We start from the raw sequence: 72,089 nt of genomic DNA, 5'->3' as shown, positions 1-72,089 counted from the left end.
CCTCCTGTTGCCAGCCATGAGGTTTCTTTCCTCCCTGCCTTTCACATCGGAACTGTGGAGCTTTGGGACAGTTTTCAGGTAAGTGAAAGTCAGTGACTCTACTATAAGTTGCGGTTGGATTTTTCAGCACATTTCTGTGCTGAAAATATCGACTTATACTTGAGTATATACGGTATTCCACATTTTAAAAAATAATGTTTTCCTCTTTAACATGAATTTCCATGGCTAATTTACACATTTCCACACTTTCTAATATTTTAGTTATTATCTTTTTTTAAAAGTAATTTTTATTAAATTGTGTTAAAAAGTATAATTAAAAAAGTATATACATTGATATATTTGCAATATTTGCAATACACAAAGAGGGGAAAAAAACCATATACACCAAAACAAACAAAAACACCATGGACACTTACAAAATTACAAATAACAAAAAAAATATCTCATCAATATCCTCTTGAGAGGAGGAAAGTTACAATCTTGTCGGATATCAAATTATTTTCTGGTGAATAAAAATCATCGACATTCACTATTGTTCTTTTTGGTTATCAGTGTCTTCTCTATTGTTATTGTTATTTTTAACCGCCTTCTGTACACTCTTTGTTAATTAATTTAGTTACATAAAAAATTTGTCTTCACAAAAACATTTACATCAGTTTATATCTTAATTGGGGGATGGTTTTGGATTCCTTTCAAAGGGAAGCAGTTTGCAATATTTTACATAATCTAGAAAAAGCCTATATAGATTCTACAGGTATGAAGTTTCTTTCTTTGTTACAATGTTATTTTATTTAATAAAATCTAATGTAGTAAAAATTTAATAAATCTTCTACAATAATTTCTTTTCCAAAATTTAATGCAAGATTATCATACTGTACTAGGCCTGCGAAGAATGCAGAAATGCATGTTTACAGGGCTAGGAGAAGGAACCAAACTGGTTGTCAATTAAGGCTGAAATCTTTTCAATTTCATCCCTCCAGGCTTACTTAAGTAGAAAAATCTTTTATTTGAATGTTAGATGCCAAAAGCAAAGGGGAGTAGTTAAAAGTGCTATTGCTGACATATTGTAAGCCACCCTGAGTCTAAGGAGAAGAGTGGTATAAAAATCAAATTAATAAACAAACAAACAAACAAATAAATAAATAAATAAATTCTGTGTAAGCAAAAACTTCAAAAGAAAAGGATTTAGGGGTAGTGATTTCTGACAGTCTCAAAATGGGTGAACAGTGCAGTCAGGCGGTAGGGAAAGCAAGTAGGATGCTTGGCTGCATAGCTAGCGATATAACAAGCAGGAAGAGGGGGATTATGATCCCGCTATATAGAGTGCTGGTGAGATCACATTTGGAATACTGTGTTCAGTTCTGGAGACCTCACCTACAAAAAGATATTGACAAAATTGAACGGGTCCAAAGAAGGGCTACAAGATTGGTGGAAGGTCTTAAGCATAAAACGTATCAGGAAAGACTTCATGAACTCAATCTGTATAGTCTGGAGGACAGAAGGAAAAGGGGGGACATGATCGAAACATTTAAATATGTTAAAGGGTTAAATAAGGTCCAGGAGGGAAGTGTTTTTAATAGGAAAGTGAACACAAGAACAAGGGGACACAATCTGAAGTTATTTGGGGGAAAGATCAAAAGCAACATGAGAAAATATTATTTTACTGAAAGAGTAGTAGATCCTTGGAAAAAATTTCTAGCAGACGTGGTAGATAAATCCACAGTAACTTAATTTAAACATGCCTGAGATAAACATATATCCATCCTAAGATAAAATACAGAAAATAGTATAAGGGCAGACTAGATGGATCATGAGGTCTTTTTCTGCCCTCAGACTTCTATGTTTCTAATAAACAAGCAAGCAAGCAAACAAACAAACAAACAAACAGTCTGCTGGCATTTATCTCTCCAAAATGAATCAATAATTTCATATTTATCTGAGTGAAGCCCATAAACTATTTGGCTAATATTGGGTTAATGTTAATGTCTACGTCGATTTTCATGGATGCTTCTTTCCCAATGTATTTTCTTTGGCATTTCTTCTTTTTCTGCTTAGTCTCTGCCTCAGTCCCAATGTGTGGAAAGTTGTCATCCTGGATTTGTCAAGCGGAAGCGAGAAGGAGAGCCTGCTTGCTGCTATGACTGCATTCCTTGTTCTGAGGGGACCATCTCCATCCATGAAGGTGGGAGTCACTAAGGGAAAAGGCAGGCCTTGTGGAACTGGATTCATCTGAAACACTGTCATGAAAGTTAAAGTTAGATTGAAGCTTAATTGTGGGTCGTTGGTTTTTTTTGCCAGGAAATGTGTCTACAAAAATTAACTGATATGTCTCTCATAAAGTAGGTTCTGCAATTTACAAAAGAACTCCTTCAGGTTCCAGGAATTCTTGTAATGTCATAAACTATAGAAACATAGAAGACTGAGGGCAGAAAAACACCTCATGGTCCATCTAGTCTGCCCTTATACTATTTCCTGGATTTCATCTTAGGATGGATATATGTTTATCCCAGGCATGTTTAAATTCAGTTACTGTGGATTTACCAACCATGTCTGCTGGAAGTTTGTTCCAAGCATCTACTACTCTTTTAGTAAAATAATATTTTCTCATGTTGCTTTTGATCTTTCCCCCAACTAACTTCAGATCGTCTCCCCTTGTTCTTGTGTTCACTTTCCTATTAAAAACACTTCCCTCCTGAACCTTATTTAACCCTTTAACATATTTAAATGTTTTGATCATGTTCCCCCTTTTCCTTCTGTCCTCCAGACTATACAGATCGAGTTCATTAAGTCTTTCCTGATACGTTTTATGTTTAAGACCTTCCACCATTCTTGTAGACTGTCTTTGGACCCATTCAATTTTGTCAATTTCTTTTTGTAGGTGAGGTCTCCAGAACTGAACACAGTATTCCAAATGTGGTCTCACCAGCGCTCTATATAAGGGGATCACAATCTCCCTCTTCCTGCTTGTTATACCTCTAGCTATGCAGCCAAGCATCCTACTTGCTTTTCCTACTGTCCGACCACACTACTCACCCATTTTGAGACTCTCAGAAATCACTACCCCTAAATCCTTCCCTTCTGCAGTTTTTGCTAACACAGAACTGCCACTACAATATTCAGATTGAGGATTCCTTTTCCCCAAGTGCCCCCCTCGCCACAACTGAAAGATGTTTCTCTAATGTGAGCTGTGGATCAAGGAGGACACCCAAGTTGCGGACCTTCTCTGAGGGGGTCAATAATTCCCCCCCCCAGGGTGATGGATGGATAGATGGAATTGTCCTTGGGAGGCAAAACCCACAGCCACTCCGTCTTATCAGGGTTGAGTTTCAGTCTGTTGACACCCATCCAGACCCCAACAGCCTCCAGGCACCAGCACATCACTTCCACTGCTTCGTTGACTGGACATGGGGTGGAAATGTACAACTGGGTATCATCAGCATACTGATGATACCTCACCCCGTGCCCTTGGATGATCTCGCCCAGCGATTTCATGTAGATATTAAATAGTAGGGGAGAGAGGACCGACCCCTGAGGCACCCCACAAGGGAGAAGCCTAGCAGTCGACCTCTGACCCCCCACTAACACTGACTGTGACCAACCGGAGATGTAGGAGGAGAACTACTGAAGAACAGTGCCTCCCACTCCAAACCCCTACAGCCGGCGCAGAAGGATACCATGGTCGATGGTATCCAAAGCCGCTGAGAGGTCGAGAAGCACCAGGACAGAGGATAAACCCCTGTCCGGGGCACGCCAGAGATCATCCATCAACGTGACCAAAGCAGTTTCCGTGCTGTAGCCAGGCCTGAATCCTGACTGCTGAGGGCCTAGATAATTGGCTTCTTCCAAGGACTGTTGGAGCTTCACTAATTTATCTATCATCTTTTTATGTGGAACCGTATCAAAGGCTTTGCTGAAGTCCAGATAGGCAATATCCACAGCACCACTTTCATCCAACACCTTTGTGACATAGTCAAAGAAATCAATGAGATTAGTCTGACATGATTGCCTTCAGTAAAGCCATGCTGATTTGGGTCTAATAGGTTATTGCTTTTTAGGTGCTGATTTATCCTCTTTTTGAGTAGAATCTCCATCATTTTAACTACAACTGATGTCAAGCTAACTGGCCTGTAGTCACCAGCTTCTTCTCTACTGCCCTTCTTGTGGATAGGCACAACACTGGCCATTCTCCAATCCTCAGGAACATGTTAAGAGGGATTGGTTAATATAAAAATAAAGCTAATTTTTTAAAAATATATATATTATTTTTACCTTCTTTCTGTAGAGATTTTAATTAATGCTTCTCAGAAAATGCTGCTGGTAACATAAGTTGCCCCAGGAAAGTATTTCTTGAAAGGTCAAAGTACAGGTTTTTTAAAAAAAAAAGTATTGCTTTTTTGGTTTTCTCAGATACAGAAAAATGCATCAAGTGTCCAGATGAAAAATATCCAAATGAGGACAGAATTCAATGTATCCTGAAAGGAATATCCTTTCTTTCTTATGGAGAACATCTGGGAATCATTCTAATGGCTTTTTCCCTCTTCTGGTTCTTAGCCACAGCCCTTGTTTTAATCATATTCATTAAACATCTAGAAACTCCCATTGTCAAAGCAAACAACCGGGACCTCTCTTACATCTTCCTGGTCTCCCTCCTGCTTTGCTTCTTATCTCCTTTTCTCTTCATTGGTCAACCAAGTAAAATCACTTGCCGTCTCCGACAAACAGTTTTCAGCATCATCTTCTCAGTTGCCATTTCTTCTCTCTTGGCCAAAACAATCACAGTGGTGCTGGCTTTCCTGGCTACAAAACCAGGAAACCGAGTGAAGAGATGGTTGGGGAAGAGCTTGGCAAACTCCATCATCCTTTCTTGTTCTAGCATCCAAATTATGATATGCTCCATCTGGTTCAGAATTTCTCCTCCATTCTGTGAGTCAGACTTTTACTCCCAGCCTGGGGAGATCATCCTGCAATGCAACGAAGGTTCTGTTTTCATGTTTTACATCACCCTCAGCTACATGGGCTTCCTGGCTGCCATCTGCTTCACAGTGGCTTTCCTGGCCAGGAATCTCCCTGGAGCCTTCAACGAAGCCAAGCTGATCACCTTCAGCATGCTGGTCTTCTGCAATGTTTGGGCTGCCTTCCTGCCCAGCTACCTCAGCACCAAGGGGAAATACATGGTGGCTGTGCAAGTCTTTTCCATCTTGGCCTCCAGTGCTGGTCTGCTGGTCTGCATCTTCGTCCCCAAATGCTACATTATCATTCTGAGGCCAGACTTGAATACAAAGGAGTATCTTACAACCAGAAGAAATGTATAAATGTGAGTGAGTGTGTAAGAAAAATTCCAGGAGACCAAGAGAATAAAAGGGGAAAAACTTTATGTTTTACAAAATAAAGAAAAAATAGACTGGTATGCATACTGGGGCCCGGAGAGACCACAGGAAATGTGCTGTTTTCTCTAGGATGATTTGCTTAATACAGAGTACATAATTTTATAGGTTTCAAAATTTCTTATTCACACCCCCAACTATTCCCTCTCCATTACAATTTTTGGGGTGTTAACACAGCACTTTCACTGCACATTTTTTCCCTTTAAAAAAAAAATCCAAACTTTCCTTTGCGGACTTTCCCACTATTAGTCATTGACAATCATTCCTTTATTGGTATTTCATGATTTCCACATCTCTTGTTTATCCTTTGTAAAAGTCACTTACACAATTCTTGGTATCTAGTATAACCATATTTGTCTAAAGAATTTGTGGAGAATAAATTCTCTCTTTTTCCAAGAATTAATTTAATTTAATTAATTTAATTTAATTTATTAGATTTGTATGCCACCCCTCTCCACAGACTTGGGGCGGCTCACAGCAACAATAATAACAATATAACAAATCCAATATTTAAAAACATGTAAAACCCATCATTGAAACCATACAACACAAGCGTTGCAGGAACAGGCCTGATTTTTTTTTTTTTTTTTACAAAAACAGGGTTTTCTATGTCAATTAAACTATAGGGCAGGGGTCCCCAAACTTTTTACACAGGGGGCCAGTTCACTGTCCCTCAGACTGTTGGAGGGCCGGACTATAAAAAAAACCTATGAACAAATCCCTATGCACACTGCACATACCTTATTTTAACGTAAAAAAACAAAATGGGAATGTACTACTTAGAGGGGGGGGAAGAAGTCTGAAATTCATACATGTTTGTTTTGTTTTTAATTTTTTTTGTTAAAATCTGATTGGCTATACAAGGTTTTCTTGGTTTATAGAAAAATGTATAAAAATATTTATAGAAAAATATATAAAGAAAGAAGGAAGCACTTTGGCATAATGGTTAATAAGTTAGAAATATAATTGGTGTTGTACTTTTTGAAGGAACATTAAGGAGAGAACTTAATTAAAAGAAAATTATGTACCTGGATGACAACATTAGAAAAAAAAACTTTTGCAACTTTTTTGATGATTGATATTAGTTACTGACATTTTATTCAGGGAAAATTAGATGGTACATTGTATTGTTTGAATGTATGTCGAGAGAAAAATTTAAAAAAATTTACACACACACCCCAAAAAATCCTTCCTTCCTCCGCCCCTCCATTCATTTCATTCTTCCTTCCTTCCTTGTTCCCTCCATTTCTTCTTCCTTCCTTCTTCCTTTCCTTCCTTCCTTTCCCCTCCATTTCTCCTTATTTCCCTCCCTCCCTCCTTCCCACTTCTCTCTTCCCTCTCCCTTTTTTCCCTTCTTTCTCATTTGTTTTTTCCCTCTCCCTCCTTCTTTCCCTCCATCATTTTCTCATTTTTGTCTTTTTCTCTCTCACATTCCCTCCCCCTCTCACTTGTTTTCTCTCTCTCTCTCTCTTGCTTTCTTTCTCTCTCTCTCTCTCTCCTTTTCTTCTCTCTTCCTTCCTCTCTTCTTTTTTTTTCTGCCCTGCAACACGCTGCGGGGCAGTCGGCTGCAACCAGAAGCTCCAAGACGGGACCAAGAGCCGGTCTTTCTCGGGGCTGAATTGTTGCAGCCTCTGAGGCCGCCTCCGCCTCCGGGCGAAGGGATCTCCTCGGTGGGCGGCCTCGGAGGCTGCAGCAACGCAGCTCCGAAAAGGACCGGCTCTTGGTCCCTTGAGCCCGCCGCCCACTGCAGAGATCCCTTCGCCCAAACGGAGGCGGAGGCGGCTTCAAGGGACCAACACCCGGTCCTTTTCGGGGCTGAATTGTTGCAGCCTCTGAGGCCGCCTCCGCCTAAGAGCGAAGGGATCTCCTTGGTGGGCGACCTCGGAGGCTGCAGCAATGCAGCTCCGAAAAGGACCGGCTGTTGGTCCCTTGAAGCTGCCGCCCACTGGAGAGATCCCTTCGCCCGAATGGAGACAGCGGCGGCGGGCTCAAGGGACCAAGAGCCGGTCCTTTTCGGGGCTGCGTTGCTGCAGCCTCCGAGGCAGCCCACCGAGGAGATCCCTTTGCCCGGAGGCGGCCTCAGAGGCTGCAACAATTCAGCCCCGAGAAAGACTGGCTCTTGGTCCCGTCTTGGGAGCTTCTGCTTGCAACGGAGGCGGCGGCGGGCTCAAGGGACCAAGAGCCGGTCTTTCTCGGGGCTGAATTGTTGCAGCCTCCGAGGCTGCCCACCGAGGAGATCCCTTCGCCTGGAGGCGGCCTCAGAGGCTGCAACAATTCAGCCCCGAGAAAGACCGGCTCTTGGTCCCTTGAGCCCGCCGCCGCTGCCTCCGTTCTGGCGAAGGGATCTCTCCATGGGCAGCAGCGGTGGCAGCTTCAAGGGACCAACAACCGGTCCTCGTTGAGCTGAGCTTCCTTTGGCTTCCTTCGAGGCGGCAGGTGAGCTTTGCAGCTTTGCCTCGAAGGAAGCCAAAGGAAGCTCAGCTCGGGGGTGGGCCTGAAGCAGCTGCCACCGCCTACTCCGCCCCGCGCTTCGGCCGCACCAGGGCCAAGTAAGCTGAGGCTAGGCCTGTCGCCCCCAGCTCAAAGCACGGGGCCTGGGTGGCGGGCAAGCATCGGAAGGGCCTCGCTGTCGCCTGGCCGGGGAAAAGCTCCCCTCACTGCGATCCGGGACGGCGTGGCTGTTAACAAGTTAGTGCGCGGGGGGATCATGATGGCTTGTTTACTGGCCCCTCCAGACGCTCTTGCAGTGTTTCTGGAGGAGGAGGAGGCGGAAAGCCAGGGGGCGGGGAGGAAAGCAATTGGCCAATTTCTTTCTCGCCTTTAGGGAGAGGAACTGTTGCTGCTCTGCCACAGGGTGCTTTCCTCCCCGCCCCCTGGCTTCCCTCTTTCTTGCCACTGCCAGACGCTCAGCAGCAGAGTGGAGGGTAGATTCGGGAACTTAGTACTGTATATAGATGGTAAAATCTCGTACGCTGCCGCGGGCCAGGTAAATGGCCTCAGCGGGCCGCATTCGGCCCACGGGCTGTAGTTTGGGGACCGCTGCTATAGGGCCTTACCAATTAAATTATAGGCCTCATAATTTTTCTCATAACTCCTCCCTCTCCCAATCTCCTAAGAAATCCCAATCTTTTTAGGAATCTTGAATATCCTGTAGCATAATGCTAATTTTCCTATTAGAGGGAAGATAGGCCACTCCTATCTTCCCTTTTTTGAAACCCTGTTTATAGCAGCCTTTCCAGAAGCTAATACATATGGGTATACATTTGATACATGTTAGTACAGGGTACATAGTTGTTAGGGATTGCCATTGTAAACTGCATATTGTACACTTGTATGAAATTTGTACTTAAAGAGTTAATGTGCACTTGTACTTGAAGAGTTAATATTCAAGGCTGTTTCGTCACTTCCTCATTGAAGCTATAAAAGCTCATGATTTTGCTCGGTCATTTCCTTTACTTTTGCCTGAGAGATGGGGGAGTCGTGTTTAAGCTTCGTGCTTGTATAAGCTTTGTGCTTTTATCTATATTGTATTTTAGCTTTGTGCTTATTATCTATATTGTATTTTGCTTTGTGCTAATCTTGTAATTGCTCAGTGCATATTATTCTGTATTTGCTTCGTGCTTATTCTGGATTGTTTATATTTTGTTTATATGTAAATAATACTTATTTAACTAAGTCTGTGTCTTGGCTTTATCACACATCCACGTTCTGTTAAAATTCTCTGCTCGGTGTTGTCGAAGGTTTCATAGTCTAACCAAGACAAGCCAACAATACATATACAGGTTCCAAGGCTTAACAATTACAATGATTCCTATAAACACATTCTTCAGCCAGGTCAGGTCTGGGAGCTTGAATGTTATGGAATGTTAAGACATTCCATAACTCTTTGAATGCGATGTTATCTGCCACATATTGTAAATGTGTAGTGATGTTGTATAAGGCTTGTAATTTAGCTTCGATGAATTGTGCTTAATCTGCATGTCCCATACAGTTCACTTCTTTCTTATTATCAATAATATGTGTTCTGTCGGGCTCTCTGGTAGAATCCTCCCCAAAATTCACAGGTATAAATGTCAGACACACACACGTTTGAAAATTCAAAACAATGTTCTTTATAATGAAAATTCACTTAAACTAAGCCTTCTTTTTGTATAGCAAAGAGCACTCGTCTCCAAACAAACTGGTAATTTGTACAAGTCCCATATCAGTTCTGTGATACTTAGCTTGCAGCTGTGAGGCAATTCACGGTCCTTCTTCTTTCACAAAGTGAAACACACTTTGATCTGGTTTAGTTTCAAAGCGGGGAAAAATCAGCACACAAAAGGTCAAAGTCAGTAAAGCAGTCACGAAACACAACGATCAGATAATCCTCCACAATGGCCAAACCCACAGGCTGCTATTTATAGCAGCATCACTAATGACCACAGTCCCACCCAACCACAGGTGGCCTCATTTTCTTTGATAATAATCTCTCAGTTATTGTTGCCTATGCATCGCTCTCCGCATGCGTGGCTGTCTCATTAACTCTTGTTCTGAATCCAAGGAGGAGCTAGAGAATTGATCTCCTTCTGAGCTGTCTGCCACACTCTCCTCCTCCCTGTCACTCATGTCTTCTTGGTCAGAGGAACCTTCATCAGCAGATTCCACCGGGGGCAAAACAGGCCTGCAGCATGTGGATGTCTCCCCCACATCCACAGTCCTTGGGGCAGGAGCAGGGCCAGAGCTAACCACAACAAATATGTGCCTGATTCTCCCACTTCATCTGCCGGAGCTGCTGTAGCAGATGAGGTTTCATTAATACCTTTTCTAAAGCACAAGCAAGATATTGTGAGGCAAACCGGGGGGAAATACTCAGAAGCTCAGCTTCCACCTTTGATACTATCCTACATCATGTACATGAGTGAGAGATCTTTAACCCCTATGTATGTTTTATTGGTTAATTTCAAACAACACATCAAGAGGCATCATGATGCATCAAGAGGAGCATAGAATCTCATTCACATTAAGTAATTATTCCTCTCTATAGTACTTTGGTATGACCTCACTTGGAATACTGTGTTCAATTCTGGGGGCCTCAATTTAAAAAGGACATTGATAAACTAGAGCAAGTTCAAAGGAGGGTTACAAGGATGGTGAGTGGTCTGGAAACCATGTCCTATGAGGAACATTTAAAGAATCTAGGGGCGTTTAGTCTGCAAAGGAGAAGACTGAGAGGAGACTTGATAACTGTCTACAAATATCTGAAGGGCTGTCACAGAGCAGAGGGATCAGCATTGTTCTCATTAGCACATGGAAGGACTAGAAACAAAGGAATGAACCTCAAGGGAATAGATTTAGATTAGTTATCAGAAAAAACTTTCCAACAGTAAGGGTGATAAACCAGAGGAACAGTTTGCCACAGGAGGTGGTGGGCTTGCTTTCACTGGACGTCTTCAAACAGAGACTGGACAGTCATTTTTCTGGGATGGTTTAATGAATCCTGCATTGAGCAGGGAGTTGGACTCAATGACCCTGGAGGTCCCTTCCAACTTTATGAATCTATGGTTTTATAACACTGGGGATAAAGGCCATTGAATAGGCCTTTGAATAGGCCATTGCCCTGATATATAGTTTATAGTTTTATAGTTTATAGTTTATTAGATTTTTATGCTGCCCCTCTCCAAAGACTATGTTCATAATGAGGTATATGTGCTGTTTCTCCACCTTCTGGGATATGTTCATAATAGAACTGTATTTCTTGATTAATATCTTTAAAATGTGCTACCCCCATAAATTTGGTTAGGTGTTCTATTGTGCAAGGCCCACCTACTGCATTGGCAGAAATGAATACATAATCATATAGGCCACAAAATAAAAACCATCCTCAGATATAATACCTGTCATAAGGCATCAACTTCTTTTTTTTTTAAAGTTTTTATTTACAAAGATAGATACAAGGCTTCAACCTTTTCTTTCAGCACAAGTGAATGTATTCTCTGTAGGAACAGATGTGTATATGACTTTAGGTTTTTGTCAGATTGTTTGTATACTAAACGATCATAGGCTGGTACTATGGGCTTTACTTCAATTACCAGTTTCTTTTGGTTTGTTCATTTAGTGGGTCTAATCGGACTCCATCCCCGGAATCCCATCGTTTTTTATTTTTACAGATTATTTATTTTTATTTATTTTTATTTTTATGAAAAAGGATGCCGCAGCGGTGCCGTAAGCAAAGGGAAGTTCTTTCACGTAAAAATAATTGTTTTTATTTTTACATGAAAGGACCTCCCTTTGCTTGCAGCGCCGCTGCAACGTCCTTTCACATAATTTTTTTTAACGAAAAAGGCGTCCTTTTTTGTAAAAATAAAAATAAATTTTAAAAAATCAATAAAAATAAAAAACGATGGGATTCACGTATATCGGCAGGTTGCTAAGCACGCCAAGGTGATCACTTCCTGGATTCCATCCTCCCTCCATTATTCTAGTGCTGCCCCCGGAATCCAGGAAGTGATCACCTTGGTGTGCTTAGCAACCTGCTGGTATACGTGACGTCAAAGCTCCACCCCCGGAATCCCTTTGTGGGATTCCCCAGCTCCTTTTGCTTGCGGCGCCGCTGCGACGTCCTTTTTTAAAAAAATAAAAAACAATGGGATTCCGGGGGCAGAGCTTTGCCACCATGGAGTGTTCGGAGTTCGGTTTTGGGTTTGTCCGAACTTTGCGTGAAGTTCGTCCGAACTCGCCAAACCCGAACATTGTTGGGTTCACCCATCACTATTCTTGCCCAAGCCTAAATTAATAGGTTGAATGCTGTTCTCATATATTATATAACTTTGATCTATTTCAGAACTTTAGGTAATCCTCTTTCTTTTTTTGCCATTTACATAGTATAATCTTTTACTCAAGGCTTGGAAAGGATGAACTTCTAAGGCACCCTAATTATGTGCACTTGGGGACTGCTTTCTCTGCTTGTTCACCTCCTGCCAGGTGAAAAATCTTTTGCCAGATAAGCTATGGATCCCAATGAAGAAATTTTAGAGAATACCCAAAATGATTCTTCATTTACTTTGTAAAAAAACCAGTACAGTATTGACTGTGTAATTTACCCGGGGAAGTGGGGAGAAAGAAAGATGCTAGGAAGGAAGAAAGACAGACAGAAAAGAAAGAAAGAAAGACAGACAGGAAAAGAAGGAAGGAAGGAAGATAGAAAGATAGATAGAAAGAAAGAAAGAAAGAAAGACCTATGACCACAATTGAGCCCAAAATTGGTTGTTAAGCAAAAGTATTGTTAAGTGAGAATCACCACATTTTACTCATTCCATGACATTTCCTAGCTCTAACAGTGATGTGCATGCTAGGGAAGTACGGGTACATCTGAAAGCATGTGTAATGTTCTAGTTATGGTTAAATGTGTGGCAGAAAGTGGACTCTGGGTTTGTTTTTCCTATGAGGTTGAATGTATATCATTTTACAAGAGCGCTCTCTCTCTCTCTCTCTCTCTCTCTCTCTCTCTCTCTCTCTCTCTGTATATATACACATACACTTTATATAGTAGATATTGTACGGTATATTAGAATTAAATAGCATATTTTGGATGTTCAGTAATACAGAGGGAAATTGTATCTCTTTGAGGCAAGGAGAGGCCAGGTATCCTAACCCAAACCCAAACCCAAACCAGCAGGAGCAGTGGGGGATTGAGATAAATACTTGCATTTTTTTTTTTGCCTATACCTGCCTTGGGGGGGACATATACCTCTTTACCCTCTTTTAAACTTACAGAGCCAATTTACTGGTTTTCTTTGAAATAAATATTCTAAAATATTTAATCTACTGATGCCTCAATTGATGTAATTTTATTGTTTTCCATTTTTATAAGTTACCAGTAGCCACTGCATTTTCCACCCTCGACTTATACTAGAGTCAATAAATTTTCCCAGTTTTTGTGGCAAAAGTAGGTGCCTCAGTTTATAATCGGGGCGACTTATACTCGAGTATATACAGGTATGTTGCCTCCAATCTGATCTAACTGTAGTTCATAAAATCATATACCAAAATGTTCTTCCTGTTAATGACCACTTCACCTTCAACTGCAGCAATACACAAGCACATAATAGATTCAAACTAAGTGTAAACCACTCTAAACTCGACTGCAGAAAATACAACTTCAGCAACAGAGTGATCAATGCCTGGAATGCACTACCAAGCCCCCAAACCCAAAAACTTTAACCTCAGATTGTCTAGAGTTGACCTCTCCCCATTTCTAAGAGGTCTGTAAGGGGTGTACATAAGCACACCATTGTGCCTACCATCCTTGTCCTATTGTCCTTTTTTATCATTACTTTTTATTTATGTCATGTTTATCCCTGGTATTCTCCTCCCATTTACTATACTCCTGTTACCCTCCGGGTCCTTTTAGACCCAAAGTATAAAAAGGTTGATTCTAGCTACTGGAATGGTCTTTTTGAATACTTTTTTCACTAGTATACTAATTTGAACATTTCTGAACACAATGAAATGAAAAAAAAAGATGCTTATTTGTTTATTTTGCTCACAAAAGGGCCTCACCCCCCCTACAGCTGTGTGCACTTTTTTCAATTTATAGATAGAATAGCCTGCCAAATCAGAATTTTTTGACCATCTTTGGCATTGGCATAATAATAATATTAATAATAATAATAATAATAATAATAATAATAATAATAATAATAATAATAATAAGCAAGCAAAACTACTGTGGGACTTCCGACTTCAGACTGACCAAATTTTGAAGCATAACACACCAGACATTGTGATTGTGGAGAAAAAGAAAGTATGGATCATTTACATCGCAATCCCAGGAGACAGAAGAATTGAGGAGAAGCAGCTAGATCACCAGTGAAAGTGATCCCAGTGGTACGTGGCACGCTGGGCGCAGTACCAAAGGATCTCAGTGGACATTTGAAAACCATCAGAATTGACAAAATCTCCATCTGTCGATTGCAAAAGGCTGCTTTATTGGGATCAGCAAACATAATTCACGGCTACATCACACAGTCCTAGGTGCTTGGGAAGCGCTCGACTGGTGATGAAATACAAAATCCAGCATAGTGATCTTGTTTCTGTGTTGTACTGACATAATAATAATAAAAAAACAATAGAACAATAGAACAAATCTAATATTAAAAGAAAAAAAAGACATATAAAACCCCATCATTTAAAACCATACAACACATACATATCAAACATAAAATATAAAAGCCTGGGGGAGTTGTCTCAGTTCCCCCATGCCTGGTGATATAGGTGGGTCTTGAGTAATTTGCGAAAGACAAGGAGGGTGGGGGCTGTTCTAATCTCCAGGGGGGAATTGATTCCAGAGGCCCAGGGCTGCCACAGAGAAGGCTCTTCCCCTGGGCCCTGCCAAACGACATTGTTTAGTCGACAGGACCCAGAGAAGACCAACACTGTGGGACCTTATCGGCTGCTGGGATTCGTGCGGTAGAAGGCGATTCCAGAGGGTATTCTGGTCCAATGCCATGTAGGGCTTTAAAGGTCATTACCAACACTTTGAATTGTGACCGGAAACTGATCGGCAGCCAATGCAGGCCATGGAGTGTTGTAAAAACATGGGCGAATCTGGGAAGCCCCATGAAAGCTCTCGCAGCCGCATTCTGCACAATCTGGAGTTTCTGAACACTTTTCAAAGGTAGCCCTATGTAGAGAGCATTGCAGTAATCGAACCTCGAGGTGATGAGGGCATGAGTGACTCTGAGCAGTGACTCCTGGTCCAAATAGGGCTGCAACTGGTGCACCAGGCAAACCTGGGAAAAATGAACAAAATTTCACAAAAACAGGGGGCGGGCTTTTCTGAGCAAAATAAACAAATAAGCATTATTTTTTCATTTCAATTTTCATTTCATTGTGTTCAGAAATGTTCAAATTAGTATACTAGTGAAAAAAGTATTCAAAAGGACCATTCCAGTAGCTAGAACTAACCCTTTTATACTCCAGGTCTAAAAGGACCCGGAGGGTAACATTGTTAACTTTTTTTGCCCAGCAAAAACTATACAACCCCCCCCCCTAAAAAACCCCACCACCCTTAGAAAGAACCCCTCAAATGAGAAAAAGTCATGGAACTTCAAGTTTCAGATATGCAGGGAAAAATTTTTACGGGGTCTCAAATGTCATTTTGTGTCCTTTTATACCCGAGGGGAATACCAGGGTTATACAAACTACTATCCTATACATGTTTGATGAATCAATCAATCTTTATTTATTTATTGTTAGAGTTGGAAGGGACCAGGTGGGTCATCAAGTCCAACCCCCTGCCTAAGCAGGAACCCTATAACATCCTAGCCAAATGGCAGTCCAATTTCCTCTTAAAAATGTCCAGAGTATTGGCGTTCACAACGTCCGCTGGTATGTTGTTCCACTGGTTGATCGTTCTGACCGTCAGGAAGTTCTTCCTTATTTCCAGGTTGAATCTCTCCTTGGTCAGCTTCCAGCCGTTGTTCCTCATCCGGCCCTCCGGTGCCCTGGAGAATAAAGTGATCCCCTCCTCTCTGTGGCAACCCCTCATATACCTCAGGGACCACCTTCTGCTGCACGAATCCCAGCGACCAGTTAGGTCCCACAGAGTGGATCTTCTCCAGGTCCTGACAATTAAAGAATGTCGCTTGGCGGGACCCAGGGGAAGAGCCTTCTCTGTGGTGGCCCCGGCCCTCTGGAACCAACTCCCCCCCCCAAATTATAATTGCCCCCACCCTCCTTGCCTTTCGTAAGCTGCTTAAAACCCACCTCTGCCGTCAGGCATGGGGGAATTGAGACCCTCTTCCCCCTAGGCCTTTACAATTCTATGCATGGTATGTATGTTTGGTTTTTTATATTAATGGGTTTTTAATTGTTTCTAACATCAGACTACTATTGTACACTGCTTTATTGTTGCTGTTAGCCACCCCAAGTCTCCGGAGAGGGTCGACATATTTATTATTTATTTTTATTATTTATTTATTACTTAGATTTGTATGCCGCCCCTCTCCGAAGACTCGGGGCGGCTCACAACATGTAAAAACAAATCATAAGCAATCAGGCAAATTTAAAATATTTAAATATTTAAAAAACCCATATACTAACAGTCATACACACAGACATACCATGCATAAATTAAACGTGCCCAGGGGGAGATGTTTCAGTTCCCCCATGCCTGACGGCAAAGGTGGGTTTTAAGGAGTTTACGGAAGGCAGGAAGAGTAGGGGCAGTTCTAATCTCCGGGGGGAGTTGGTTCCAGAGGGCCGGGGCCGCCACAGAGAAGGCTCTTCCCCTGGGGCCCGCCAACCGACATTGTTTAGTTGACGGGACCCGGAGAAGGCCCACTCTGTGGGACCTAATCGGTCGCTGGGATTCGTGCGGCAGGAGGCGGTCTCGGAGATATTCTGGTCCAATGCCATGAAGGGCTTTAAAGGTCATAACCAACACTTTGAATTGTGACCGGAAATTGATCGGCAGCCAATGCAGACTGCGGAGTGATGGTGAAACATGGGCATACCTAGGTAGGCCCATGACTGCTCTCGCAGCTGCATTTTGCACGATCTGGAGTTTCCGAACACTTTTCAAAGGTAGCCCCATGTAGAGAGCATTACAGTAGTCGAACCTCGAGGTGATGAGGGCATGAGTGACTGTGAGCAATGAGTCCCGGTCCAGATAGGGCCGCAACTGGTGCACCAGGCGAACCTGGGCAAATGCCCCCCTCGCCACAGCTGAAAGATGTTGTTCTAATGTGAGCTGTGGATCGAGGAGGACGCCCAAGTTGCGGACCCTCTCTGAGGGGGTCAACAATTCCCCCCCCAGGGTGATGGACGGACAGATGGGATTGTCCTTGGGAGGCAGAACCCACAGCCACTCCGTCTTATCCGGGTTGAGCTTGAGTCTGTTGACACCCATCCAGGCCCCAACAGCCTCCAGGCACCGGCACATCACTTCCACCGCTTCGTTGACTGGGCATGGGGTGGAGATGTAAAGCTGGGTATCATCCGCATATTGATGATACCTCACCCCATGTCCTTGGATGATCTCGCCCAGCGGTTTCATGTAGATGTTGAATAGCAGGGGGGAGAGGACCGACCCCTGAGGCACCCCACAAGGGAGAAACCTAGGAGTCGACCTCTGGCCCCCCACTAACACCGACTGCGACCGGCCAGAGAGGTAGGAGGAGAACCACTGAAGAACAGTGCCTCCCACCCCCAGCCCCTCCAGCCGGTGCAGAAGGATACCATGGTCGATGGTATCGAAAGCCGCTGAGAGGTCAAGGAGCACCAGGACAGAGGATAAACCCCTGTCCCGGGCCCGCCAGAGATCATCCATCAACGCGACCAAAGCGGTTTCCGTGCTGTAACCGGGCCTGAAACCCGACTGCCGGGGACCTAGATAATCGGCTTCTTCCAAGGACCGCTGGAGCTGGAGTGCCACCACCTTCTCGACAACCTTCCCCATAAAGGGAAGGTTGGAGACTGGACGATAGTTGTTAAGTACGGCTGGGTCCAGGGAGGGCTTCTTGAGGAGGGGGCGCACAAGCGCTTCTTTATAGAGTGATGGAAAAACTCCCCTCCCCAAGGAAGCGTTGGTAATCTCCTGGGCCCAGCTCCGTGTCACCTCCCTGCTGGCCGAAACCAACCAGGAGGGACACGGATCCAGTAAACAGGTGGCAGAACTCACAGCTCCAATGGCCTTGTCCACTTCATCAGGTGTCACCAGATCAAACTCTTCCCAGACAGGTGGACAAGTACGTGCCCCAGTCACCTCGACTGACTCGTTGTCAGTCGACTCTGTTTTACAATTGGAGTCGAGGTCGGCTCGGATCCGAGCGACTTTATCAGCGAAAAACGTGTTAAAGTCCTCGGCACTACTCTGTAAGGGCTCCCCAACTCCCCCCTGATTAAGAAGGGAGCGGGTCACCCTAAACAGAGCGGCCGGGCGGGATTCCGCTGATGCAATCAAGGCGGCATGGTACGCGCATCTTGCCGCCTTGAGCGCCACTTTGTAAGTCTTAATAAAAGCTCTTACAAGTGTTCGGTCGGATTCAGACCTACTCTTCCTCCATCGCTTCTCTAGACGTCTCTTCTGGCGTTTCAACTCCCGGAGCTCCTCGTTGAACCATGGAGCTCTACGGGGTCTAGCGCCTCGGAGAGGTCGCAAAGGCGCAATCCGGTCAAGAGCCTCCGCTGCGGCCTTGTTCCAGGCCTCCGCAAGAGACTCTGCCGAACTGTGGACAAGTGCCTCTGGTATAACCCCAAGCGCCGTCTGAAAGCCCTCAGGGTCCATCAGGCGTCTGGGGCGGAACATCTTAATTGGTTCCGCCTCCCTGCGGGGAAGGATTGGAGCCAGGAAGTCAAGCCGTAGTAGGAAATGGTCTGACCATGACAAAGGCAACGCATCTAAGCCCCTTAGTCTCAGACCATTACTCAGTTGCTCAGAAAGGAATACCATGTCAGGTGCGTGTCCTCCCTCGTGAGTCGGACCCTGAACTACTTGAGTCAGGTCCATGGCTGTCATGGTGGCCATGAACTCCTGTGCCAACCCAGAGGTTTCGCCGAGTGACGGCAGATTGAAGTCCCCCAGGACAATAAGTCCGGGGAACTCCACCGCCAACCCGGCTACTTCCTCGAGTAGCACAGGCAGGGCTTTTGACACGCAGCTGGGAGGCAGGTACGTGAGAAATAAGCCCACCTGAACCCCTAAGTCCAACCTCATCAAGAGAGACTCGCAACCCGCAATTTCCGGAGCAATGAGTCTACGCAGGCAAAGGCTCTCCCTGGCAACAATAGCCACTCCTCCCCCCCTTCCCTGGGGTCGAGGTTGATGCCATATCTGAAACCCGGCTGGGCAAATTTCAGAGAGGGGAACACCTCCCTCCGGGCCCAGCCAGGTTTCAGTAATACAAGCCAGGTCGGCCTCCTCATCCAGGATCAGGTCCCGGATGAGGAGAGCTTTATTTACCACCGACCTGGCATTGAGCAGCAGCAACCTGAGCCCAGGGCCAGAGTTACACTCATCACCAGTACCCAAGATTGGGTTCACAGAGCCGGAACAAGGGACCGTTATTAAGCAACGGTCCCTCGTTCCCCTGGAACGGCTAACTCTGTGACCCCCGCCGTATCTGCCTCTCCCCAGCAACACAGAGATATTCCGTCCCTCTGCCACCCCAGAGATCGGTGCCCCCTCCTCTCCTGTCTCCCGGGCGTCAGGTGGGCCAAATCTATCATTCATACTACTATCAATCATCTCATCCATACCATAACCCCACCCACCCCCGCCAACCCAATCATTATGCCAGTCATTCCACTCATAACCACAAGCATATTTATCCCAATCATCCATTAATTTAGAACCCCGTTATATTAAAAAATCAATTAAATTAATAACAATATAAAATAGCCGTAATAGCAATAAAAAACAATAACATTAAAAATATCTATAAATATATAAAATGTAGATAAAAATCATATAAATATATAAATTGATTTTGATGTTATAAAATCAGATCTTAAAACATTCTTTAATCCTCAGGAATCCATCAGTCCAGGTATGATGTTCTTTTGGTCTTTGGGTCTAGGTCTTAAATTTAATTTAGTTTAGCTTAAAGAGTCTTGGTCTTAATCTCCTGTCCTCATAGTTGTCGTTTTAGGTCAGTCCACAAGGGGGCATAGTTCTTCAGTTAATCCATAATCCACAAGGGGGCATAGTTTTTCGGTGATGGTACAAACAGATCAGGATGGTATAAACAGATCAGGAATTAAAGTTAAGAGGGGAAAAAAGGGGGGGGAGGGAGGTTGATAGCATAATCCTCACCATAGTCTCCCCCTGGCCCCCAGTAGCTCCCACCCACTGGTGCCATACGGGGGGGGGGGGCAAGAAACATTGCCCCTCGCGTCTGCAGTCGTTCCCCGCCAAGGGGCTTCATCCCCTCCACTGTTTCTCGTCCTCCCGTCGTGTCCGTCATTCCCAGTCCACACCGGACCTCTCACCTCCGGGGTCAGGCTGGGAGTCTATCTGAACGGGGGCTCGACTCCTCTCACTCCCCTCAACTCCTCTCAACACTTCCTTCGGTGCCGCGACCCTCCATCCTCTGTCCGGTCCCGTTGCCATCCTCCGCACCGGCTAGATGTTTTTTCCGGCGCCACGCTCTCTCTCGGCTCCCCTCGGCACCCCTGCAGCAGCAGCTAGACATTCCTCCATCTTCTCCCACAAAGGCTGCACTCCTCCGTCCTCTCCTCTCTCACACAGACTGCAGCTTCCGCGAGACTCCGCCAGCCGCCGCCGCCGCCATTTCCGCCATTTCCATCGGCCACTTCTCCTCGCCGCGGTCTTTCTCGGCGTCCCTCCAACAGGCGGGAATATTCCCAACCCTCAAGTTCTTAAAATAGGGGGACAAAGTAGGCACTGGACTCTGACCTATCTTTGACCGTCTTGGACCTGGACATACAAATCAAATCAAATAGATAGATAGATAGATAGATAGATAGATAGATAGATAGATAGATAGATAGATAGATACATACATACATACATACATACATACATGTCCGCTCTGGCGGAGGTTTGCTTGTTCCCTGGTGTCACAACAGCAGGGATTGCTTGTTCCCTGGTGTCACAACAGCAGGGATTGTCTCTAGAGTGTTATACAAGCAAGCATCAGCCTTCAGGGGTGGAGGGGGGGGCACTGTATGAAGTGATGTCATGCGCAAAAACCTCCTCAAAATGCTCAGTATCTCCTACTTCATTGAAAGTCTGGAACAGCATCAAGGAACTCAGTTTGTCTTCATTCAATCTAATGCACTTCAGGAAAGCTTTGGTTCTCCTTCTGACTTGATAGAAAGGGAAGAAGCCACAAGGCAGAGGATTGAGACTTGGGCAGATTAATGATCTTCCTGCTATTCCTTCTCATGCTGCTTCCTCACGCAGCTGATGGGAAGCTCACTTTGAAATGCCCTCTGAACCTGAAGAGGAATGAAGCCGACCCACTAGATTTTTACAAGCTGGGAGACTTTCTTCTGGGTGGGGTGATCGGTGCAATCAAAGCATCCTTCCTCCCTTTCGATTTCAGCAGGAGTCCCTCTATAAAAGTCTACGGGTGAGTCAATGCAGGCATAATGAAACTGCTTCTCTGGTGGTCACTACTAATTTCCAGACGTTTGCACTATTTTGTTGTCAACTTTCATCCACTGCTTTCTTCTGGTGCTGGAGAAAGATGGAGGGAGGGGGATTTCATGAGGCTTGAAAGGTTCCTTCATACAGAATTGTGGTAAATATACAGCCAAGTCTTTTTTTTCTTGATATATTAGTTTAAAAGGCAAAAAAGAGAGCTACTTCTATTGTGTCCAATGTGAGATCATATTTTCCAGAATTTGCAGAAAGGGAAAGCAGCATAATGTTTTTTTAAAAAAAAATAAATAAATCTGAATATTCCCACTGGGACAAGATATTCAGATTAACTGGAAGCACAGTTAAAAAGTTCCAAAGTTGGTTGTTCAATTGTAAAATGGCTAGAGTGGTCCCTCTGAGCAGCTGAGTGCCTTTTTCTGCCAGCTCTTTTTCTTCCTTCTGTGTCTTTCTCTCTATCACTCCTGAACTTTGTTCTTTCTCCCATTACAGTGTTCCCTTGCTTTTCGCGGGGGATGCGTTCCGAGACCGCCCGCGAAAGTCGAATTTCCGCGAAGTAGAGATGCGGAAGTAAATACATTATTTTTGGCTATGAACAGTATCACAAGCCTTCCCTTAACCCTTTAAACCCCTAAATTGCAATTTTTAGCAACCATTTAGATTATTACTCACCATGTTTATTTATTAAAGTTTATTTTAAAAAATATTTATTAAAGGCAGATGAAAGTTTGCCGATGACATATGACGTCATCGGGTGGAAAAAACCGTGGTATAGGGAAAAAACTCGCAAAGTATTTTTTAATTAATATTTTTGAAAAACCGTGGTATAGACTTTTCGCGAAGTTCGAACCCGCGAAAATCGAGGGAACACTGTACTCTGACTTGCCCCAGCCATTGTGGCTCTTCGTAACAGAGACTTTTGCTGTCCTTATCACTGTATCTTCTCCTGCTCTTGTCTCCATCAAGGAACCTATTTTACTCCTGCCTTTCTGCTCCCTCTCTCTCCCCAAGTTAACATCTAGCACTCCCTATCTCTTTTCCCATTTTCTCATCACAAGATCCAGTTTAGAATAGAATAGAATTCTTTATTGGCCAAGTGTGATTGGACACACAAGGAATTTGTCATTGGTGCGTGTGCTCTCAGTGTATATAAAAGAAAAGATAAATTTGTCAAGAATCATGAGGTACAACACCTAATTATTGTCATAGGGTACAAATAAGCAATCAGGAAATGATTTTCCTCTTTCTTTGACTATTACTAAAAGAGACTGGCAACAAAAAGATATTCAGGAGGCATGCCAAGGTATAGTGTTTACTATATATAATAGTGTGGATGAATGTGTAAATACATGTGTGTATGATGTATTTAATTCATTGAATAGGGAATGCTAGAGTCATCTTTCTAAGTATTGCCAGTTCAAATCTACTGTCTCTTCAGCATACATTGAGAGATAGTAGTATGCAGTTAAAGAATTGACAGTTCACAATAAGTCTCTCTGTCACTCAGCCTGTTGTTTGTCTAAGAGAAAGCTAATCTCTGAATCACACATGATGTTTTCCAGTGTTAGTATATCTATTTTTAAGACAGGTGCTTTTTGTCAGGTGTTTTGGAGAATAGCTTGACTCCCTCTTCTTTATGGCAACCCCTGATATATTGGTGCAGAGCTATCATATCACCACTATTCTTCTTTGTTAAAATAGACATATCCAATTCTAGCAACCGTTCTTTATATGTTTCAGCCCCCAGTCCCGTAACCCTTTTTGTTGCTCTTCTCTGCATTCTTTCTAGAGTCTCACCATCTTTTTTTACATTGTGGTGATCAAAACTTCATGCAGTATTCCAAGTGTGGTCTTACCAAGGCATTGTGATTTAATGTTTCCAAATTTAAAATAATGCACATGGGGAAAAGGAATCCTCAATCTGAGTATTGTATTGGCAGTTCTGTGTTAGCAGAAACTTCAGAAGAGAAGGATTTAGGGGTAGTGATTTCTGACAGTCTCAAAATGGGTGAGCAGTGTGGTCGTGCGGTAGGAAAAGCAAGTAGGATGCTTGGCTGCATAGCTAGAGGTATAACAAGCAGGAAGAGGGAGATTGTGATCCCCTTATATAGAGCGCTGGTGAGACCACATTTGGAATACTGTGTTCAGTTCTGGACCTTCAAAAAGATATTGACAAAATTGAACGGGTCCAAAGAGGCTACAAGAATGGTGGAAGGTCTTAAGCATATCAGGAAAGACTTAATGAACTCAATCTGTATAGTCTGGAGGACAGAAGGAAAAAGGGGGACATGATCAAAAAATTTAAATATGTTAAAGGGTTAAATATGGTCCAGGAGGGAAGTGTTTTTAATAGGAAAGTGAACACAAGAACAAGGGGACCCAATCTGAAGTTAGTTGGGGGAAAGATCAAAAGCAACGTGAGAAAATATTATTTCACTGAAAGAGTAGTAGATCCTTGGAACAAACTTCCAGCAGACTTGGTTGGTAAATCCACAGTAACTGAATTTAAACATGCCTGGGATAAACATATATCCATCCTAAGATAAAATACAGGAAATAGTATAAGGGCAGACTAGATGGACCATGAGGTCATTTTCTGCCGTCAGTCTTCTATGTTTCTATGTTTCTAACTAATACTCCTTTGCAAAGCCTTAATGAGACCACACTTGGAATATTGCATAAAATTCTGATTGCCACAATACAAAAATAAAGATGTTGAGACTTTGGAAAGAATGCAGAGAAGATCAAGAATGAGGGGTTGGAGGCTAAAAGATATGAATAATGGTTACAGGAATTGGATGTACTGTATCTAGTCTAATGAAAATAAGGAGTAGGGGAGAAACAATGAATGAAAATTAACCATGGGGAAAAGCAACCTAGAACTATGGTGAGAGAGATCAACCAATGGAACAATTGGCCTTCAAAGATTGTGGGTACTCCATCAATGGAGGGTTTCAAAAATATATCAGACAACATTTGTCCGAAATAGTATGGGGTTCCCTGCCCATTCATGGGGTTGGACTAAGAGAACTCCAAAGTCCCTTCCAACTCTATTATTCTGTGACTGTTGTGAGCCGCTCTGAGGCCTCGGAGAGGGGCAGCATACAACTCTAATAAAAGTTAAGTAAGTAAGTAAGACTTCCTTATCTTCTGAGGAAAATAATATGGATGAAAGCTCGAGTCTCATTTTCCAACATCCTTGCCATCCTTGCAGAATTTAGAGCAAGATGTGGACATTTCAATAAGGCAGCAGAAGTAACCCTAGGATATCTTTCAAAGCACAGAAGCTATTTCTCAGCTAAGGAGGTGGTGACATTTCTTCCTGTAATCATCTCAATGAAGTCCGGATGGTCAGTTTGCCTTGGGCATTCCTGAACCATTAAGAATCATGACGTTTAGATATTAAACTACTAGCCCTTTACTCCCACGATGTGTAGATAACAACAATGAGGTTTGCTTGAATTTGATCTTGGAATTCCTGAGAAAACTGCAAGAATAATTCAAGGAGATTCTAGCACTGAATACACAAAGTGTCTCAAAACACAACATAAGAAAGAATCCAAGAAGACAGATGGAGAAAAAAACCCACTCTTCTTCAATGAGTAAGGTGACCAGATGTCCCACATTCAGTGGGACAGTCACACTTTTTAGCAATTTGTCCCACATCCCGGGGCATTTTTAAAAAGTCCCGATTCCCCCCTCCCTTTTATTTTTCTTCCTTTCTTTCTTTTTATTTGCTCACTTTCCCCCTTCCTCTTCCACTGTTGCTCGCTCCTCGCTCCTCGCCCCCGGCTCGATACCTTCCTGTGTCCACCACTGTGAGGCTAAGCCACCCAGGCAGGAGGGCTCGCTGGCTGTGACAGCAAAGGCAGGGGAAGGAAAGGGAAGCACAGCCGAGGCGTTCACCCCTGCTGTTGTTCTGACAGCCCATCTGCTGTGCTTGGGGGTGGGCGGAGGGATGGAGCAGCATTTGCACCTGGCGGGAAAACCTATATGGTCATCAGCTCACCTGGCAAATAAATGTGGGTCCGTCTCGGCCTGGTGTTTTTCCTTGCCTTCACCCTGGCACCATAAGTGGAGAGACTGAGCACGCTCTCTCATTGATGGGTAGAGAGAGAGAGTAAGAGAGAGAGAGAGCAAGAGAGAGAGAGAGAGAGAAAGAGAGAGAGAAAGAGAAAGAGTGAGAAAGAGCAAGAGGGAGAGAGAAAGAGAGAGAGAGAGAAAGAGGGAGAGGGAAAGATAAAGCAAGAGACAGAGAGAAAGAGAGAGAGAGAAACAGAGAGAGCAAGAGACAGAGAGAGCAAGAGAGATAGAGCAAGGGAGAGAGTGAGAAAAAGAGAGAGGGAAAGTGTGAGAAAGAAAGAGAGAGAGCAAGAAAGAGGGAGAGAGAGAGAAAGAGAGAGAGAGTGAGCAAAAGAGAGAGGGGGGGAGAGAGAAAGAGAGAGAGAGCGCAAGAGAGAGAGAGAGAGAGAAAGAGAAATATTTATTGTTATTTTTTTTGGCTAAACTTTTTAGCCCCCCCCTCCCCCACTCAATGGTGTCCCTTTTCCCCAATCTTAAAATCTGGTCACTTTATCAATGAGTGGTCTTTTATTATTATTATTATTATTATTATTATTATTATTATTATTATTATTATTATTTATTCGATTTGTATGCCGCCCCTCTCCGAAGACTCGGGGCGGCTCACAACATGTAACAACAAATCATAAATAATCCAACAATTTTTAAAATGTTTAAAGATTTAAAAGACCTCATATACTAACAGACATACACACACGCATACCATATATAAATTAAACATGCCCAGGGGGAGATGTTTCAATTCCCCCATGCCTGACGACAAAGGTGGGTTTTAAGGAGTTTACGGAAGGCAGGAAGAGTAGGGGCAATCCTAATCTCCGGGGGGAGTTGGTTCCAGAGGGCCGGTGCCGCCACAGAGAAGGCTCTTCCCCTGGGGCCCGCCAACCGACATTGTTTAGTTGACGGGACCCGGAGAAGGCCCACTCTGTGGGACCTAATCGGTCGCTGGGATTCGTGCGGCAGTAGGCGGTCTTGGAGATATTCTGGTCCAGTGCCATGAAGGGCTTTAAAGGTCATAACCAACACTTTGAATTGTGACCGGAAATTGATCGGCAGCCAATGCAGACTGCGGAGTGATGGAGAAACATGGGCATACCTAGGTAAGCCCATGACTGCTCTCGCAGCTGCATTCTGCACGATCTGAAGTTTCCGAACACTTTTCAAGGGTAGCCCCATGTAGAGAGCATTACAGTAGTCGAACCTCGAGGTGATGAGGGCATGAGTGACTGTGAGCAGTGAGTCCCGGTCCAGATAGGGCCGCAACTGGTGCACCAGGCGAACCTGGGCAAACGCCCCCCTCGCCACAGCTGAGAGATGGTTTTCTAATGTGAGCTGTGGATTGAGGAGGACGCCCAAGTTGCGGACCCTCTCTGAGGGGGTCAATAATTCCCCCCCCAGGGTAATGGACGGACAGATGGGATTGTCCTTGGGAGGCAGAACCCACAGCCACTCCGTCTTATCCGGGTTGAGTTTGAGTCTGTTGACACCCATCCAGGCCCCAACAGCCTCCAGGCACCGGCACATCACTTCCGCCGCTTCGTTGACTGGGCATGGGGTGGAGATGTAGAGCTGGGTATCATCCGCATATTGATGATACCTCACCCCATGTCCTTGGATGATCTCGCCCAGCGGTTCCATGTAGATGTTGAATAGCAGGGGGGAGAGGACCGACCCCTGAGGCACCCCACAAGGGAGAAACCTAGGAGTCGACCTCTGACCCCCCACTAACACCGACTGCGACCGGCCAGAGAGGTAGGAGGAGAACCACTGAAGAACAGTGCCTCCCACCCCCAACCCCTGTCCCGGGCCCGCCAGAGATCATCCATCAACGCGACCAAAGCGGTTTCTGTGCTGTAAGCGGGCCTGAAACCCGACTGCTGGGGACCTAGATAATCGGCTTCTTCCAAGGACCACTGGAGCTGGAGCGCCACCACCTTCTCGACAACCTTCCCCATAAAGGGAAGGTTGGAGACTGGACGATAGTTGTTAAGCACAGCTGGGTCCAGGGAGGGCTTCTTGAGGAGGGGGCGCACGAGCGCTTCTTTATAGAGAGATGGAAAAACTCCCCTCCCCAAGGAAGCGTTGGTAATCTCCTGGGCCCAGCTCCGCGTCACCTCCCTGCTGGCCGAAACCAACCAGGAGGGACACGGATCCAGTAAACAGGTGGCGGAACTCACAGCTCCAATGGCCTTGTCCACTTCATCAGGTGTCACCAGATCAAACTCTTCCCAGACAGATGGACAAGTACGTGCCCCAGTCACCTCGACTGACTCATTGTCAGTCGACTCTGTTATACAATTGGAGTCGAGATCGGCCCGGATCCGAGCGACTTTATCAGCGAAAAATGTGTTAAAATCCTCGGCACTACTCTGTAAGGGCTCCCCAACTCCCCCCTGGTTAAGAAGGGAGCGGGTCACCCTAAACAGAGCGGCCGGGCGGGATTCCGCTGATGCAATCAAGGCGGCATGGTACGCGCATCTTGCCGCCTTGAGCGCCACTTTGTAAGTCTTAATAAAAGCTCTTACAAGTGTTCGATCGGATTCAGACCTACTCTTCCTCCATCGCTTCTCTAGACGTCTCTTTTGGCGTTTCAACTCCCGGAGCTCCTCGTTGAACCATGGGGCTCTACGGGGTCTAGCGCCACGGAGAGGTCGCAAAGGCGCAATCCGGTCAAGAGCCCCCGCCGCAGCCCTGTTCCAGGCCTCCGCGAGAGACTCCGCCGAACTGTGGACGAGTGCCTCTGGAATAACCCCAAGCGCCGTCTGAAAGCCCTCTGGGTCCATCAGGCGTCTGGGGCGGAACATCTTCATTGGTTCCGCCTCCCTGCGGGGAAGGATTGGAGCCAGGAAGTCAAGCCGTAGTAGAAAATGGTCTGACCATGACAAAGGCAACACTTCTAAGTCCCTTAGTCTCAGACCATTACTCAATTGCTCGGAAAGGAATACCATGTCAGGTGCGTGCCCTCCCTCGTGAGTCGGACCCTGAACTACTTGAGTCAGGTCCACGGCTGTCATGGTGGCCATGAACTCCTGTGCCAACCCAGAGGTTTCGCCGAGTGACGGCAGGTTGAAGTCCCCCAAGACAATGAGTCTGGGGAACTCTACCGCCAACCCGGCTACCTCCTCGAGTAGCACAGGCAGGGCTTTTGACATGCAGCTGGGAGGCAGGTACGTGAGAAATAAGCCCACCTGAACTCCTAAGTCCAACTTCATCAAGAGAGACTCGCAACCCGCAATTTCCGGAGCAATGAGTCTACGCAGGCAAAGGCTCTCCCTGGCTACAATAGCCACTCCTCCCCCCCTCCCCTGGGGTCGAGGTTGATGCCATATCTGAAACCCGGCTGGGCAAATTTCAGAGAGAGGGACACCTCCCTCCGGGTCCAGCCAGGTTTCAGTAATACATGCCAGGTCGGCCTCCTCATCCAGGATCAAATCCCGGATGAGGAGAGCTTTATTAACCACCGACCTGGCATTCAGCAGCAGCAACCTGAGCCCAGGGCCAGAGTTACACTCATCACCAGTACCCAAGATTGGGCTCACAGAGCCAGAACAGGGGACCGTTATTAAGCAACGGTCCCTCGTTCCCCTGGAACGGCTAACTCTGTGGCCCCCGCCATATCTGCCTCTCCCCAGCAACACAGGGATATTCCGACCCCCTGCCACCCCAGAGATCGGTGCCCCTTCCTCTCCTGTCCCCCGAGCGTCAGGTGGGCCAGGCATATCATTCACACTACTATCGATACACTCATCCATACCATACCCCCCCCACCCCCACCCATCCAATCGTACCAGTCATTCCATTTGTAACCACAAGTATGTTTATCCCAGTCATCCATTACTTAGAGCCCCAATTACGTTAAAAAATCAATTAAATTAATAATAGTATAAAATGGCAGTTGACAGCAATTTAAACACTAAAAACATTAAAATATAAATATATAAAATATACGCTAGAATTATAAATTAATATAAAATTGATATCGATGATGGTATAAACAGATCTTAAAATACTCTTCAATCATCAGTAATCAGTCAGTCCAGGCATGATGTTCTTCTGGTCTTCAACGGTCTTAGGTCTTAATCTAATTTAAGAAAGTCTTGGTCTTGATTTTCTCTCTCTTCCTGGTATGACTATGAGTGCCTAATAAAAATGTCTGTGACAAAATGATATACAAACCATTAACTTCAGATAACATCAGACCTTTCCTGATTTTAATGGGCTCTATTACAACAAAATGTGTTTTCTTTTCTTTTATATTACATTTTCTATTCTACACTCTAATAAATTTAAATTTTCATTCTCATTTTCACTATTTTTCTCGACTTCCTATTTCCTATTCCGAGACTATTTTATGGAGCTTATTGGGGAAATTATGATGATAAGAATGTTGAAATGCATGCCTTATTATTTTACAACATTGCTTTTATAGGTTGATCAGCGATTTATGTTACATTTAGAGAGATATCCTTTTGGAATTTTATAAACATTAGATTATTTTCATTAATGATGCTTTGGAATGTATATATTTTCAGGAAGGGATTTATGTTCTCCTGGAAAATTCTCTCCTTCCTATTTGCTATCCAGAAGATCAATCAGGATCTCCAGCTCTTAACCAATATCTCCCTGGGCTACAACCTCCATGAAAACCATTTCAGCTCAATTATGTCTTTGGATGCCTTGCTGGATTTGCTTTCCACTGGGGAGGCAAATATTCCTAACTACAGATGTGGAAGTCATAATAGACCCATGGTAGTCTTTGATGGGTCTAATGCTGATATCTCCATTCAAATTTCCAATACGTTGGGCATTTATAAAATCCCACAGGTGCGTGCAAGGCTTGGGGGACCTTACACCTCCTCTGAATTTTCCATGATATTAAACGGCAGTTTTTTATCACTGAAACTATTGGCCTAATGCAGCTGGAGTGGTTCTAAATTCAAAAAGAACAGTAAATTTTAAACCAGGCAGATCTGAAATACCTTAGTCCAATCCAAGTTAGGTTCTTCCTACTTGTGGAAGAAACATTACATACTCAAAGCTTAGTGGAAGGGGGTGCAAAATGTGTACAGAGAAACCAAGAAAACTGTTCATATCATCTTGTTGAGTTGTTTTCCTCTAACATATTAGACCTAGGATTGTTACCTTAGACTTTGAGCGCTAATAATATCTTGGCTTGGTAAGTCTGCGGAGAGGGGCAGCATACAAATCTAAATAATAAATAAATAAAATATGTTTCCCAAATTATCATGTCTGGTGGACCTGCCCAAAGGTTAAAAATTTTTGGTGCAAAATACAAAGATGGTTAGAGGAAATCCTTAAAATTAAAGTAATCTTGAAACCTGAAGCATATTTACTAGGCATTATCGATCAAAAATTAGAAAAAGACCAATATTATTTGATAATACATGTCCTAACTGCTGCTAGGATGGCTCTAGCACAAGGTTGGAAACAATCTGAAATACCGAATGACTCACTCACCATTAAAAAAATGTTACATTGTGCAGAAGCAGATGCGCTAACATTAAAACTAAGAAACAAAGAAGACACCGATTACTATAAAGTTTGGAAGTATTTCTATGACTGGTTAGCCAAAAGAAAAGGAAATTAAAATAATAAGATAGATAAGAATAAGATTATTGTTTCTTTTCTATTTAATATTTTATTTGGAAAGCTACAATGAATTTAAGTATATATACACACGTACTTTATGTATAGAAATAATAATTTTTAAGTTACCAATACCAAAGATAACCTCAACATAAGGTGGTAAATAAATAATAAACTTATATTTAAATTCTTAATTAACCAAAAAGAATGACGGAACACTGGTAACCCATTATTGGCCGAATGACAAAATGAAATTTAGACTTTTGTCTTTTGCTTCTTTAATTTTTTTTCTTCCTACCCACAAAACATGAAATAAGTAAAAGATAATATGCATTTTTTCTTTTTTTCCTCCTGTTTTTGTTTCTGTTTTGTTTTGTTTTACATTGATTGTTGTAATTGTTGTTGTTTTTTACTATGGTTTCCTGATAGAAACATAGAAACATAGAAACATAGAAGACTGACGGCAGAAAAAGACCTCTTGGTCCATCTAGTTTGCCCTTTTACTATTTCCTGTATTTTATCTTAGGATGGATATATGTTTATCCCAGGCATGTTTAAATTCAGTTACTGTGGATTTCCCAACCACGTCTGCTGGAAGTTTGTTCCAAGGATCTACTACTCTTTCAGTAAAATAATATTTTCTCATGTTGCCTTTGATCTTTCCCCCAACTAACTTCAGATTGTGTCCCCTTGTTCTTGTGTTCACTTTCCTGTTAAAAACACTTCCCTCCTGAACCCTATTTAACCCTTTAACATATTTAAATGTTTCGATCATGTCCCCCCTTTTCCTTCTGTCTTCCAGACTATACAGATTGAGTTCATTCAGTCTTTCCTGATACGTTTTATACTTAAGACCTTCCACCATTCTTGTAGCCCGTCTTTGGACCCGTTCAATTTTGTCAATATCTTTTTGTAGGTGAGGTCTCCAGAACTGAACACAGTACTCCAAATGTGGTCTCACCAGCGCTCTATATAAGGGGATCACAATCTCCCTCTTCCTGCTTGTTATACCCCTAGCTATGCAGCCAAGCATCCTACTTGCCTTTCCTACCGCCCGACCACACTGTTCACCCATTTTGAGACTGTCAGAAATCACCACCCCTAAATCCTTCTCTTCTGAAGTTTTTGCTAACACAGAACTGCCAATGCAATACTCAGATTTAGGATTCCTTTTCCCCAAGTGCATTATTTTACATTTGGAAACATTAAACTGCAGTTTCCATTGCTTTGACCATTTATCTAGTAACGCTAAATCATTTACCATATTACAGACCCCTCCAGGAATATCAACCCTATTGCACACTTTAGAGTCATCGGCAAATAGGCAAACCTTCCCTACCAAACCTTCCCCTATGTCACTCACAAACATATTAAAAAGAATAGGACCCAGAACAGACCCTTGTGGCACACCGCTTGTAACCTGACTCTGCTCAGAATACTCGCCATTAACAATAACTCTCTGATGTCTATGCTTCAGCCAGCTTGAAATCCACTGAACTATCCAGGGATTAAGTCCAATCTTCACTAATTTATCTATCAGCTCTTTATGTGGAACCGTATCAAAGGCTTTGCTGAAGTCCAGATAGGCAATATCCACGGCACCACCTTGATCCAACACCTTTGTGACATAGTCAAAGAACTCAATGAGATTAGTCTGACACGATTTGCCTTCAGTAAAGCCATGCTGATTTGGGTCCAATAAGTTATTGTTTTTTAGATGCTGATTTATCCTCTTTTTGAGTAGAGTCTCCATCATTTTAACTACAACTGATGTCAAGCTAACTGGCCTGTAGTTACCAGCTTCTTCTCTACTGCCCTTCTTGTGGATAGGCACAACACTGGCCATTCTCCAATCCTCAGGAACATCTCCTGTTAACAGTGATTTGTTAAACAAATCAGTCAGGGGGGTAGCAATGATAGATCTGAGTTCTTTAAGAACTCTGGGGTGGATGCCATCTGGACCCATTGCCTTATTTATCTTTAATCTTTCAAGTTCTTCTAAGACATCGGCTTCTAAGATCACTGGAGCTGAATCCGTACAGCTGGAAGCAATGCTATATCCCTCTATAGTATTATTATTATTTTGTAAGGTGTCTTTTGAGAAAACTGAACACAAGTAGCTATTGAAATGGTCAGCGATCTCCTTATTCCCATCAATGTATGTATTATTCCCGGTACTAAGCTTTGTGATGCTGCAGTTTTTCTTCTTCCTATCACTAATATATCTGAAGAAGGTTTTATCCCCCTTCTTTACAGATTTTGCTATTTCTTCCTCTTTTGAGGCTTTAGCAGCACATATTATCTGTTTTGCCTCCTTCTGTCTCATTTTATACACCTCTCTATCAGCTATACTTCCAGACTCTTTATACCTCCTATAGGCAGCCTTTTTTTCATTGACTATAGCCCTTACATCATTGCTAAACCATAGCGGTTTCTTCTTCCTTTTACCTTTAGTTACTTGCTTTACATAAAGTCTTGTGGCTTTTAAGATGGCCTTTTTTAATACAGTCCACTGGGTGCTTGCTCCTGCCATTTTATCCCTCCCCTTTAATTCATTATTTAAATATTCCCCCATTGCATTAAAATTTGTTTTTCTGAAATCCAATACTTTGGTTGCAGTATAGGATTGCTCACCATCAGTTTTTACATCAAACCACAAACATAGATGGTCACTGCAACCTAAATTTTCTCCCACCTTGACCTCTGAAACCCGATTCCCATTGGTAAAAACTAAATCTAGAATATTCTCCCCTCTAGTTGGTGTCTTAACTAGCTGTGCCATAGCTGCTCCTGTAAAGGCCTCTACTATATTCTTACTTTTGCATGTAAGGGCACTGGGGATATTCCAGTCAACATCAGGCATGTTGAAATCACCCATAACCACAATATCTCCCTTTACTGCCATTAGGGTAATCTCATCCACCATCTTGTTCTCATGTTCCTCAGATTGCCCTGGAGGCCTATAGATCACCCCAATTCTAATGACAGAACCGTCTTTATTTTGCATGCAAATCCAGAGGGTCTCCAGATCTTTACATGTATTTTGAATTAGTATTGTTTTTAGACTTTCTTTAACATAAATGGCTACTCCACCTCCCCTTCTCTCTATTCTATCCTTCCTATACAGTGTATATCCTGGTATGGATATTTCCCATTCATTAGAATCCCTAAACCATGTCTCAGTTATGGCAACCAGATCCAAATTATCTCTAGATATTATGGCCATTAACTCACAGAGCTTGTTGCTCAAGCTTCGAGCATTTGTGTACATTACCCGAAGAACATTATTTTCATTATTAGTTTGCCCCTTATCATCAGCAACTACATCTATTTTATTTACAGCTCCCTTTTCATAAGCTTCCAGAAACTGATTTATCCTCATTGGTCGGGGACAGAAATCCTCCACATCTGGTACATCTCTGTCCCCTTTACCTAGTTTAAATGCCTGTCCAAAAAAGTTCTGAATTCCTCACCGAGCACCTGGGCACCTCTGTATGATGGATGCAAACCATCCCTCTTAAACAACTCCCTATTAGACCACCTATTGACATCATGACTTACATAACCAAAACCTTCAGCTTTACACCACTGCCTTAACCACACATTAAACTCTCTGATACAACTTGTTTTACCCTCCTGGCCACAAACCGGTAACACCTCTGAGAAAGTCACTGAATCAGTTATTTTACCCAGCTCCACACTTAGACATTGAAAATCTCTTTTTACTACATTAACATTTCTCTGGGACAAATCGTTTGTGCCAAGATGCACCACCACATCAACGTTATTATCTTTACTCACAGCCTTGATAATGTTTGTAATCCGCCTCCTATCCCTGTGGGCAGTGGCTCCTGGAAGACACCTCATCACCTTCACTACATCCTTCCTCTGCCCCAAATCAACACCTCTGACAATCGAGTCACCCACAAGAACATGTGTCCTCTCTTTATTTCTACTAACTGGACTTGGTATGGTGACACTATGCTCCTCATTTACAACAACTTCTCCTTTGAACATTCCCTCATTCTCCGCCTGAGGGGCCTTGCTAATATCTACAACATCCCTACTATTTAAATCCGCAAGAACATTATAGGAATTGGATACAGAGAGATACAGAGAGACTGATGGTATGTTGTATGTTTTGTTTAATCGAAAAATTCAATAAAAATGTATTTAAAAAAAAATAATAAAAAAATAATATCTTGGCTTGGGATTTGACTCAACTAATAATACATTTTCCCTTTTCAGATCTGTTATGTCCCTGTATCACATACTCTTAATGACAAAATATTATATCCTTTTTTCTACCAAATGGTCCCCAAAGAAGGAGTTCAGTATCTTGCGGTTATCAAACTGCTCCAGCATTTTGGGTGGACATTGGTTGGCTTGGTTGCTCCAGACTCTGATAGTGGAGAGAGCTTCATGAGAAGTTTGACTCCTCTGCTTGTCAACAATGGCATTTGTGTTGTTTTATCCCAAGGAAACCAAGGAAACTGTTCATATCATCTTGTTGAGTTGTTTTCCTCTAGCATATTAGACCTAGGATTGTTATCTTAGACCACGAGGCTCGACTACTGTAACGCTCTCTACATGGGGCTACCTTTGAAAAGTGTTCGGAAACTTCAGATCATGCAGAATGCAGCTGCAAGAGCAATCATGGGCTTTCCCAAATATGCCCATGTTACACCAACACTGCGCAGTCTGCATTGGTTGCCGATCAGTTTCCAGTCACAATTCAAAGTGTTGGTTATGACCTATAAAGCCCTTCATGGCACCGGGCCAGATTATCTCAAGGACCGCCTTCTGCTGCACGAATCCCAGTGACCAGTTAGGTCCCACAGAGTGGGTCTTCTCCAGGTCCCGTCAACTAAACAATGCCGCTTGGTGGGACCCAGGGGAAGAACCTTCTCTGTGGCAATCCCGTCCCTTTGGAGCCAACTCCCCCCAGAGATTAGAATTGCCCCCACCCTCCTTGCCTTTTGTAAGCTACTTAAAACTCACATCTTCCGTCAGGCATGGGGGAACCGAGATATTCTTTCCCCCTAGGCCTTTACAATTTTATGCATGGTATGTCTGTATGTATGTTTGGTTTTTTATATTAATGGGTTTTTAATCATTTTTAGTATTGGATTATTTTGTATACTGTTTTATTATTGTTGTTAGCCGCCCCGAGTCTCCGGAGAGGGGCGGCATACAAATCCAATAAATCAAATCAAATAAATCAAATCAAATCAAGTGCTAATAATATCTTGGCTTGGAATTTGACTCAACTAATACATTTTCCCTTTTCAGATCAGTTATGTCCCTGTATCACATACTCTTAATGACAAAATATTTTATCCTTTTTTCTATCAAACGATTCCCAAAGAAGGAGTTCAGTATCTCGCAATTATCAAACTGCTCCAGCATTTTGGGTGGACATTGGTTGGCTTGGTTGCTCCAGACTCTGATAGTGGAGAGAGCTTCATGAGAAGTTTGACTCCTCTGCTTGTCAGCAATGGCATTTGTGTTGTTTTATCCCAAAGCATCCCTGTAGCTGACCCTCATGTACATATTGATGATTTTCAATTATACAAATGGAGACAAGTGAATGTCTTTATTTACTGTGTGGAGGTTGATTCCTTCATTAGAGGAATATTCATTACTCAGAAGATCATTGAAGCTTACACAAAACCCACAGTTGGAAAGGTCTGGATCACTTCAGCTTTATGGGATTTCACTTTAGATTTGCAATATACTACACTGATTATTCCATCCATTTATGGCTATATTTCCTTCTTAATCCAGACCGATAGAAATGCCAACTATGGTGATTTTCAATCTGTTTATGAGTCTATGGCAAACTTTATGGACAAAGCATTTCATTGTTCATATTCCAAGCATGGTTTGTCTGTGAAAGGATGGACAAGATGCCCAGAGAATAAGGGTGTAGATTCTCTGTCCCAGGCAGAGATTGAAGGAATCCTGTCTCTTGACAGTTACATCACTTATCGTTCTATATGGACTGTGGCCAGGGTTTTAAATGCTGCCTATTCATCCAGATCCAAGAGGAAAATGAAGAATAATAAAGATAGTTTGGCTATTCAGCAGTTACGGACATGGCAGGTATTCTCTGTACATTATTATTATTATTATTTATTGGATTTGTATGCCGCCCCTCTCTGCAGACTCAGGGTGGCTAACAACAATGATAAAAAACAACATGTAACAATCCAATTTAATAAAACAACTAAAAACCCTTATTATAAAAACCAAACATACACACAAACATACCATACATAACTTGTAATGGCCTAGGGGAAGGTAGTGCCTATGGACCAAACCCGACCAAATCTGATCCATGACATCAACAGTGGGTTACTACTGGTTTAGGTGATCCGGTCTGAATCAAGAGGAACCCACCCCTGGTTGTAGTAAATATAGATATAGAATAATGAAACTCCAAATCTCAACTAGCAAATGCTCTGTCCTACACATTGGGAAAAAGAATCTGAACTCCAAATACGAACTGAATAATCAAATTATCACAGATAATCCCCACTCGGTTAAAGACCTCGGTATACTAACAACAAAAGATTTAAGTGCCAAAGCCCACTGCAACAACATAGCCAAGAAGTCTTCAAGAGTTGTAAACCTTATCCTACGTAGCTTCTGCTCTGGCAATCTCACACTACTTACCAGAGCTTACAAAACTTTAGCAAGACCCACCCTCGAATACAGCTCATCCGTTTGGAACCCATATCACATCTCAGACATCAACACCCTTGAAAATGTCCAAAGATACTTCACCAGAAGAACCCTTCACTCCTCCACTCGAAACAGAATACCCTACGAGACTAGACTTTCAATCCTGGGCCTAGAAAGCCTAGAACTAAGACGCCTTAAACAAGATCTAAGTATTGCCCACAAGATCATATGCTGCAATGTCCTGTCGGTGACTACTTCAGCTTCAACCACAACAACACAAGAGCACACAACAGATTTAAACTTAATATTAACTGCTCCAAACTTGACTGTAAAAAATATGACTTCAGTAACCGAGTTGTCGAAGCGTGGAACTCATTACGGGATTCCATAGTGTCATCCCCAAACCCCCAACAATTTACCCTTAGATTATCTACGGTTGACCTATCCAGATTCCTAGGAGGTCAGTAAGGGGCGAGTACAAGTGCACTAGAGTGCCTTCCGTCTCCTGTCCTATTGCTCTCCTATATCTCCTATACCTTTCTTCTATTCCTATATCTCTTCTTCTATTCTTTCATTGATATGTTCTATGCCTATATCTTCTTTTCTATTCTTTCTTAGATACATTTTACTATGAGTATCTCCTCTATGACCTTCATCATATATTTTACTATATGTATATATATACCCACTAAAACCCTCATTGTGTATTGGACAAAATAAATAAATAAATAAAATCTGTGCTGTATTTTCTAAGTTTTCTCTTCACCTCTCTTGTTTTAGCTTCATCTTTTCCTGCAAAACTCGCAGTTTTACAATAACTCCTTGGATGGATTATATCTGGATGAGAATGGAGAGCTGACTGCTGATCTTGACATCTTGAGGTGGGCCCAATTTCCCAATCAGTCAGTTGTCCGGGCAAAATTTGGCAGCCTAACAAGACAGGGATCAGGAAAATCAATGTTTACTATTGACCAGGATGCGATGGTGTCCCCCAAATGGCTCAACCAGGTAAAGGGATTTTTTTTTCTTCCTCAGTTTTTTTTTCATAACCATAGGAGCAGGGGTGGGCTACTGCCCGGATGGGGGGAGAACACAATGAGGTAGCGAAAATGGGGCTCCACCCCAGAGCACCCAATTTGCACTGAAAGATGTTGAAAGAAAAGGCAGGGTCTCCTGCATAAGCCACGCCCACAGTGTGGCAGCCCTTCACTGCATTGGAGTGTGCCAGAACTGCTCTCTGGAAGATTGGCTCTAATGAGAGAGTCTTGGAGGACTGATATTTGCTGCACATCTGACCCTCCAGAGAATTAAAGTTGTCTGCCCGAGCCACAACTCTTAGCCAAATATGGCTTCCCAGGCTAACAATGAAACAGATCAAGATAGGAAGATCATCTTATTATGATTGATTCAGAACATTTTGACTGAAAAGGACTTCTCTCATTCAAAAAGGGAACCCTCAATTCTCAGCTTACATTCCATTTTATGCCGGCACATCATTTCTGATCTTCTGCATACATTTGATAAACAGTTTGCATACAGAAGAAATAGATCTAAGCAATGTTCCCTCTAATTTTTTTCCGGTGTGGACGGAAAAGTATAGTGTCTGAGCGACAGTCCCTTTGGGACTGGGCGGCATAGAATAAATAAATAAATAAATAAATAAATAAATAAATAAATAAATAAATAAATAAATAAATAAATAAATAAATAAGAAAAAAAATCCCTTCTTTTTTTATTAAAAGAAATTAATAATAAAACAAAACCAAAATCTATTACTATTATTACTATCTTCTCTTTTTCCATCCCTGTGTCCTCCCCCCTTGTGTGTATGTGTGTGTGTGTGTGTGAACTCTTGAACCATTTCCAATAACAGGTGAGCTATTGGAAATGGTTCAAGAGTTCACACACACACACACACACACAAACGGCTGGGTTTTTTTTCTCTGTTATTATTTGGGTGCTTTTTACCATATGCTTTAAATCAAGAGTCATTTCTTTCTCTTTTTCTCTCCCCCTCTTGCTCTCTCTCTTTTTCTCACTTTCTCTCTCCCTCTCTTTCTCTCTCCCCCTCTTGATCTCTCTCTCTCTTTCTCTCTCTCGTTTTCTTTCTCTCTTTCTATTGCTTTCTTTCTCTCTCACTCTTTCTTTCTATCTCTCTTGCTTTCTTTCTCTTCTCTCTCTTGCTATCTCTCTTCCCCCCTTTCTCTCTCTCTCTTTCTCACTTACTTTCTCTCTCCCTCTCTCTCTCTCTGTCAGCAAGGGGGCTGTGAGAGCGCTTTCTCCAAGCGCTTCGGGAACGCCTGCCCTGCCTCTACTGCAGCCCCCTTGCTTAAAGTCCAGGACGAAAGCACTCCCAGCGAAGGGGCTGCGAGAGGGGTGGGGCAGGCATTCCTGAAGCGCACGGAGAAAGCCCTCTCTCGCAGCCCCCTGGCTGGGAGCACTTTTGTCCCGAGAAGCCACAGCTGCCCGCCACTGTCACGGAAGAAATCGTGCCCCAAGGCAGGAAGTGGCGAATGAGGAATGGGGGTGGATCGGGCGGGTGGGGGGCAGGGCCGAGAGGCCAGAGGCGTGAGGGGGCTGGAGGCACCATGGGGAGGCAGGGGCGGCCCCGGCTCCCTTTCCTCCTACTGCCGGCACCTCCCCTCCGTCCCCCCGTGGGCTGGCAGGGGGATAGGGAGTGCGCGCCTGCAGAAAAGGGTGCGTGGGGGGGTATTTGGGGGGGCATGCATGCGCACACGTGCTGCTTACGGGGAACGCTGGATCTAAGGAGGATGCTATAGACATCACTCTTCACACTGTTCTGATTCATTTGGAACAACGGGGGCAGGTGGGCTATGTGAGGATGCTTTTTGTAGAGTTTAGCTCTGCATTTAACACAATACTTCCACACAGATTAGTGTCTAAATATATGGATTTGGGGCTTTCTTATTCAATTTGCCTTTGGATTATGGATTTTCTGTCTGGCTGCTCTCAGAGGGTCATATTAGGGTCAACCTCGTAAACTCCTTAAAACCCACCTCTGCCGCCAGGCATGGGGGAACTGAGACATCTCCCCCGGGCCTATACAGTTTATGCATGGTATGTTTGTGTGTATGTTTTCTTTTTAATAAGGGGTTTTTTAGTGACTTTTAATTACATTTGTTATATATTGTTGTGAGCCGCCCCAAGTCTACGGAGAGGGGCGGCATACAAATCTAATTAATAATAATAATAATAATAATAATCATCATCATCATCACATCTCTTCAGCCCTTATCCTTAACACTGGTACCCCACAGGGTTACATGTTGAGTTCCTTACTCTATACTCTTTATGCAAAGGTGGGTTCCTATCAGTTCATACTGGTTCTATAGAACCGTTAGTATCTTGGTGGCCTGGGTTGCAGGGACTGGCAGTGACCAGGCCTGCCCAACCCCTGAGACAATTCTCTTAGCAGTGTCATAGATGCCAAAATCTTGCTTTTTAGTACTGCACACTTGCGTGCATGCAAGTACATGCCCACATGGCACATCCCTGAGCAAACAGGCAGTAGCGGACTCTGGAACCCATCCCTGTCTTTGTGTGCATGACTGCATTCCTACTCACAGTGTGTAAATTTGCAGATGATACAACAATGATGGGACTCATCTCCAAGGGGAAGAAATGAGTCTTCTTATCGAGATGAGGTGGATCAGTTGCTTTCATGGTGTGGAGACAATAACTGCCGCATGAATCCCAGCGACCGGTTAGGTTCCACAGAGTTGGCCTTCTCCGGATCCCGCCGACTAAACAATGTCATTTGGCGGGACCCAGGAGAAGAGCCTTCTCTGTGGTGGCCCCGACACTCTGGAACCCGCTCACCCAGATATCAGAGTTGCCCCCACTCTCCTTGCCTTTCGCAAGCTCCTTAAAACCCACCTCTGTCGTCAGGCATGGGGGAATTGAAATTTTTCCCTTCCCCCTAGGCTTATACATGGTATGCTTGTTTGTATGATTGGTCTCTTAAATTGGGGTTTTAAAGATTATATTTAATATTAGATTTGTTACATTGTCTTCTTTATTGTTGTTAGCCGCCCCGAGTCTTCGGAGAGGGGCGGCATACAAATCTAATAAATAAATAAATAAATAAAATAAACTTGGTGCTTAACACCAATAAGACCAAAAAGTTTATAGTGGCCTACAGAAAGAATAGATCAGACATCCAGTTTTTTCTTATCAAAGGAGACCAAGTGGAACAAGTGACCAGTTTTAGGTTTCCAGGTGTTATCGTAAAAGAGGACCTGACCTGGGGCACTTACATTTCAGCACTAGTCAAAGGAGCCTAGCAGAGATTATATTATATTATACAAGTGTGTTCAGGTACCACTATTTCATTTAGCTTAGTTAGAAGGGCATCTGGAATGATGATATTGAAAGCTGAGCTAAAGTCTATAAAGAGGACCCTCTGCAGATTATACACCAATGGAAATGTTTTGTTGATATCTCTGAGGCACAGCCCTCATTGGCAGTGAGGTCACCTCATCAGCCCTCTATGAAAGCACAGCTGTCCTTCATGGCCTGAATTGAGCTTCTTTATTATGTATTTATTGATTTATTAGATTTCTATTCACCTTTCTCCTGAGGCTCAAGGTGGCTTACAACAAGATAAATACAAATACAAGCACCTTTACATAAGAACATAATGATAATGATAATGATAATGATAATAATAGTAATAAATAATTTATTGGATTTGTATGCTGCCCCTCTCCGTACGGGGCAGCTAACAACAATGATAAAAACAGCATGTGACAATCTAATAGTAAAACAACTAAAAACCCTTATTATAAAACCAAACATACACACAGACATACCATGCATAACTTGAAATGGCCTAGGGGGAAGGAATATCTCAACTCCCCCATGCCTGGCGGTATAAATGAGTCTTGAGTAGTTTACGAAAGACAGGGAGTGAAGAGCCATGCTGAATCAGGCCAAAGCCCATTGAGTCCAGCATTTTGTGTCACACAGTGTCCCATCAATTGTCCATGGGGATCACCCCAATGGCTAGCTAATATCGGTGGAAGAGCAGCTAGACTAACAAGCCCATATGCCCATATGTCACAGATGCACACAACTTATTTTCTACAAATTGCCCTTGATGTGTCTTCTATTATTGCTTAGTCCCTCCCTGAATCCAAATGTGTGGAGAGCTGCCATCTTGGTTTCTTCATGGTGCCTCAGGAAGGAGAGCCTCCTTGCTGCTACGACTGTGTTCCTTGTGGTGAAGGAACCATCTCCACTCAGGAAGGTGGGTGGTTTTTGAAGGGGAAGTCTGTCAATGTATGAATATTAATGGACTGGAATAGATGAGCCAATGGGGACTGAATGGAGACATGGCAACAAGGTCAGCCAATGAATAGGCATGGTAACAGGCTCACTCAGACAATAGAATAGAATAGAATTTTTATTGGCCAAGTGTGAGTGGACACACAAGGAATTTGTCTTGGTGCATATGCTCTCAGCGTACATAAAAGAAAAAGATACATTTGTCAAGAATCATGTGGTACAACACTTAATGATTGTCATAGGGGTCAAATAAGCAATGAAGAAGCAATATTAATAAAAATCTTAGGATATAAGCAAAAAGTTACAGTCATACAATCAACATGGGAGGAAATGGGTGAAAGGAATGATGAGAAAAACTAGTAGAATAGAAGTGCAGATTTAGCAAAAAGTCTGACAGTGTTGAGGGAATTATTTGTTTAGTAGAGTGATGGCGTTCAGAAAAAAACTGTTCTTGTGTCTAGTTGTCTTGGTGTGCAGTGCTCTGTAGCAACGTTTTGAGGGTAGGAGTTGAAACAATTTGTGTCCAGGATGTGAGGGGTCAGTAAATATTTTCCCCACCCTCTTTTTGACTCGTGCAGTATACAGGTCCTCAATGGAAGGCAGGTTGGCAGCAATTGTTTTTTCTGCAGTTCTGATTATCCTCTGAAGTCTGTGTCGATCCTGTTGGGTTGCAGCACCAAACCAGACAGTTATAGAGGTGCAGATGACAGACTCAATGATTCCTCTGTAGAACTGTATCAGCAGCTCCTTGGGCAGTTTGAGCTTCCTGAGCTGGCGCAGAAAGAACATTCTTTGTTGTGCTTTTTTGATTATGTTTTTGATGTTAGGTGACCATTTTAGGTCTTGAGATATGATAGAACCTAGAAATTTGAAGGTCTCTACTGTTGATACTGTGTTGTCTAGTATTGTGAGAGGTGGAAGGGTGGAAGGGTTTCTCTTAAAGTCTACCACCATTTCTACGGTTTTGAGTGTGTTCAGTTCTAGATTGTTCTGGTCACACCACAAGGATAGTTGTTCAACTTCCCGTCTGTATGCGGATTCATCATTGTCTCAAATGAGTCCGATCACTGTTGTATCATCTGCAAACATCAGCAGTTTAACAGATGGATTGTTTGAGATGCAGTCATTAGTGTATAGAGAGAAGAGAAGTGGTGAGAGTACACAGCCTTGGGGGGCACCTGTGCTAATTGTACATGTATCTGATGTGATTTTTTCCTAGCTTCACCTGCTGCTTCCTGTCTGTTAGGAAGCTCATGATCCACTTACAAGTGTGTTCAGGTACCGCTAGCTGATTTAGTTTGGTTAAGAGAATGTCCGGTACGATGGTATTGAATGCTGAACTGAAGTCCACCAAGAGGACCATAGCGTAGGTGATTGGAGATTCAAGATGTTGAAGGATGTAGTGAATGAAGCTTATTTAGAAACAGAAACTTAAGCTAGAAGTCTGGGCATAGTTTAAGCTTTTTGCTGAGCTCTGTTTTTGTGCTGAGAATGAAACTAGCGTGCTGTTCTATGCTAATGATTTTAATATAATATAATAATGGGAATGAATTATTTTAAATGATATTAGAGTTTTTAAAGATTTTAGCTATATTAATTGGATTTTTAAGATATGTATATTGTATATTGTTTTGATATGTTGTGAGCTGCTCTGAGTCCTCAGAGACAGGCAGCATACAAATCCAATAAATAAATAAATAAAGTGGGCATGTCTGTTCTGAACTCTGAACTGGAAACTGACCTCTCTACTTGTTACCATGTTGGAAGAACTCTGCTACTGGTATTGTAAATTCATCTGTTATTATGTGTTGTGGCTAGCTCTGGCCCAGCTCCTGCCCCAAAGACTGTGGATGTGGGGAAGACATCCACATGCTGCAGGCCTGTTTTGTCCCCGGTGGAATCTGCTGATGAAGGCTCCTCTGACCAAGAAGACATGAGTGACAGGGAGGAGGAGAGTGTGGCAGACAGCTCAGAAGGAGATCAATTATCTAGCTCCTCCTTGTTTTCAGAACAAGAGTTAATGATACAGCCACGCATGCGGAGAGCGATGCATAGGCAACAACAACTGAGAGATTATTATCAAAGAAAATGAAGCCACCTGTGGTTGGGTGGGGCTGTGGTAATTAGTGAGGCTGCTATAAATAGAAGCCTGTAGGTTTGGCCATTGTGGAGGATTATCTGATCATTGTGTTTCGTAACTGCTTTACTGACTTTGACCTTTAGTGTGCTGATTTTCCCCCACTTTGAAACTAAACCAGAGCAAAGTGTGTTTCTCTTTGTGAAAGAAGAAGGACCGTGAATTGCCTCACAGCCGCAAGCTAAGTATCACAGAACTGATAAGGGACTTGTACAAATTACCAGTTTGTTTGGAGACCAGTGCTCTTTGCTATACCAAAAGAGGGCTTAGGTTAAGGGAATTTTCATTATAAAGACCATTGTTTTATTTATTAATCAGATTTGTATGCCGCCCCTCTCCGCAGACTCGGGGCGGCTCACAGCAATAATAATACAATATAAACAAATCTAATATTTAAGTTAATTTAAAACCCCAATTTAAAAACCAATCATACATACTAGCATACCATGCATAAATTTTATAAGCCTAGGGGGAGAGAAAGTATCAATTCCCCCATGCCTGATGACAGAAGTGGGTTTTAAGGAGCTTGCGAAAGGCTAGGAGGGTGGGGGCAACTCTAATATCCGGGGGGAGTTGGTTCCAAAGGGTCGGGGCCACCACAGAGAAGGCTTTTCCCCTGGGTCCCGCCAAATGACATTGTTTAGTTGACGGGACCTGGAGAAGGCCAACTCTGTGGGACCTAACTGGTCGCTGCGATTCATGTGGCAGAAGGCGGTCCTGGAGATATTGAATTTTCAAACATGTCTGTGTCTGAAATTTGTACCTGTGAATTTTTGGGAGGAGTCTACCAGAGAGCCTGACAGAACATTATGTATATAAAGAAGTTAATGAATTCATCAGATTCAGTTATCTGTGTGTGTCTTCTGGAAATGATTTTTGTAACAAACTCTGATAAAATCCATGGTGGGGATGATCAGAGATCCTTAATCCTAAATTTTGGTGTTTCTTTTTTGCCTTCCTTACCTTAAGATCCATAATGAGTCTCATGAGATGAGTTTCAAGAAACCATCTGAGAAAAAGACTGCTCATCATTCAAGCCCAGTTTGGCCTCAGATCATCGCTACAGTATTTTTCTGAGGAGAAAAGAGTACCTTTTTTACAAAAAAGGATTTATCTTTGTACATTTCGTGCTGACTTTCTTTCCACAATTTATCCATAAATTGAAAAAAAGCATATTAAGAGAAAGATGCCAAAATATAGTCACACGAAAGAGAATACTTCAAAGTACATGTTCTAAAGACTTTCAGATAAAAGGTGTTAATGAAATTGATCACTGGGAAAAATATAAACAAAAAATAAAATCAAGGTTGCTACCGGTTTGGCGAGCGGGAGCAAATTTCCACCACTGGTATGGGTGAACCAGTCCAAACCGTCAGCAAGCCACGATAGATAGATAGATAGATAGATAGATAGATAGATAGATAGATTAAATAGATAGATAGATAGATAGATAGATAGATAGAGAGAGAGAGAGAGAGAGAGAGAGAGAGATAGAGAGATAGAGAGAGAGAGAGAGTTAGAGAGATAGAGATATATATAGAGAGATAGAGAGCGATAGATAGATAGATAGATAGATAGAGATAGAGAGATAGAGAGATAGATATAGAGAGATAGAGAGATAGATATATATATAGAGAGAGAGATAGAGAGATAGAGAGATAGAGAGATAGAGAGATAGAGAGATAGAGAGATAGAGAGATAGAGAGATAGAGAGAGAGAAATAGAGAGATAGAGAGATAGAGAGATAGAGAGATAGAGAGATAGAGAGATAGAGAGATAGAGAGATAGAGAGATAGAGAGATAGAGAGATAGAGAGATAGAGAGATAGAGAGATAGAGAGATAGAGAGATAGAGAGATAGAGAGATAGAGAGATAGATTTATGGAAGATAATAGTGGTCAAGGTAGACTGAAAGAGAAAAAGCCAACATTGCAAAAGATAGATAAACCATAGTTCTTTCATCTCTCTTATTTGCAGATGCAGAAAAATGCACCAAATGCCCAGAGAATAAGCATCCAAATGAAAAACAAGATCAGTGTATCCACAAGATCATTACCTTCCTATCTTACAAAGAACTTCTGGGGAACATCCTGGCTTCCTCTGCCCTTGTCTTGTCTTTAATCACAGTGCTTGTCTTAGCAATCTTCATTAAATACTTGGAAACTCCAATAGTCAAGGCCAACAACAGCGATCTCTCGTACATCCTCCTCATCACCCTATTGTTCTCTTTCCTGACTTGCTTTCTCTTCATTGGCCAGCCAAGAAAAGTCACTTGTCTTCTCCGTCAAACTGTTTTCAGCATTGTCTTCTCAACTGCTGTCTCCTCAGTTTTAGCCAAAACAATCACAGTAGTGTTGGCTTTCCTGGCCACAAAGCCAGGCAAAACCATGAGAAGGTGGTTGGGAAAGACTCTGGCTAACTCTGTTGTTCTTTCTTGTTCTGGAATTCAAATTCTCATTTGTTCCATCTGGTTAGGAGTCTCTCCTCCATTCCCCAACTCTGACTTCCACTCCCAACCCAGAGAGATTGTCCTGAAATGCAATGAAGGGTCTGTTGCCATGTTCTATGGAACCCTCGGATATATGGGTTTCCTGGCTGGAATCTCTTTCATTGTGGCTTTCCTGGCCAGGAATCTGCCTGGAGCCTTCAATGAAGCCAAATTGATCACTTTCAGCATGTTGGTCTTCTGCAGTGTCTGGATCTCTTTTGTACCCACCTACCTGAGCACCAAAGGGAAATACATGGTGGCTGTGCAGGTCTTCTCCATCTTGGTTTCTAGTGCTGGGCTGTTGGCCTGCATCTTCTTTCCCAAGTGCTATATTATTATCCTGAGGCCAGATCTCAACATAAAGGAACAGCTTGTTTTAAAAGTAAAATAAGAATGTGGCACATATTTCACAGTTTGCATTACATCAAAAGTGCACCTTTTGCCTATGTCGCATGAGGGAAATGACCTTCTGTACATGTGCAGAAGTCTCTGCGCATATACAGAGGGTTCTTTGCCAGCTGCTTTTCACCATCAGTATGGGTGAACTGGTCTAAACGAGCTGCAATCCACTACAGATGGATGGATGGATGGATGGATGGGGTGGGTGGGTGGGTAGGTAGGTAGGTAGATAGGTAGATAGATAGATAGATAGATAGATAGATAGATAGATAGATAGATAGATAGATAGATAGATAGATGAAATAATAATATTATTAATAACAACAACAACAACAACAACAACAACAACAACAATAATAATAATAATAATAATAATAATAATAATAATAATAAAACAAGTTGGAAGGGACCTTGGAGATCTTCTAGTCCAACCCCCTGTTTAGGCAGGAAACCCTGTCCCACTTCAGACAAATGGTTATCCAACATCTTCTTAAAAACTTCCAGTTTTGGAGCATTCACAACATTTGTAGGCAAGTTGTTCCACTGATTAATTGTTCTGTCAGGAAATTTCTCCTTAGTTCTAAGTTGCTTCTCTCCTTGTTTAGTTTCCACCCATTGCTTTTTGTTCTAAGATAGATAGATAGATAGATAGATAGATAGATAGATAGATAGATAGATAGATAGATAGATATGGATGGATGGATGGATGGATGGATGGATGGATGGATGGATGGATGGATGGATGGATGATACTTTAGGATTCTGCAACACAAAATAATTTAGTTTGGTATGTTGCATTTTAAGAAATTGATCTGAAACTTTTTTCCCTATTATCACAGGTTAGATTTATGTAGTTGTGACAAAACCAAAGGCTGAACAATTGCTTTCCAAAATGATTTTTTAAATAAAAATAGACCTCAAAATGTATTACTCTGTTTTACTTTGGCTTCTCATTCCCAAGAACTATTTTTACATTTGTTTAATTTTTTCTTTTTAGTATATTTAAAATACAATAATCTCTTTTTACCTGATAGTTTCAGAACACAATGACATACTTCAAAAGTATTTGAAGCATGAATTATTATATCTGAACAATTTTGTTCATTTATTTATGATAAATAATACTAAATAAAGATAAACAACGACATGAAATTAATCAAATGAATATGGTTTGTATTGTATTTCACATGTATAGGTTTGACTTGCTGTTCCCCATCAGTAAAGATTGGTGCAGGTTGAAAACATTGTTAATAAATGTTGTTATTAGAAATATTCCTTGTTCTTAAGAACCTTCTGCCTCTTTAGGGCTAGGAAATGAATTTCCATTCTTTCTGATCAACCTGAGAGGAAACACAATTTAGGTGCTAAAATATTTATCTCAGTGATATGTTGAAAGCATTTCTCTATAAATACTATCATATGTGGTGGACTTGTACATACGTCCATAAATTTTGGACACAAATTAAAAGAATAATGGACCAAGTCATATTGACAAAGATAATAACTAAACCAGAACTATTCCTTCTGGGCATTTTTAGACAGAAACTAAGTAAAGAAGACAGATACCTTATTATCCAAATACTAACGGCTGCCAGATTAACATACGCACAGCATTGGAAAAAAGAAGACATTCCGATAAATTTAACCATCATCAGTAAAATTATGGAATGTGCAGAACTATCAAAACTAACAATGGAAATTCAAAACAAAAATGATTCAGAGTTCTATAAGGCCTGGGAGAAATGGTTCAGATGGTTATCTAACTTTAAAGACAATAAAACAAAAACTAATTAAAATCTCTTAATATAAACCAAAATAAAGATATACACAATAGAAATTCAGACCAAAATCAATACAATCCCTGTCTGAGTTAAATCCACTTGATAATTATTAGTAACTTACTAATATCTCTAACTACTTCTCACTAACAAAAATAACAAACATAATCAAACTAAGCCGTCACAATCTAAATGCCTTCTAGTTTGCAGGTACTCCTCCTCCTCTCTTTTTCTCTTTCTTCTCTCTTTCTTCTTCTTTTCTTTCTTCCCTCTTTCCTTTTCTATCCCACCTCCAATCACCTTTTCTTTCCATGTTATTCTTGGACTATTAAATATTACAGCTATAAGATTATACAAATAAGAATATTGAATACAAAATATTTACATATAGACAAATATTTGGAATGTACATACAATAATATATATAAACTGCTGTATAAAATACTGTTTACCCCATCCCCCTCCCACTTCTCTTTTTTGTATTCCCATCCCCCTTTTCCCTGTTTTCTTTTTTTTATAACCTAATAAGGTATGCCCATGTTTCTTCAGCACTCCATGGACTGCACTGGCTGCCAATTGGTTTCCGGATGCAATTCAAAGTGTTGGTTATGATCTATAAAGCCCTACATGGCATTGGACCAGATTACTTGAAGGACCACCTGCCGCATGAATCACAGTGTCCGCTTAGGTCTCACAGCTGGGCGGAGCGCACCGTAAAACAGGAAGAAAAGGTCCCGCGGAAAGGCGGGGAGGGGGGGTGCCGCCTCACAGCTGACCTTTTCTTCATGTTTTACGCTCCGCCCGGCTGGAGCTTCCCTGGCGGTGACAGGGTGTGAGCTTTGGGGCCCGGAGGGAAGGGAAGGTTGCCGGCGGTAGCAGCGGCAAGGTGGTCAGCTGTGAGGTGGCTACTCCTGGTGCTGCTGCTGCTGCCGCCAGGGAAGCTCCCCCCACGCGCACTTAGCCATGGCGCACTTAGAAACATAGAAACATAGAAACATAGAAGTCTGACGGCAGAAAAAAACCTCCTGGTCCATCTAGTCTGCCCTTATACTATTTTCTGTATTTTATCTTAGGATGGATATATGTTTATCCCAGGCATGTTTAAATTCAGTTACTGTGGATTTATCTACCACGTCTGCTGGAAGTTTGTTCCAAGGATCTACTACTCTTTCAGTAAAATAATATTTTCTCATGTTGCTTTTGATCTTTCCCCCAACTAACTTCAGATTGTGTCCCCTTGTTCTTGTGTTCACTTTCCTATTAAAAACACTTCCCTCCTGGACCTTATTTAACCCTTTAATATATTTAAATGTTTCGATCATGTCCCCCCCTTTTCCTTCTGTCCTCCAGACTCCTTCTGTCCTCCAGACTTAGCTGCGTTTTTCAGGTTTTGAACCCTGCCCAGGAGCCAATCGCCAAAGGTAGGCTTTTGCAAAAGGTAGGCTATTGGCTCCTGGGCAGGGTAAAAAATATGCGCGCTGAGAGCTGCAGCTAAGCATGCTATGGCACATAACTCAGCTTACAGGGATCTATGCTCATGGTCCATCTACTCTGCCCTTATACTATTTCCTATATTTTATTTTAGGATGGATATATGTTTATCCCAGGCATGTTTAACCCTGCTGTTCTGTTTAAGAAAAGTAACAAATCTTCTGTTCCCGGGTCACCCTGACCCGGACCGAAAACTCTTCATTTGCAGTGCTTATGTTTGGTCAATTTGAATACTTTGTTCACTTGGAAAGTAGTCTAAACATTTCTGCACACAATGATATGAAAATTGAACTGAAGAAATTAATCCTTATTGGTTTATTTTGCACATAAATATGCCTCCCCCCCCCCCCGTTTTTGTGAATTTTCTTTAGGTTTATTGATAATTATGCCTGCTAATCTCATACCAACTAAAGTTGGTATGAGATTGGTAGCTTGAACATTTCTGAACATAATGATATGAAAATTGAACTGGAAAAATTGATGCATATTGGTTTATTTTGTTGATGAAATGCACGCCCCCCCCCCGTTTTTTTTAAATAGTCTTCACTTTATGGATAGTTTTGCTAGCAAAATACATTCTATTTTACTAAAGTTGGTGTGGGATTGGTAGCTTGAACATTTCTGAACATAATGATATGAAAATTGAACTGGAAAAATTGATGCATATTGGTTTATTTTGCACATAAAGGTATGCCTCCCCCCGTGTTCAATTATTTCAATTTATATAAAAATTATGCTGTTAATTTCAAACTTACATACTTTTTTTTAGTAAAATGGGTTTGTTTCATAAAATTAGTTCTCTGGCTACAATGTGGTTGATTTTCAAAAGGATATTTCAAATATTTCTAGACAAATATGTATAAACAGTGACAATAATGGTACATAGCAAGGCCGGGGGGTGGGGGTGGCCCTTTTGTGGCAAAAATAAACCAATAAGAACCATTTTTTTCAGTTCATTTATATTTTTCTTATATTCAGAAATGTTCAATTTAGTATATCAAACCTTTTTGGGGAAAATTCCTTAGGGATTTGTAGCCTTAAAAAATAGAAATTGACACGAAATTAAAAAAGGATGGGGGAGGGGCTTTTTGATCAAAATAAAAATATAAGTCTCAATTTTTCCAGTTCAATTTTCATATCATTATGTTCATAAATGTTCAAACTAGTTTTCCAGTTGAAAAAGTTTTCTAAAAGACCAAATTCAAGTACCTAAAAAAAATCATTTTGGTCCGGGTCTATATGACCCGAACAGACTAAACGTGACTTTTTTTTTGCCCAGAAAAAAAAAATTTCCCCCCACCCCCACAAATATTTTTTTGATGATCAGCATTGTTAAATTGAGTAAATGAATGCCTAAGATTTTAAAGAATATTTCGGATTTGGAGCATAAAAAAATAAAAAGTGAAAATGGTTGCAAGCAGCCGGGGGGGGGGCTTATTTCTGATATTAAAAAACCAATAAGAATCATTTTTTTCAGTTCCTTTATATTTTTCTTATATTCAGAAATGTTCAAGCTACCAATCCCACACCAACTTTAGTAAAATAGAATGCATTTTGCAAGCAAAACTATCCATAAATTGAAAAATATTTCACAAAAATGGGGGGGCATGCATTATATCCGCAAAATAAACCAATAAGATTTACTTTTTTCATTTCAATTTTCATATCATTGTGTGCAGAAATGTTCAGACTACTTTCCAAGTGAAAAAAGCTTTCAAAAAGACCAAACATAAGCACTGCAAATGAAGAGTTTTCGGTCCGGGTCAGGGTGACCCGGGAACAGAAGATTTGTAACTTTTTTTGCCCAGCAAAAACTAAGCCCCCCACCCCCCAAAAAAATTCTCATAGAGAGAACCACTGAAATGATGAAAAGTCATGAAATTTCAAGTTTCAGATATGCAGGGAAATTTTTTTTACAGGGACTCAAACTTGGCTTCGGGTCGCATACGACCCGAACAGAACAGCAGGGTTAAATTCAGTTACTGTGGATTTACCAACCACGTCTGCTGGAGGTTTGTTCCAAGCATCTACTACTCTTTCAGTAAAATAATATTTTCTCATGTTGCTTTTGATCTTTCCCCCAACTAACTTCAGATTGTGTCCCCTTGTTCTTGTGTTCACTTTCCTATTAAAAACACTTCCCTCCTGAACCTTATTTAACCCTTTAATGTTTCGATCATGTCCCCCCTTTTCCTTATGTCCTCCAGACTATACAGATTGAGTTCATTAAGTCTTTCCTGATACGTTTTATGCTTAAGACCTTCCACCATTCTTGTAGCCCATCTTTAGACGCATTCAATTTTGTCAATATCTTTTTGTAGGTGAGACCTCCAGAACTGAACACAGTATTCCAAATGTGGTCTCACTAGCGCTCTATATAGCGGGATCACAATCTCCTTCTTCCTGCTTGTTATACCTTTAGCTATGCAGCCAAGCATCCTACTTGCTTTTCCTACTGGCCGACTGCACTGTTCACCCATTTTGAGAAATCACTACCCCTAAATCTTTCTCTTCTGAAGTTTTTGCTACCACAGAACAATGTCAACTGAGATGAATGGGGCTGATCCTAGTCCTGTTGTGTGGGATGAGTTTCATCCTGTGACTCCTGATGAAGTGGACAAGGCCATAGGAGTGATGAGTGCCTCTACTTGTTTGTTGGACCCATGTCCCTTCTGGCTGGTTTCAGCCAGTAGGGGGGTGACATGAGGCTGGCTCCAGGTGTTAGTCAATGCTTCCTTGAGTAAGGGGTCTTTTCCACAACCTTTAAAGGAAGTGGTTATGAGGTCCCTCCTCAAGAGGTGCTTCAGAGGTCGGTCCTCTCTCATCTCCTATTCAATATCTACATGAAACCACTGGGAGATCAAAATATTGACCATATTAGACAATAACACACTCATTAGATAAGCATTACTTATATTTATTAAAACTAATTAATACTACACCATGTTGTGGTTAGCTCTGGCCCTGCTCTTGCCCCAAGGACTGTGGATGTGGGGGAGACATCCAGATGCTGCAGGCCTGTTTTGCCCCCGGTGGAATCTGCTGATGAAGGCTCCTCTGACCAAGAAGACATGAGTGACAGGGAGGAGGAGAGTGGGGTAGACAGCTCAGAAGGAGATCTAGCTCCTCCTTGGATTCAGAACAAGAGTTAATGATACAGCCTTGCATGCGGAGAGAGATGCATAGGCAACAACTGAGAGATTATTATCAAAGAAAATGAGGCTACCTGTGGTTGGGTGGGGCTGTGGTCATTAGTGAGGCTGCTTTAAATAGCAGCCTGTGGTTTTGGCCATTGTGGAGGATTATCCGATCGTTGTGTTTCGTGACTGCTTTACTGACTTTGACTTTTTGTGTGCTGATTTTCCCCCGCTTTGAAACTAAACCAGAGCAAAGTGTGTATCACTTTGTGAAAGAAGAAGGACTGTGCATTGCCTCACAGCTGCAAGCTAAGTATCACAGAACTGATAAGGGACTTGTACAAATTAACAGTTTGTTTGGAGATGAGTGCTCTTTGCTATACCAAAAGAGGGCTTGGTTTAAGTGAATTTTCATTATAAAGAACATTGTTTTGAATTTGCAAACGTGTGTGTGTCAGAAATTTGTACCTGTGAATTTTTGGGAGGATTCTACCAGAGAGCTCGACAGAACACACCATGAGCAAATAAAAGTGAAGGGAAATTTATACCAACTACACATTTAAATCAGAGGTCGTATATTACTGCTATATTACAGCTAAATAGCTGGCATGCTCTCTTTCTCCCATTCTCCTTTCTATAACCCCTTTCTTTCTTTCTCTATCATGATTTTTCACTGTACCTTTTTTATTTCTTTTCCCTTCTTTCTTTTCTTCTGTCTCTGTTTTAATATGATGCATATGATCGTGATATCATGCATTAAATTTACCTTTGTTATTTCTTGTTTTTGTTGTGTTTTTTAAAGTACATATTTAATAAAGATTTTTGTTTTTTAAAAAAGAAACCACTGGGTAAGATCATCCAACAACATGGGGTGAGTTACCTACAATGATGATGCTCAGCTGTACATTTCAATTGCATGTCAGTTTAGTGAAGCAGCGCATTGGAGAAGCTATGTGCCATCATCTCAAGCTTCCCAAAGGCAACTTGTCACTCCTCGCATGGATTTTAGTACAGTCCAACCAATATTCAAAGATTGCATTAGCTATCATAGTCACGTAAGAATCTAATCATGGCCAAGTAAGTAATGGTGTTTATTTCAGCAAGCATTAAATATATCATGAGCCTACCCATTTCTTTCCATTCACATATTTGGAAAACAATCTATCATTTTAGAAGTTGGTAGGGAAAATTGATCAAGGAAAAGATCAAAATTCATTTCAACAGAAAAAGATTTACTATCAAGTACATGCTGCAATTCATAAAGTATTTGAGTTATTAATGAATATTTTATATGGAAATTATTTCCACCTGTTCTAATTGTTTTCAATAGTTTCTTGAAATAATAGGGTCTGATGTGAGTTAACAGGCTAAAGCTCCACCCCAACAAGACTGAGTGGCTGTGGGTCCATCCTCCTAAGGATTATTTCATCTGTCTGTCTATAGTTCTGGGGGGGGAAAGGAGAGATTCCCTCCTCAGATAGGGTTCACAACTTGGGTGTCCTCCTAGATCCACAACTGAAAATTGGAGCAACATCTCTCAGCTGTGGCTAGGGAGTAGCAACCCTACCTAGATCAGGAGGTGCTCTGGACAGTCACTCATGCCCTCATCACCTCTCGCCTTGACTATAGCAATGTACTCCACACAGGGCTGCCCTTGAAGAGCATTTGCCCAGGTTCGCCTGGTGCACCAGTTGCGGCCCTATTTGCACAGGGAGTCACTGCTCACAGTCACTCATGCCCTCATCACCTCGAGGTTCGATTACTGCAACGCTCTCTACATGGGGCTACCTTTGGAAAGTGTTTGGAAACTTTAGATCATGCAGAATGCAGCCGCGAGAGCCATTGTGGGGCTTCCTAGATTCACCCACGTTTCTTCAACACTCCGTGGCCTGCACTGGCTGCCGATGGGTTTCCGGTCACAATTCAAAGTGTTGGTAATGACCTTTAAAGCCCTACATGGCATTGGGCCAGAATACATCCGGAACTGCCTTCTACCGCATGAATCCCAGCGGCCGATAAGGTCCCACAGAATTGGCCTTCTCCGGGTCCCATTGACCAAACAATGTCATTTGGCGGGCCCCAGGGGAAGAGCCTTCTCTGTGGCGGCCCTGGCCCTCTGGAACCAACTCCCCCCAGAGATTAGAATGGCCCCCACCCTCCTTGTCTTTCGCAAATTACTTAAGACCCACCTTTGTCGCCAGGCATGGGGGAGTTAAGTTATCCTTTCCCCCTAGGCTGTTACAAGTTATGCATGGTATGTTTGGTTTTTTATAATAAGGGTTTTTTAGTTGTTTTTATTAATTGGATTGTTCATGTTGTTTTTCCACTGTTGTTAGCCGCCCCGAGTCTGCGGAGAGGGGCGGCATACAAATCCAATAAATAATAATAATAATAATAATAATAATAATAATAACAACAACAACAACAACAACAACAACAACAATAATAATTCACTGCCCTTACGGTGACCAATAAAGGCCCACAGAGTTGGCCTTCTCCAGGTCCCATCTGCCAAACAATGTCAGCTGACATTGTGGTGGTTCTGACTCTTTGGAATCAACTGCTTCCAGAAATCCGTACCATCCCCACCCTGCCGGTCTTCGGGAAAGCAGTAAAGACCTGGCTTTTCTGGCAGCCTGGGATTAGGAATGACTGAGTGTATGTAGGTTTTTAAGGATTTCAATGTATTTTATATTAATTGTTTTCTATTGTCTTATCTTTACACTATTTTAGTAATTGTGATTATTGTTAGCCACCCAGATTCCTGTTGGAATGGGGTGGCATATAAATTTAAATAGTAACTAAATAGAAATGAAATCTGAATCCAAATCTGGCTGGACGTGATTCCCTGCTCTTCTAACTTATATGATGCTAAGATCTTGAGTTCCATATAACAAAGAATCCCAATTTCAGATAAAGTAACATACAGCTAGAAAAATGGCATTTTTACAATTCCTATCATAATTATTTCTGGCATATCAGCAAGATTTCCATTGCACAAGTGTCATGTTTAAAATATCTTAGGGGACATTTCAGGATTCAACTAAGCTAAAGACACAGGACAGATACGACAGTTCAAATGCTCAAAAGAGATCAGTGACCTCTTACAATTCTAACCTAAAAGGATGGATCTTTATTGTTTTCCAGAAATAAAAAAGAAAAAAAGTAAAAGAATAAAGAGTAAAAGCAATATTTCTCACATGTTTTGTTCTAGTTTAACAGATCTTAATCCATTTCTATTACCTTTCTGATACCTTTCTTTATATTTTGTATATTTACATATAATTATCATAAGTAAATTTTACTAATTAATATAGAAAGAGATACATTGAGAAGAAAAAGAGTAATAAAAGTCATATTTCCTAAGGTAATTATTATCCTTCTTTTGTATACTGATACTTTGTATTGTTACATTTTCAGTCTTTATTTCGAATCCATTCGTGCCATTTTTCCCAAATTCGTTTAGATTTTTTACTTTCAATCCCCTTAATTGAATTTGTCATTTCATCCATCTCAATACATGTATATATTTTATCAATAATTAAGCTCTCTGATGGAGTTTGTTCATTTTTCCATGTTTGTGCCAATGAGATTCTGACTGCAGTGCTTATATGTGTTATGAGGAAGAGCGTTTGTTTGGTATAAGATCTTTTCCAAATTCCTAAGAGCAAAATCATTGGTTTATTCATGCATGGAGAAAATCTTGGATGATTTTCTAGATTAGGCCTGTTGGAAATTTCTCTATCTCACATTTCCATATTTTTTCTGGCTGTAAGATGCTCCTTTGTATTCAGCTCCGGCCTCAGAATTATAATGTAGCATTTGGGGATAAAGATGAAGCTCAGCAGACAAGCATTGGAGGTCAGGATTGAGAAGACCTGCACAGCCACCATATATTTCCCTTTGGTGCTCAGGTAGGTGGGCACAAAAGTTACCCAGACACTGCAGAAGACCAGCATGCTGAAGGTGATTAGCTTGGCCTCATTGAAGGACCCGGGCAGATTCCTGGCCAGGAATGCTACTGTGAAGCAGATGGCAGCCAGGAAACCCAGGTAGCTTAGGGTGATATAGAACATGACATCAGAACCCTCATTACATTGCAGGATGATCACTCCAGGCTGAGAGTGGAGGTCAGAGTCAGGAAATGGGGGAGAAATTCCCATCCAGGTGGAGCAGATGATAATTTGGACACTAGAACAAGAAAGGACGATGGAGTTGGCCAAACGCTTCCCCAACCATCTCTTCACACGGTTGCCTGGTTTTGTGGCCAGGAAAGCCAGCACCACAGTAATCGTTTTGGCCAAGAGAGAAGAAACGGCAACTGAGAAGATGATGCTGAAGACTGTTTGTCGGAGAAGACAAGTGGATTTCCTTGGCTGACCAACGAAGAGAAGAGGAGACAAGGAACAAACCATGAGGGACACCAGGAGGATGTAGGAGAGGTCTCGGTTGTTAGCTTTGACAATGGGAGTTTCTTTGTATTTAATGAATATAATTAAGAGAAGGCTTGTGGTTAGGAACAAGAGTAGTGAAAAAGTGGACAGGATGATGCCCAAATATTCTTCATAAGACAAGAAGGATTGAACTTTGGGGATACATTGGACTCGGTCTTTATTGGGATATTTATTATCCAGACACTTGGTGCATTTTTTTGTATCTGAGAAAAACAAACAGTATTTCTTTAATATTCTGTCCATTTACATTTCAAGAAATACCTTCTTTGGAGAACAGCTGATAACTGGAAGTTTCTCAAGATGCATTTTTTATTATTGCCAGAGAAAGAAGATAAGAATAATAAGAATCTATGGAGAGGGGCGGCATACAAATCTATTAAATAAATAATAAAGAATACCATTTTCTTTTTAAACAATGCAGCTATATTTCTAGTAATCTATGAAATTGGGAGATGTCCTGGGATAAGAGTGAGTTTGAATGTAATTTGTAGAACCTTCATATTAAACCTACATTATTAGAGGTAAGCAATGAATCTTTTAATCTTTCTAGATTAACAGATAGCACTATTAGCATTTTCACAAAAGCATTTGTTAGCGGTAGAACCAAAACTTTTTAAAAAGATTAAGAAGCATATATAATATCTCTCTCCCTCTCTCTCTCTCTTTGTGTATCTGTGTGTGTATGTGTGTGGTGTGTGTGCATGCATGTGGCACATGTGCACATTGCTAAGGTCTATCAAACTGGAGGAACTCCTAGAAGAAGTCCTCTCTAATGTTCAGAACCCTCATCAAAAACTAAAATAACCCCCCCCTCTCTTCACAACCATGTATTCCCTTAATTTGGGATAAAGTCAGCGTGATTGGATGGATCTGAGCATTTACTGGATAATAAATTAATAATAATAATAATAATAATAATAATAATAATAATAATAATAATAATAATAATAATAATCCCCACTGCTGGATACGCCTTGTCATGGTAGTGGGGCTTGTGTGCTTCCATGAAGCTGAGAGCTGTGCCGGTGGTAGTGTAAACTACTGGGAGGTCTAATCTTGCAGGAGTGGTCAAAGCAGAGTTGCCAGACTAAACCTACCTAACCTATTTAAACTAATGGAGAGACAAAACAAAAAGAAGTCCATACTGGCTCGGTCGTCGCCCAGGATAAAAAGGACCGCGATGGCTGCTGTGGAACCTGGGCAGCCATCGACAAATGAGCTACAGGAACAAAACAAACAAAGCTTACAAATCAAAAAGCGGCAGAAATTCTCAATGTCAGAGAATCGCACAATCATGAAATGTTATTACAACTCAGAGCCTGAAAAACACGGATATCAAAGATGGATAATTCACCGCTACATCACGCAGTCCTAGGTGCTTGGCAGTCCTAGGTGCTTGGGAGGCGCCCGATTGGTGATGAAATACGAAATCCAGCATAGTGATCTCGTTTGCTGTGTTGTACTGACATAATAATAATAATAATAATAATAATAATAATAATAATAATAATTTATTAGATTTGTTTGTTGTCACTCTCTGAAGACTTGGAATGGCTCACAACAGTAATAAACAATATACAAATCCAATATTTAAAAAACATCTAAAACCCATATCATTAAAAAACCATACAACTCAGTGATACCATTCATAAACCATAATAGCCTGGGGGTCCCTCAATTACCCCATGACTGGCGACATAAATGGGTCTTCAATAACTTACGAAAGGCAAGGAGGGTGGGGGCAGTTCTAATCTCCAGGGGGAGTTGATTTGAGAGGGCCGGGGCCGCCACAGAGAAGGCTCTTCTCCTGGGTCCCGCCAGACGACATTGTCTAGTTCAGTGTTTCCCAACCTTTTTTGAGCCGCGGCACATTATTCATATTTTCAAAATTCTGGGGAACACTGAACGGGGGGGGGGGGGGGCAGGGGGGGCAGGGGGGGCGGGGGGGCTAAAGAAAAGTTTGGACAAAAAAAATATCTTCCTCCATTTCACTCTATTTCTCCCTCCCTCTTTCTCTCTCTTCCTTCCTTCCCTTCTTTCTCTCTCTCCATCCCTCTTTCTTTCTTTCTCTCTTTTTGCTCTCTTTCTCTCTCCCTCCTTCCCTCCCTCTGTCTTTCCCTCTCCCTCCTTCCCCCCTCTCTTTCTCTCTCTCTCTTGCTTTCTTTCCCTCTCTTTCTCTTGCTTGCTTTCTCTCTCATTCTCTCTCCCCTCCTTTTTCTCTCTCTCTCTTTCTCTCTCGTTCACTACGCTGGCAACAGAGAGAAAAAGAAAGAGAGAGAGAGAGCCAGAGCCCCTCGCCCTCCCAGACCTCCCCAGCGCCCGGCCACGTGCCGCCTCCCGTTAGCCCAGCCGACATTTCCCTGCTGCCGTTTTCTCTTCATGGTGCAAAGCCACACAGTCCCGGACTCCCGGATTGCTCACCCCAAGGGAGGAGGTGGCGGCGGAGGAGAGGGGGAGGATCGCGCCCCAAGGCAGAAGGCGGCGGAGGAGGAGAGGGGGCGGATCGCGCCCCAAGACAGGAGGCGGTGGCGGAGGAGAGGGGGCAGATCGCGCCCCAAGACAGGAGGCGATGGCGGCGGAGGAGAGTGGGTGGATCGGGCGGGCAATGGGGCAGGGCGGAGAAGCCAGGGGCGCATTTGGCCGGAGGCACCGTGGGGAGGCAGGGGTGGCCGCGGCTTCCTTTACTCCTACTGCCGCACCTCCCCGCCCCTGCCTCCTTTTCCCCACCTTCCTTCTTTGGGGCCCAGCAGGAGAACGCCAGATACGGCGGTCCAGCACTGGCAGCACCCCGCCCAGCTGGAGCTTCTCTAAGTCCTAGCTTCGCGGCACACCTGGCCGTGTCTCACGGCACACTAGTGTGCCGTGGCACACCGGTTGGGAAACGCTGGTCTGGTTGACGGGGCCCAGAGAAGGCCAACTCTGTGGGACCTTATCAGCCACTGGGTTTCATGTGGCAGAAGACAGTCCCGAAGGTATTCTGGTCCAATCCCATATAGGGCTTTATAGGTCATTACCAACACTTTGAATTGTGACCAGAAACTAATCGGCAGCCAATGAATGCCCTTCCTGATGCCATATGGAGTTCGTAGCAGATATATTTTTCTTTGCTCACTCGGAGAGATAAACATCTGCTGCTGCTTAGGATTGAATTCTTAGGCTTTCAAGTGGGAGGCAAGTATCTTTACCACTAGGCCATCATGCTGCTCATTCATAGGAAGCACAATTATTAAATATATTTGCCTAGAAAGATTAACAGATTTATTATTGGGAGGGGGGGTTACCTCTATTAATGTAGCTTCATAGGAACCTAATTCTACATAGTTTCTTCTATGGTAATAGCACACTACTAACCAGAGCATACAAAACTTTCACTGAACCAATCCTTGAATCTAGCTCATTTATCTGGAACCCACTCAACACTTCGGACATAAACAGCTTATAAAACATCCAGAGATACTTTACTAGAAGAGCCCTTCACTCCTCCACTTGCCACAGAATACCCTACGCAACCAGATTTAACAATCCTAAGTTTAGAAAGCTTAGAAATAAGTTGCCTTAAATATGACCTAAGCATAGCCCATAAAATCATCTGCTACAATGTCCTTCCCATCAACAACTACTTCAGCTTCAACCACAACAATACATGAGCACACAACAGATACAAACTCAAAGTAAACTGCTCCAAACTCGACTGTAGGAAATTTGACATTAGTAACCAAGTAGTTAATGCATGGAACTCACTATCTGACTCTGTAGTATCATCACCTATCATCACTCTGTAGTATCATCACCTAGTATCATCAACCATCAAAACTTTACTCTTAGACCAGGGGTCCCCAACTTTTTACACAGGGGGCCAGTTCCCTGTCCCTCAGACTGTTGGAGGGCCGGACTATAAAAAAACATGTGAACAGATTCCTATGCACACTGCACATAGACATCACTGCACTGCGCGTAGACATCAGAGAGTTATTGTTAATGGCGAGTATTCTGAGCAGAGTCAGGTTACAAGCGGTGTGCCACAAGGATCTGTTCTGGGTCCTATTCTTTTTAATATATTTGTGAGTGACATAGGGGAAGGTTTGGTAGGGAAGGTTTGCCTATTTGCCGATGACTCTAAAGTGTGCAATAGGGTTGATATTCCTGGAGGCGTCTGTAATATGGTAAATGATTTAGCTTTACTAGATAAATGGTCTAAGCAATGGAAACTGCAGTTTAATGTTTCCAAATGTAAAATAATGCACTTGGGGAAAAGGAATGCTCAATCTGAGTATTGTATTGGCAGTTCAGTGTTGGCAAATACTTCAAAAGAAAAGGATTTAGGGGTAGTGATTTCTGACAGTCTCAAAATGGATGAACAGTGCAGTCAGGCGGTAGGGAAAGCAAGTAGGATGCTTGGCTGCATAGCTAGAGGTATAACAAGCAGGAAGAGGGAGATTATGATCCCACTATATAGAATGCTGGTGAGACCTCATTTGGAATACTGTGTTCAGTTCTGGAGACCTCACCTACAAAAAGATATTGACAAAATTGAACGGGTCCAAAGACGGGCTACAAGAATGGTGGAAGGTCTTAAGCATAAAACGTATCAGGAAAGACTTAATGAACTCAATCTGTATAGTCTGGAGGACAGAAGGAAAATGGGGGACATGATCGAAACATTTAAATATATTAAAGGGTTAAATAAGGTCCAGGAGGGAAGTGTTTTTAATAGGAAAGTGAACACAAGAACAAGGGGACACAATCTGAAGTTAGTTGGGGGAAAGATCAAAAGCAACATGAGAAAATATTATTTTACTGAAAGAGTAGTAGATCCTTGGAACAAACTTCCAGCAGATGTGGTAGATAAATCCACAGTAACTGAATTTAAACATGCCTGGGATAAACATATATCCATCCTAAGATAAAATACAGAAAATAGTATAAGGGCAGACTAGATGGACCATGAGGTCTTTTTCTGCCGTCAGACTTCTATGTTTCTATGTTTCTATGTTTCACATACCTTATTTCTCTCTCTCTCTCTCTCTCTCTCTCTCTCTCTCTCTCTCTCTCTGTCTGTCTTGCTTTCTCTCTCTCTTGTTTTCTTTCTCTCTCTCTCTCTTGCTCTCTCTCTTGCTTTCTTTCTGTTTCTTGCTCTTTCTTTCTCACTCTCTCTCTTGCTATCTCTCTTCCTCCCTCCCTTTCTCTCTCCCTCTCTTTCTCCCCCTCCTTCCCTTCCCTCCCTCCTTCCTCTCCACTTCCTTCCCTTGCTCTTTTTCCCTTTTCTTTCTTTCTCTCCACTTCTCTCTCTCTCTTTTCCCTCTTTCACCCTCCCTCTTCTCTCCCCGTGGAGGACTCACCCAAGAAGTCTCCACCCTCCAACCCCGGACTCCCATTCAATCCCCATTCAGAAAACAGGAGCTAGCAACTCAAAGAGGAGGAGGAGGTGTGTGTGTGTATGTATGTGTGTTGTGCCCAGCTTGGCTTTCAGCAAGCCTTACTTTACCTTGGGTGAGATAAGATTGAAGGGGACGTTCTCACTGCTTTTCCAGAGTGGCCTTGGAAAAGATCCGCGGGCCAGATAAATGGCCTCAGCGGGCTGCATGTGGCCCACGGGCTGTAGTTTGGGGACCACTGCCTTAGACCAATGAAGGGCTACCATTTTTTTTACTACCACACTGTGGGCGTGGCTTATGCTAAAGTGTCCACATTTTTACATTGGTAAAGAGGGACACCATTGCCCGGGGGGGGGGAGGTTCTTGATTAAAAAATTGGTCTATATGGAGCAAAAAAAAATCTTTCTTTTTTTCTCTCTCTTTCTCCCTCCCTTTCCCTCTCTCCCTCCCTCTTTCATTCTCTCTCTTCCTTCCTTCCTCTCTTTCTTTCTCTCTCTCTCTCTGTCCCTCTTTCTCTCTTTCTCTTCCTCCCCCCATTTCTATTTCTCTCTCTCAATGGGCTGAATCCTTATTCCCACCTCCCCTCCCCCAGTCTGTTGGAATGCACAAACGTTTGGGAAAGTTTCTGGCCATGCCATGGCCGAAGTGGGAAGGAACAGACAGAACACACAGGAACCATTGGGGGTTTTGGGAAGGAGGGAGGGGAACTCAGGATCATATTAGAAAAACCGGGAAAGGAAAAAAAAGTCACTCACTGTTCTTGCTGTAGGTGAAAGGGAGCCATTGGAAAGGTGGAGGCTGCTCAGGTCAGGAATCGTTATAAAGGGATAGCCAGGACACAACACAAAAAGCCAACAAATTTTTTTAATGCACTCAAATCTACAGAAAACAGCAAGAGAATTTCACAGCAGCCTTTTCCCTACTACCAAAAGGGGGGGGGGAGAGAGAAGATTAAGGGTTTCTTGGCTCCTTGCGGCAGCGGCTGCTATGGTTTTCATTGGCTTTTTGTGTTGTGTCCTGGCTATCCCTTTATAATGGTGAGAACAGTGACTTTTTTAAATCTAGAAATGGTTTCCTTCCCCGGTTTTTCTCCTCCTGCTCTCCCCCCACCACTGGCCATCCTCTTCTTCATTCCAAAATCAGGACATTTTGAAAACACCGTGGGACGAAGGACAAATGATTGAAAAGAGGGACTGTCTGGAGTGGAGCTCCATTTTCGCTACCCCACTGCATTCCCCCCCCATCTGGGGAGCAGCCCATCCCTGCCTTATACTATCCACTGTTGACCTCACCCAATTCCTAAGAGGTCAGTAAGGGGCACACATAAGTGCACCAGTGTGCCTTCCATCCCCTCTCCTAATATTTTTCTCTTACTAGTATCATGTATATAAATATTGTTAGCTCATTGTATACGATATAGATGAGTCTTCAGACTCTTGCAGAAGGTAAGGAGGGTGGGGGCAGTGCGAATCTCTGGGGGAGCTGATTCCAGAGAGGCAGAGCCTCATTGACAGGACCTGGAGAAGGCCAACTCCAGGTCCTGTCAATGAGACTCATCTATGTCGCCAGGCATGGAAGCATTAGACCCTAGCTCCCTGGCCAAAGAATGTAATGTATGTTTGTTGTGTGAATGGGAATGATTGATGTTTAATGTCACAGGGGCTTTAGATTAATCAGTTTTTAAATTAATTGGATTGATTGATTGATTTGATTGATTGGTTGGTTGGCTGGCTGGCTGGCTGGCTGGCTGGCTGGCTGGCTGGCTGGCTGGCTGGTTTGTTTGTTTGTTTGTTTGTTTGTTTGTTTGTTTGTTCGTTCGTTCATTCATTCATTCATTCATTCATTTATTTATTTATTTATTGCTCACTCCAAAAGGACTCTGAGGGCATATCAATGCAATAAATGAATGAATGAATGAATGAATGAATGAATGAATGAACGAATGAACAAAAAACAAAGAAACAAACGTGAGACTGGAGGGGAGCTGGGCAGGGGACAGGAAAGCTCGTCTGAAAGAGGAAAGAGGAAAAGAGGAAAAAAACCAAGGAGAGCAGCTGCAGCAGCAGCAGGGGGAAAAAGGAGAGCCGAGCCAAGACCAGTAATCCAGGAAGTGACTGCCGCCAATCAGCTGGAGCTGTGCACGCATCTTCAATACCGCCAGTGGAACTGAGTTCCACCCCATCCTGCCTGCTTCCCACCCTGGCCCTATCTAATAAAATTATTATTATCCTTTATTGTCTATTAGCCTCCATTTCAATCACTGCTAACAATGGAGCATGATCTGATAACCAAATACTTTAACTTCAGCTCTCTTGATCTGTACCTCCCCTATTTTATTCATTAATATATAGTCAATACAACTAAATTTATTATGTCTTGCTGAATAAAATGTATCCCTGTTTGCTACGTTTGCATGGAGGTCCAACATATTAATTGTATTTATTTTCTCGCCTCCCTGCTGTTAATTCCAAATTAAAATCACCTGCTAGGATCACTATGCCTTCTGCGAAGTTATCTAGCTTACGCTTTACATTTATTATGAATTGCTTTGTATTTGCATTAGGAGTATAGATTGCTGCTAAGGTTGTTACCTTATTATTTATTTTCCCCTTAATGACAACTTTGAGAACTAATCAGCCAAACCAACTTAGTAACTGAGAACTGATACGACCTTGCTGCTAACCAAATTCCTATATTCTCTATATATACACTTTATACACTACTGATTAGATTGGATTCATTTTAATTAACTAAATTATTACATTATTATCCATATTTTATATATTTTATATTTTTATGTGTATCTATTACCTTTGTTAGTATTTTAATTTTTAGTATTTTTAACTATAAATTGATTTACTTTTAACTAAATTATTGGGGGGGTTTAATGATGGACAATTGGGGAGGGTGTAGTATATATGGAGTGAATGATTGGTATGGATGGGATGTATGGGGTTACAATATGGGTGAAATGAATGGGAAGGATGCAAGTAACATAGTTGGCCCACCTGGCGCTGGAGAGGCGGGGGGGAGGCACCTATCTCTGGGGGGACAGAGGGTCAGAACATCCCGGTGTTGCTGGGGAGAGGCAGATATGGCGGGGGCCACAGAGTTAGCTGTTCCAGGGGAACGAGGGATCGTTGCGTAATAATGATCCCCTGTTCTGGCTCTGTGAGCCCAACCTTGGGTACTGGTGAGGAGTGTAATTCTGGCCCTGGGCTCAGGTTGCTGCTGCTTAATGCCAGATCGGTGGTAAATAAAGCTCTCCTCATCCGGGATCTAATCCTGGATGAGGAGGCCGACCTGGCATGTATTACTGAAACCTGGCTGGGCCCAGAGGGAGGAGTTCCTCTCTCTGAAATTTGCCCAGCTGGGTTTCAGATATGGCATCAACCTCGACCCCAGGGAAGGGGGGGAGGAGTGGCTATTATAGCCAGGGGGAGCCTTTGCCTACGTAGACTCATTGCTCCAGAGATTGCGGGTTGAGAATCTCTCTTGATGAAGCTGGACTTAGGGGTTCAGGTGGGCTTGTTTCTCACGTACCTGCCTCCCAGCTGCTTGTCAAAAGCCCTGCCTCTGCTGCTCGAGGAGGTAGCCGGGTTGGCGGTGGAGTTCCCCAGACTTATTGTCTTGGGGGACTTCAACCTGCCGTCACTCGGCGAAGCCTCTGGACTGGCACAGGAGTTCATGGCCACCATGACAGCCATGGACCTGACTCAAGTAATACAGGGTCCGACTCATGAGGGAGGGCACACGCCCAACATGGTATTCCTCTCTGAGCAATTGAGTAATGGTCTGAGACTAAGGGGCTTAGAAATATTGCCTTTGTCATGGTCAGACCATTTTCTACTATGGCTTGACTTCCTGGCTCCAATCCTTCCCCGCAGGGAGGCGGAACCAACTAAGATGTTCCGCCCCAGATGCCTGATGGACCCAGAGGGCTTTCAGATGGTACTTGGGGTTATTCCAGATGCACTCGTCCACAGTTCGGTGGAGTCTCTTGCGGAAGCCTGGAACAAGGCTGCAGCGGAGGCTCTTGATCGGATTGCGCCTTTGCGACCTCTCCATGGCGCTAGACCCCATAGAGCTCCATGGTTCAACGAGGAGCTCCGGGAGTTGAAACGCCAGAAGAGACGTCTAGAGAAGCGATGGAGGAAGAGCAAGTCTGAATCTGATCGAACACTTGTAAGAGCTTTTATTAAGACTTACAAAGTGGTGCTTAAGGCGACAAGATGCGCGTATCATGCCGCCTTGATTGCATCAGCGGAATCCTGCCCGGCCGCTCTGTTTAGGGTGACCCGCTCCCTTCTTAACCAGGGGGGAGCTGGGGAGCCCTTACAGAGTAGTGCCGAGGACTTTAACACGTTTTTCGCTGATAAAATCGCTCAGATTCGGGCGGACCTCGACTCCAATTGGAAAACAGAGTCGGCTGACAACGAGTCAGTCGAGGTGACTGGGGCCCGTACTTGTCCACCTGTCTGGGAAGAGTTTGATCTGGTGACACCTGATGAAGTGGACAAGGCCATTGGAGCTGTGAGTTCCGCCACCTGTTTACTGGATCCGTGTCCCTCCTGGCTGGTCTCGGCCGGCAGGGAGGTGACACGGAGCTGGGTCCAGGAGATTATCAACGCTTCCTTGGGGAGGGGATCCTTTCCATCATCCCATAAAGAGGCGCTTGTGCGCCCCCTCCTCAAGAAGCCTTCCCTGGACCCAGCCGTACTTAATAACTACCGACCGGTCTCCAACCTTCCCTTTATGGGGAAGGTTGTCGAGAAGGTGGTGGCACTCCAGCTCCAACGGTCCTTGGAAGAAGCCGATTATCTAGGTCCCCAGCAGTGGGGTTTCAGGCCCGGTTACAGCACGGAAACTGCTTTGGTCGCATTGATGGATGATCTCTGGCGGGCCCGGGACAGGGGTTTATCCTCTGTCCTGGTGCTTCTTGACCTCTCAGTGGCTTTTGATACCATCGACCATGGTATCCTTCTGCACCGGCTGGAGGGGTTGGGGGTGGGAGGCACTGTTCTCCAGTGGTTCTCCTCCTACCTCTCCGGTCGGTCGCAGTCGGTGTTAGTGGGGGACCAGAGGTCGACTCCGAGATCTCTCCCTTGTGGGGTGCCTCAGGGGTCGGTCCTCTCCCCCTGCTATTTAATATCTACATGAAACCGCTGGGTGAGATCATCCAAGGGCATGGGGTGAGGTATCATCAGTACGCTGATGATACCCAGCTTTACATCTCCACCCCATGTCCAGTCAACGAAGCGGTGGAAGTGCTGTGCCGGTGCCTGGAGGCTGTTGGGGCGTGGATGGGTGTCAACAGACTCAAACTCAACCCGGATAAGACGGAGTGGCTGTGGGTTTTGCCTCCCAAGGACAATTCCATCTGTCCTTCCATTACCCTGGGGGGGATTATTGACCCCCTCGGAGAGGGTCCGCAACTTGGGCGTCCTCCTCGATCCACAGCTCACATTAGATAACCATCTTTCAGTTGTGGCGAGGGGGGCGTTTGCCCAGGTTTGCCTGGTGCACCAGTTGCGGCCCTATCTGGACCGGGACTCATTACTCACAGTCACTCATGCCCTCATCACCTCGAGGTTCGACTACTGTAATGCTCTCTACATGGGGCTACCTTTGAAAAGTGTTCAGAAACTTCAGATCGTGCAGAATGCAGCTGCGAGAGCAGTCATGGGCTTACCTAGGTATGCCCATGTTTCACCAACACTCCGCAGTCTGCATTGGTTGCCGATCAACTTCCGGTCACAATTCAAAGTGTTGGTTATGACCTTTAAAGCCCTTCATGGCACTGGACCAGAATATCTCCGAGACTGCCTGCTGCCGCACGAATCCCAGCGACTGATTAGGTCCCACAGAGTGGGCCTTCTCTGGGTCCCGTCAACTAAACAATGTCAGTTGGCGGGCCCCAGGGGAAGAGCCTTCTCTGTGGTGGCCCCGGCCCTCTGGAATCAACTCCCCCCGGAGATTAGAACTGCCCCTACTCTCCTTGCCTTTCGTAAACTCCTTAAGACCCACCTCTGTCGTCAGGCATGGGGGAACTGAAGCATCTCCCCCGGGCAGATACAATTTATGAATGGTATGTTTGTATGTATGTGTGTTTAGAATATGGGGTCTTTTAAATATTTTTAAACAGTAATTTAGATTTGTTGTAGATTGTTTTTTCACTTGTTGTGAGCCGCCCCGAGTCTGCGGAGAGGGGCGGCATACAAATCTAAATAATAAATAAATAAATAAATAAACATTCTACCATCTTTATCTCTTTTAATATTAATTAATTGAAATGGTACTCTTTGATTTATCACAATTGCCACTCCTCTACTTTTTGTGTTCCCTCTAGATTCATAAATCCTTTTCCAGTCACTATTATTAACTAATTTGTCTGATCTTTTCCTCCCTTTATGAGTTTCTGATAAAAAGCAAAAAATCACCTCTACTATCCCTGGACAATTTCATAATTCTATAATGTTTTTTCTGTGATGACATTCCATTCACATTTAATGACAATAAAACCCTTTCATCCATTATACATACTTTTGAATGTTTTTCCCTCTCCTGCAAAACAGAGCCTATTGGAAAAGTTTTTGTTAATTGCTTAACTTAGGTAAGAAAAATCATAAACTTACATATAAACTGGGTGAAACTGCACTCAATAGCATAGGGATCTTGGAGTCTTAGCAGACAACATGAGCCAGCAATGTGCAGCAGCAGCCAAAAAAGCCAATGCAATCCTAATTGTATTAACAGATGGATACAGTCTAGGACTAGAGAGGTACTAATACCACTCTATAAAACCGTACTTTGACGACACCTAAAATACTGCATCCAGTTTTGGTACCACACTATAAAACAGACATAGAAACTCTAGAGAAACTGCAGAGGAGAGCAAGCAGGATGATTAGGGGACTGGAGACTATAACATACGAAGAGCGGCTGCAGAAACTTGGCATGGCCAGTCTAGCGAAGAGAGGGACCAGGAGAGACATAATAGCAGTGTTCCAATATTTGAAGGGCCGCCACACAGAGGAGGGGTCAGACTGTTTTCCAATGCACTTGAAGGCCAGACAAGGCATAATGAAGGGAAGCTGAACAAGGAAAGATTCAACCTGGAAATAGGAGGAATTTTCTGACAGTGAGAGCGATCAACCAGTGGAATAGCTTGCCTGCAGAGGTTGTAAGAGCTTCACCATTTGAGACTTGGATGACCATTTGTCTGAAATAGTATAGCGACTCCTACTTGAGTGGAGAGTTGGACTAGATGACCTACAAAGTCCTTCCAACTCTAGTAGTAATTTTAAACATGATGCATCCAGCCCATGGGCCACCAACTTGGCACCCCTGCTACAGATAATAAATTGTACAGTTTGAAAATTAAACTGTCTTTTAACTTGTGGTTGCATGAAAATTCCTTGGATGTATTGTGCTGAATCTACTTCCATAAGGCCTGTCCTTTTCTTTGGTGTCACCCACCTTCCTGAGTGGAGATGGTTCCCTCCGGACAAGGAACACAGTCATAGCAGCAAACTGGCTCTCCTTTCTGAGTCCGCTTGAAAAATCCTGGGTGACATTTTTCCACACATTTGGACTGAGGAGGAGCCTAAGCAGAAAAACAAATAATTCCAAAAGAACATAGTATGTTACCGTCA

General features: G+C 42.8%; 2 protein-coding genes across 2 annotated transcripts in view; one reads left to right on the top strand and one right to left on the bottom strand.

The window, feature by feature from the left end:
- Positions 1-30,117: 30,117 nt before the first annotated feature.
- On the top strand, positions 30,118-48,191 carry LOC139158811 (vomeronasal type-2 receptor 26-like). Its single transcript, XM_070736148.1, has 5 exons — positions 30,118-30,399; positions 36,475-37,287; positions 38,650-38,877; positions 43,012-43,138; positions 47,290-48,191. The coding sequence occupies exons 1-5, from the start codon at positions 30,118-30,120 to the stop codon at positions 48,189-48,191; spliced, it is 2,352 nt and encodes a 783-aa protein (XP_070592249.1).
- Positions 48,192-58,351: 10,160 nt separating this feature from the next.
- LOC139158810 (vomeronasal type-2 receptor 26-like) overlaps positions 58,352-72,089 on the bottom strand; it is a 28,794-nt gene continuing 15,056 nt past the window's right edge. Inside the window, exons 5-6 of the mRNA XM_070736147.1 lie at positions 71,914-72,040; positions 58,352-59,262 (exon numbers count right to left, since the gene is read on the bottom strand). Of these exons, the coding sequence (XP_070592248.1) occupies positions 58,352-59,262; positions 71,914-72,040 (1,038 nt within the window). The remainder of the gene's footprint in view (positions 59,263-71,913; positions 72,041-72,089) is intronic.

The sequence above is a fragment of the Erythrolamprus reginae genome, chromosome 2 (assembly GCF_031021105.1).
Source record: "Erythrolamprus reginae isolate rEryReg1 chromosome 2, rEryReg1.hap1, whole genome shotgun sequence".
Lineage (NCBI taxonomy): Eukaryota > Metazoa > Chordata > Lepidosauria > Squamata > Dipsadidae > Erythrolamprus > Erythrolamprus reginae.
The sequence above is the reverse complement of the archived record's forward strand: the minus strand, read 5'-3'. Positions and strand labels throughout refer to the sequence as shown.

Bases quoted from the DNA above. Each gene is read 5' to 3' on its own strand.
- LOC139158811 (XM_070736148.1), top strand. From the start codon at position 30,118: ATGTTCTCCTGGAAAATTCTCTCCTTCCTATTTGCTATCCAGAAGATC. The intron at 30,400-36,474 runs GTGCGTGCAAGG...TTCCCTTTTCAG, and splicing joins GCATTTATAAAATCCCACAG to ATCAGTTATGTCCCTGTATC. The intron at 43,139-47,289 runs GTGGGTGGTTTT...TCTTATTTGCAG, and splicing joins AACCATCTCCACTCAGGAAG to ATGCAGAAAAATGCACCAAA.